The 72,089-nt window shown below is 40.0% G+C and overlaps 2 protein-coding genes across 2 annotated transcripts; both read left to right on the plus strand.

The window, feature by feature from the left end:
* The first annotated feature begins 402 nt into the window (after window positions 1-402).
* On the plus strand, window positions 403-2,122 carry rrs1 (ribosome biogenesis regulator 1 homolog). The gene has a single exon (XM_028803585.2). The coding sequence runs from the start codon at window positions 441-443 to the stop codon at window positions 1,452-1,454; it is 1,014 nt and encodes a 337-aa protein (XP_028659418.2). The 5' UTR covers window positions 403-440; the 3' UTR covers window positions 1,455-2,122.
* A 9,950-nt stretch (window positions 2,123-12,072) lies between these two features.
* On the plus strand, window positions 12,073-60,462 carry adhfe1 (alcohol dehydrogenase iron containing 1). Its single transcript, XM_028803586.2, has 14 exons — window positions 12,073-12,236; window positions 16,972-17,009; window positions 18,926-18,972; window positions 31,094-31,147; window positions 31,247-31,401; window positions 31,642-31,838; window positions 32,543-32,620; window positions 40,279-40,384; window positions 41,361-41,513; window positions 43,305-43,403; window positions 46,816-46,894; window positions 47,229-47,325; window positions 51,749-51,906; window positions 53,409-60,462. Exons 1-14 carry the CDS (start codon window positions 12,184-12,186, stop codon window positions 53,490-53,492), a joined length of 1,398 nt encoding a protein of 465 aa, XP_028659419.2. The 5' UTR covers window positions 12,073-12,183; the 3' UTR covers window positions 53,493-60,462.
* Window positions 60,463-72,089: the final 11,627 nt, after the last annotated feature.

The raw sequence follows: 72,089 nt of genomic DNA on the forward strand, positions 1-72,089 counted from the left end.
AAAAAGATCTCATTTTTAAAAAGTAGAGACAAAGATCTGCCTGTGCAGGTATTCATGAGTAAATACTAGTTCCTCTTTAAATGAGTCTGTCTTTCGTTACAATACCTAGACATTCCATGAAATAACGGAGTTAGAAAGTCAAAGGATATAGTGACCGGATCGTGTCCTTATTCTAAAGAGTACTTTGATTATTTTAACTTCTAAACGTTACTGGACCCTTCATATTCTATAATATACTTAAGTACATGATGCAATAAGACAGTTCACTCGGCGGTAACACAATTTATAAAAGTAACTTTTGAGTAAAAGCATAAGAATGACGCGGCAGCCATCTAGAGGACGTCTTGAAAACAACAACAGAAGCCGTGCGCGAGCCACTCGGAAGTACTTATTGCGCTTGACCTTTTGCCACGTGCTCCTCTGTTTCAGGCAACGTCAAGATGGCAGCGTGCAGTATTGAAGACGTGCTCGCCAAAGTTGAGAAAGATGAGGCTGAAATACTCAAAAATATCACTGTTCACAAGGAGCTGGAGTTGGAATTCGATATCGGAAACTTAGCTGCGTTTGACAAAAACCCTGCGGACGTGGGCTTATTTCGAAAGCATAAGAAAGAGGAGTTTCTGAGATCACTCGCCCGGGACAACACGCAGTTGCTGATCAATGAAATGTGGAAACTGCCCACGGAGAGGGTGCAGGAAGCGGTGGTAGCCAAGCTACCTGAGCCCCACACCCGTCTCCCCAGGGAGAAGCCATTACCCAAACCCCGTCCACCAACTAAGTGGGAGGAATTCGCGAAGCTGAAGGGCATCCCCAAGAAAAAGAAAACAAACCTGGTGTGGGACGATGTCCACAAAGAGTGGAGAAGGCGCTGGGGGTACAAGCGGGCCAAAGATGACACCAAGGACTGGCTCATCGAGGTCCCAGAGAGCGCCGACCCCAACGAGGACCAGTTTGCCCGTCGCCTTAAAGCAAAGAATGAGCGCGTGGCCAAAAATGAGCTGAACCGGCTGAAAAACATCGCGAGGGGGCAAAAGGTTAGTGTGCAGGTGCCCCCCAAGGACCAGTCAAAAGCTGAACTGGGGAAAGCAATGCAACTGGCCAGAATCTCCACCGCTTCAGTGGGTAAATTTCAAGACAAACTGCCAAAAGAAAAGCCGACACGAACTGTGGGCAAAAAGAGAAGCTTCCAGCCGCTGATCGGTGACTTTAACATGGAGAAGCAGAGACAGCTCGATCTCCTGAAAGTGATGGAAAATAAGAAGCCGCGAATGAACGTAACGAGGGCGGTGAACAGGCAGATGCGGGAGGAGGACGCGGAGGCAGCCAGACACAAGAAGGAGGGCAGACGAGGAGGGAAAGGGGGCAAGAAAAAAGGGAGAGGAGGAGGAGGGAAGGGGAGAGGTGGTCCGAAGAGCAGAGGTGGTCCGAAGAGCAAAAAACATCACGGAAAATAGCCCCCAAGAGAGAGTCGTTGAGACTCATTACATACTGTGTATACTTTTTAAAGAGGAGCCGTGCACAACACAGAGAGGTTGCTGTCACCTCCACTGGCTGCCTTTGACCTTTTTTTTGTTGCCAGTCGAGCACCAGTTGTAAGACTAAAGACACAGACTGCACAAAGCGGAGAGGACTCAACCTAGAATCTGAAGTTGAATGACAAGCATTTCAGACGAACAGACCAATGACACACGGGACTGGACGGGTCTGAATTGCAAGGGTATCCCGAGGTGATTAATGCAAATGACCGCAATGGTACCTTTCTGTTTTTGATGTGGTCGAATTTCTCAGGCTTTAATTATCCATCTTTTGGTTTCATAACTTTCTCAACCATGCAATTTTTATTCCCCATATTTCTTTGACTTTTGGTCAGTGACGTTCGACTGTATTGTTTTAGTAACTGTCACAAGTATTGTTTGTAAAATTAACATCCTTGTTTTCAAGTGCCTTGTACACATTTAATTTTGGGTTCCATTGATTAATGATAATTGAAATTAAAAAAAGGCAGTGAAACGGGTATGGTGCCTGCTGCGGTGTGCTGCAAATGGAATGTTTTTGACTAAACAAATGCAATGTTTTCCCAGTCTTCTAAATTAAATATAAGCTGAAGCAACTGGTGATTTCAGTATTGTGAAAGTTTGTGTTTTGAGTGTGTATTGCAGAGACAATTCTGCTTCTGTGTGGGCAGGATTGTTATGAAAACTAAGGTTTCTTTGCACAATCCAGAGTTGAAAAATGTGACTTTCGGTTGTGTGATTCTTTCAATAAATGCTTTATTGATTCTTCAATGCAACTTTTGGCCATGGTCAACAAGACTTACTTTAATTACTTTGGGCTGTGGTTCTCAAACTCATTCCTGGAGAGGACCCCCATGACTTTTTTTTTTTTTTCACCAAGTAATTTTTAATTGGAGTCCTAGACTAATTGGGTGAGCTGTTATTTTACAATTTCTGTATTTTGGGGTCAATGTAGAAATTGCAAAACTAAGGCTGGTAATTTTTATGAATGTACTAAGCAGTTATATGAGGCTCATGTAGTTAGTTTTTCTTTCAGTACTTTTTAGCAATATTTTCATCCTGGTTTTTCAGGTGTTACCAGATGTTTAATCCATCATTTACCAATGAGCACGTTAAGTTGGTTTGATGCTGAAGAAGTTGTAGCCTTTCAACATTGTGTTGTTTTTAATTGTCATTATTAGGATATAATTCAGGGAGCAAACTGCACTGAAAAAAGGGTAAAGTAACGAGAAAACAACAAAACAGCTAAGAATTTAAATTGTAACAAAAATAAAAATATATATTTTCAAATGTCTATTAAATGTAAAAATCATACTGCTGTGCTTTTCTGTATGTAGAATAAAGGAAGAGAGAGAAAAAGACCAGCTAATTAAATGAAATCAATTATTATTGTGAATCTGGTTGGAACAAAATCCAGCACCCTGTGGGATCCCCAGGAGCAAGGGCCTAGGGGTCTATATCAAAACAGATAACTACGTAAACTCTGAATTTTTTCCTGTGTAGTTATTTCAGATAAGAAAGATAGTAGGTTTGAGGTAAAATAGATTCTAAACTTAACATCAGAGAATGACATTGTGTTGTATGTTTATTAAAAGGTGCATACAAGTGAGAATTTCAGTGTACTCTGTACGTACAACAGTATTTACCCAATAAGTAAATTGGTCAAATTAGTCACTGTATGACAAATTATACTGTACAATATATGCATACCCTTTTTTTTTTTTGGTTTCACTCTGGATTATTGTTACCTATCTGCAAAGAGGTTTGCAGCTCTATTTCAAGGTTTACACAAGAAAACATGGAATTTGCCTTCTCAGTTGCATCCAATAACTGACAAATATTAAGTAAAACAAAACAGAGACTAGAGAGGTGAAAATCTGGACAGAGTCTAAAATATTTATCCATCCATTTTCCAACCCGCTGAATCTGAACACAGGGTCACAGGGGTAAAATATTTATACAATTTGAAAATTGACTCTTTATTAATTAGTTCTAGCATTTCAAAAGTGCATTTTTACCTAAAATGGTTACAGGATACATATGAAAAACCTTGACCTTTCTGGATTATTTTAATACCTCATATAAAAAATGAGTGGATGGTGTTTTAATAAAACTAGAAAGTTGTGTATTGTTAACAAATAAACATTTGCATTTTGAGACACTTCACAGTCAACACTTGTATTCAAGTTTGTACTTCAGATTTAACTGGAAGTAATACTAGATGGATATGTGCATTTCTGAAAGAGAGAGGGAGAAAAAAAATGTTGCAGTGCTACAAAATTTTCAAATGTGCATGGTGTTCTTCACATTTTTCCCCAAAGGGTGTATAAAACTACATATAATGTACTTGTATATAAATAGATTACCCGCTTTATTGTTTAAAAATTGTAATGCCTAGATATGACGACTTTATTTTCATGCATTCTGATAAAGTAGTATTTTGTATTTATTTATTTTTAATTTTTTTGAAGAATGCATAAAAATAATTTGAACAGTTCCAAAGTACGGTAATTCTTAACAAATGACATGCGTTCTCAGTTGACTACTGCATAATGTATCGAAAAGTTTGTATTTTCTACTCCATCATCATTTGCTGGTCTCACTTAAACTGCATGTAAGTATGTGGTGAGCTGAAGCATAAAGGATCAACAGCAGGAGCAAGATGGAGGGCTGTCCTTGGACACTGGTACTGGGCTAGTTTAGGCTCTACTAGTTAAACCAACACACTTCTCTTTGGGAGTGGCAGGAAAAGAAGAATACCTGGAGAGAAAAAAAATACTTGAGAACATAAAAGCCTCACAAAGATGGAAACTGCTCACAGTCAGGATTTGACTCCAGTCTGCAGCTGGGAGGTCCCGCACTATCTTCAGATGTTGTTAATTTATAATCTTTTAGAAGTAAATATATACAGATCCACCAAAAATGGAAATGACAAAATTGTTTAATGGATTCTTTGATTAAACAATATAAAACAAGTTTTATCACTTTCAGTGTTCTTAGCAAAATGTTACATTTTTTAAATATTTTGACTTTTTTGTTACTAGTGTGCATTACATAAACCTTGTTCAGCATCAGAAGATAAAGTAAAAATAAACATGTTGGTTAATTTCTTCTAAAACTCAATTTAACAATAATGCAGTTTCTGAATGCAAATATAAGACAGAAAATTAAAAGCACAGTTGATTAAGCCGGGATTTAAAAAGATAATGTAAATGTGATGCACTGACAGAAACCGGTTGGAACAAAAACCAACAGCCACAGGGAGTCTACGGGACTGCATTTGAGAACCACTGATGCACAGATTCTAATTCATGATTTTCCTACTTCATGTCTGGATTACTGCACCGGTCTCCCTCTCAAATTTTTTAAGTAAATTGCAGTATTTCCTAAACTCAAGTTTGCCAACTCACTCCTAACAGGAAATCCACACTTAATCACTCCTGTTCTATTCCAGTTACACTGGCTTCTTGTGTTCAAGTTAAACACTTCACTCTTGAATTCACTTTCCAGGGTTTGTACCTGCCTTGTGCCTTATGTTAGCTTGATTTGGCTCCAGCCCTCCTCACGACCCTTATCTGAATTAAGTGGGTTTGAAGTTAACATTAAACTTGCACTCAATCACCTTGTCCCTTCTATCTCATTGCTCTTCACTCAACTTTATAGACCTGCTTGTTCCCTCGGGTTTTCTGGGACCAGGCTTGTCTCTGTGCACCAAGGTAATGTAATGTTGAACACTCTTTTCCCAGTCTCTCAGCGATTGTACAAACCTTTCCTCTTACAAGTCCAACCTTAAAACATCCCTTACCATTGATTTAACAAGACCTGACGGATGTATTATTTTTATTTTACTATACATTTCTTGATTTTATTTTTGTTTTTTATATTTTGTATTGTGGGCAGCACGGTGGTGCAGTGGTAGCGCTGCTGCCTCACGGTAAGGAGATCCGGGTTCGCTTCCCGGGTCCTCCCTGCATGGAGTTTGCATGTTCTCCCTTTGTCTGCGTGGGTTTCCTCCCACAGCCCAAAAACATGCAGGTTAGGTCGATTGACGATTTTAAATTGGCCCTAGTGTGTGCTTGGTGTGTGTGTGTGTCCTGCGGTGGGTTGGCTCCCTGCCTTGCACCCTGTGTTGGCAGGGATTGGCTCCAGCAGACCCCCGTGACCCTGTGTTCTGGTTCAGCAGGTTGGAAAATGGATGGATGGATATTTTGTATTGTTACCTGAAATATGCCGGCTTTCTTTGTACCTATTTGTTAATGCAGGTTTGTAAACTTACCTTGAATTTCAGATAAGGCGCTACGTAAATAAAAACTTACTTTTTATTATTACTCCTCTAAGGTGCAGGTTCTTTCCAAGTTGTAATAGGTTTCATATATATATATATATAATATATGGAATGCGAGTCCCGCCCCCCGTCACTTCACGTGTGGAGTTCGCATGTTATCCCAACCATTGGAACAGGGCGTTCAGTACTAGTGATGGGAACTCCGGCTCTTTTCAAAGCTTCGGCTCTTTTGGATCGGCTCCCTTTAAAGAGTCGGCTCTTACGGCTCCCGAATGGCTCTTCATTTAGTATCACTTGGATGCTTATAGCCCAAACGTGTTGTGAGGGTCTGCTGGGAACGTCTGGCAGAGCCCCCTGTCAGAAGTAGCTTCAACTCCCACCTCCGGCAGAACTTCGACCACATCCCGAGGGAGGTGGGGGACATTGAGTCCGAATGGGCCATGTTCTGTGCCTCTATTGTTGAGGCAGCTGACCGGAGCTGTGGCCGTAAGGTGATCGGTGCCTGTCGTGGCGGCAATCCCCGAACCCGTTGGTGGACACCGGCGGTGAAGGATGCCGTCAAGCTGAAGAAGGAGTCCTACAGGACCCTTTTGTCCTGTGGGACCCTGGAGGCAGCTGATAGGTACCAGCAGGCCAAGCGGAATGTGGTTTTGGTGGTTGCTGAGGCAAAAACTCGGGCGTGGGAGGAGTTTGGGGAGGCCATGGAGAATGACTTTCGGACGGCTTCGAGGAGATTCTGGTCCACCATCCGGCGTCTCAGGAAGGGGAAGCAGTGCAGTGTCAACACTGTATATGGTGGGGATGGTGCGCTGCTGACCTCGACTCGGGACGTTGTGGGTCGGCGGGGGGAGTACTTCGAAAACCTCCTCAATCCCATTAACATGCCTTCCAATGAGGAAGCAGAGCCTGGGGACTCGGAGGAGGGCTCCCCCATCTCTGGTACTGATGTCACCGAGGTGGTCAAAAAACTCCTTGGTGGCAGGGCCCCGGGGGTGGATGAGATACGCCCGGAGTTCCTCAAGGCTCTGGATGTTGTATTACTGTCTTGGTTGACACACCTCTGCAACATCGCATGGACATCAGGGACAGTGCCTCTGGATTGGCAGACCGGGGTGGTGGTCCCCCTCTTTAAGAAGGGGGATCGGAGGGTGTGTTCCAACTACAGAGGGATCACACTCCTCAGCCTCCCTGGAAAAGTCTATTCAGGGGTCCTGGAGAGGAGGGTCCGTCGGATAGTCGAGCCTCGGATTCAGGAGGAACAGTGTGGTTTTCGTCCCGGTCGCGGAACAGTGGACCAGCTCTATACCCTTAGCAGGGTCCTGGAGGGTGCATGGGAGTTTGCCCAACCAGTCTACATGTGTTTTGTGGACTTGGAAAAGGCATTCGACCGTGTCCCTCGGGGAATCCTGTGGGGGGTACTCCGAGAGTATGGGGTACCGGCCCCCCTGATAAGGGCTGTTCGGTCCCTGTACGATCGGTGCCAGAGCTTGGTCCGCATTGCCGGCAGTAAGTCGAACCTGTTTCCAGTGAGAGTTGGACTCCGCCAGGGCTGCCCTTTGTCACCGATTCTGTTCATAACTTTTATGGACAGAATTTCTAGGCGCAGCCAGGGCGTTGAGGGGGTCCGGTTTGGTGGGCTCAGGATTGGGTCACTGCTTTTTGCAGATGATGTTTGCTTCATCAGGCCCTGATCTTCAGCTCTCTCTGGATCGGTTCGCAGCCGAGTGTGAAGTGGCTGGGATGAGAATCAGCACCTCCAAATCCGAGACCATGGTCCTCAGCCGGAAAAGGGTGGAGTGCCCTCTCAGGGTTGGTAGCGAGATCCTGCCCCAAGTGGAGGAGTTCAAGTATCTCGGGGTCTTGTTCACGAGTGAGGGAAGAATGGAGCGTGAGATCGACAGGCGGATCGGTGCGGCATCCGCAGTAATGCGGGCGCTGCATCGGTCTGTCGTGGTGAAAAAGGAGCTGAGCCGCAAGGCGAAGCTCTCAATTTACCAGTCGATCTATGTTCCTACCCTCACCTATGGTCATGAACTATGGGTAGTGACCGAAATGAGTTTCCTCCGCAGGGTGTCTGGGCTTTCCCTTAAAGATAGGGTGAGAAGCTCAGTCATCCGGGAGGGTCTCAGAGTAGAGCCACTGCTCCTCCGCATCGAGAGGAGTCAGATGAGGTGGCTCGGGCATCTGATCAGGATGCCTCCTGGACGCCTCCCTGGTGAGGTGTTCCGGGCACGTCTAACTGGGAGGAGGCCCCGGGGAAGACCCAGGACACGCTGGAGGGACTATGTCTCTCGACTGGCCTGGGAATGCCTTGCGATTCTCCCGGAAGAGCTAGAAGAAGTGGCCGAGGAGAGGGAAGTCTGGGCATCTCTGCTCAAGCTGCTGCCCCCGCAACCCGACCTCAAATAAGCGGAAGACAATGAATGGATGGATGGATGGATGCTTATATTTTAGCCTAATTAAGCAATTATGAATGGTTTGTGTATAAGCAATTTCTTATTCATTGTTTTCAGACATTACGTATTTTATGTATTTTTTTCATTACAAAAAATACAGTTACTATTGTTTAACATTTTAATAAAAGCTTTAAATGAACAACTTAACACAAAACCACAGCAAACAAATTAAATAAAGGCCAAACTCAACAACAACAACACAACACTATGACTCTTTGAATAAAAGTTTTTAGTCCAGGTTGGCATTCAGAAATGCCAGATGCCTCAGCTTAGATGGGCTGATGCGATTTCTCCTCTCCGTGATTATTTGTCCTGTTTTTGAGAAGACTCTTTCTGAGGGGACCGATGTAGCGACAATGCAAAGTCTTCCTACCATTTCCTTAACCAGGCATGGGTAGACTGCAGCCTTGGCCTCCCACCAGCTCAGTGGGTCTTTGGATGAGGGGCTCCTCAAGATAGGACCTCAACTCCAGCATAGCATCAGCTTTGGGATTTCTCCTTGCAGTGTCTCCTGTTGCTCTTTCCTCAAAGAGCCTCCACACAGCAGAAGCTTGTGGTTCCTGTGAACACGCCCCTGCTCCAATTTCTGCCTCTTGGCCCTCTGATGGAGGAGCAGACAGGCTGCTGGGGTTGCATCTTGCTGCTGCTGCACTTATTCTTTGAAATGCCTCATCCACAGCACTGTTGTCATTAAATGCTACCTTTTTTCCAGAGCAGTGGTTTCTGAAAGCACAGTGTTGTACTCCATCCTCAGATATATAGTTATGGAATAGTTGTTTGGGACAAAGTTTTTCTGCTAGGGAGAACATACAGTGGTGTGAAAAACTATTTGCCCCCTTCCTGATTTCTTATTCTTTTGCATGTTTGTCACACAAAATGTTTCTGATCATCAAACACATTTAACCATTAGTCAAATATAACACAAGTAAACACAAAATGCAGTTTTTAAATGATGGTGTTTATTATTTAGGGAGAAAAAAAATCCAAACCTACATGGCCCTGTGTGAAAAAGTAATTGCCCCCTTGTTAAAAAATAACCTAACTGTGGTGTATCACACCTGAGTTCAATTTCCGTAGCCACCCCCAGGCCTGATTACTGCCACACCTGTTTCAATCAAGAAATCACTTAAATAGGAGCTGCCTGACACAGAGAAGTAGACCAAAAGCACCTCAAAAGCTAGACATCATGCCAAGATCCAAAGAAATTCAGGAACAAATGAGAACAGAAGTAATTGAGATCTATCAGTCTGGTAAAGGTTATAAAGCCATTTCTAAAGCTTTGGGACTCCAGCGAACCACAGTGAGAGCCATTATCCACAAATGGCAAAAACATGGAACAGTGGTGAACCTTCCCAGGAGTGGCCGGCCGACCAAAATTACCCCAAGAGCGCAGAGACAACTCATCCGAGAGGTCACAAAAGACCCCAGGACAACGTCTAAAGAACTGCAGGCCTCACTTGCCTCAATTAAGGTCAGTGTTCACGACTCCACCATAAGAAAGAGACTGGGCAAAAACGGCCTGCATGGCAGATTTCCAAGACGCAAACCACTGTTAAGCAAAAAGAACATTAGGGCTCGTCTCAATTTTGCTAAGAAACATCTCAATGATTGCCAAGACTTTTGGGAAAATACCTTGTGGACTGATGAGTCAAAAGTTGAACTTTTTGGAAGGCAAATGTCCCGTTACATCTGGCGTAAAAGGAACACAGCATTTCAGAAAAAGAACATCATACCAACAGTAAAATATGGTGGTGGTAGTGTGATGGTCTGGGGTTGTTTTGCTGCTTCAGGACTTGGAAGGCTTGCTGTGATAGATGGAACCATGAATTCTACTGTCTACCAAAAAATCCTGAAGGAGAATGTCCGGCCATCTGTTCGTCAACTCAAGCTGAAGCGATCTTGGGTGCTGCAACAGGACAATGACCCAAAACACACCAGCAAATCCACCTCTGAATGGCTGAAGAAAAACAAAATGAAGACTTTGGAGTGGCCTAGTCAAAGTCCTGACCTGAATCCAATTGAGATGCTATGGCATGACCTTAAAAAGGCGGTTCATGCTAGAAAACCCTCAAATAAAGCTGAATTACAACAATTTTGCAAAGATGAGTGGGCCAAAATTCCTCCAGAGCGCTGTAAAAGACTCATTGCAAGTTATCGCAAACGCTTGATTGCAGTTATTGCTGCTAAGGGTGGCCCAACCAGTTATTAGGTTCAGGGGGCAATTACTTTTTCACACAGGGCCATGTAGGTTTGGATTTTTTTTTCTCCCTAAATAATAAAAACCACCATTTACAAACTGCATTTTGTTTACTTGTGTTATATTTGACTAATGGTTAAATGTGTTTGATGATCAGAAACATTTTGTGTGACAAACATGCAAAAGAATAAGAAATCAGGAAGGGGGCAAATAGTTTTTCACACCACTGTACATGGGGTTTAAGGCCTGTACAAAAGTTGTAAATCCGCTGTCCTCCACAATGGAAAATGGTTAAAAGTCGCTAGCTATCATTTTAGCCAGCTCCTCATCGACACTTATTTGTTTGTTTGGCGTCATTTGTTTTGGAATAAATGTGCTTATTTTGGTTTGAACTGAAGACCGTGTTATACCTGCAGTTTTCGGTAAGACAGTGGATGCTGCAGCAGAAGTGCTTGGCTTTTTTCCAGGGTCAGTGGATGGCAGGAGAGAGGGCACGCTCTCCTCGAGTTGCACGGATGGGTGGGTGGTTCTTATATGTCTGTGCAGGTTTGTTGTTGACCCTGCTCTAACGGATATTTTCATATTACAAATTCTGCACTTAGCTTTACAGTCTCCAATATCACTGAAATGCAGCCAGATGCTGCTTCTTTTTCGGCTTTCACTCATTTCTTCACTCTTTTTTTTCTTCACGACGCGCTTGCATTTAAATTTGGCTCCTCGTCTGTCGCAGCGACAGATACACAGAGCGACAGTGTCCTGGCCTGTACCAACACTCGCTGTCTTCGGAGCGTCTGCCCCCCTTCCTTCTTTCACATAATGGTACGATCCTAGTCCGATGTGTTGTTCGTGAACGAGCCGGCATTATGAGCCAATGTTCTGTGTGCCCATATAAGTAAAGTCCCGCCCCTGCCAAATGGATTTTGGAGAAGGGTCTGGCTGCAGACTGTGCACTCTCAGCCATTTTGGGAGATTTTCAGCAGAGCTGAGCTGGAGCCGCTCAAGCTTCGGCTCTGCTCGACGGGCATCGGCTCCTCTCGTTTGCTTCAAAGCATCGGCTCTTAGAGCCGGCTCGTTCGCGAACGACACATCACTATTCAGTACTCCGTTATTGTACAGTATATGGCTGGCTTTTACATATTATAAGAGAATACTAACTGAAGAGCACGGAACATATGAGCATACAACTTAACTTGTCTTAAGTGTACGCCCGTTCCAGTTCTGCTTCAGTGTAAAGCACTTTGACGCAAATAAAGTTTCTTTCCTGTATTTACCGAAATGTCTCCATTGTCCCGCAATAGTTCGAACACAACTGAAATTTTGATTCCACATTAACGATGTGTCGAGCTGCTTGTACAACGCGATTTTACTTCCAGAACAGAACCGCTTTCTTTAAGTTGATGTCCAGCATTTACAGAACAGAGCACTGTTGGCATGAAGTAACTGCGTAAAAGAAGCTAGGCTCTTTGAAGAAGCCACAAGCCCCCTGACACCCTTAAACATGTGCAAAAATGATTGGTGTACAGAGGAATAATTGATAAGCAGTACCTACCGACGATTTGATAATATAATGATTGACATGTAAACTCCTAAAGGTGATTGGTGGATACAGACTAGACGTGTAGTCCAAAGTCTTAGCTTCTGGGGACAACATTGAAGCTGGACATTGCAGCACTGTTCGGCAACGTCACGGGAGAGCTGATGTTATTGGACTTGTAACTTATAACAGTAACTATGGCAGGTCGGGACAGAGCGATTGAGCTCCTTCGGCAGCTGCAGAGAGCTTCGTAAGTGTACTTAAAAATAAAATAAGCGTCAGTTTTGGATATTTTCTCAGTATTATTTTTTAGAATGCACAATTTGTACAGAGAGTAATGCGATAGGCTAACTGTGGCGTAGTATACTAATTTAATGCATCGTGCACGGTTTGACAAGCTATAGTGATCGAAACAGCGAGGGGCTCTAAAAGTAGTTATGACAAAATATAAACAGTATTTTGGACTTGTGGAACGTGTACTCCTCAAGATGGAACCATTCCTCCTCCATTCAGACGGTTGTAGGTGGACGTTAAGGAGTAGGCAACTGGCGCCCAGTCCCGGTTAGTTTTAATTCCTGCTTTGCCCCCTGGAATAAGTCAGTTCAGGAAATGGATTGGGGATTTCAGTCAACATCTCTAGGATCAGGATAACATTTTCACCCAAGACTCGTAGTTAGTTTGACTGATAATTCAAATTATTTTGTTCACAAAAGAATAAAGAAAATTAGTTTAGTGTACTGGCACACCGAGGTTAAACTTTTATTAAGTCCCAATGGTAAGGAATCCATGAGGTAAAGATGGTTTTAAAAGAAAAATAAAATGTTCCAAAACCTTAAAAAAGTGTAAAATCTTACTTTAAAAAGTGTAAAATCTTACATATGAGCCTTAAATATTGTAAAATACTTAAATAAGGGAGTTATGTAATTAAAAAAGATAAAATAAACCCCAGTGTTAAAAGTTGCATTTTTTAAAACTATGATAGATTTACCTAACCTTAAAATGTGCAAAAATAAAACTTATGTATATTTTTAAGATTTTAAAAATTGAGTTTATTTATTCTTTGGGTGAATTGGATTAGGATATACACCTTTAAGTTAACATTAAAATATCTTTTAAAATTTTTTACAGATAACTATATAATAGGGTTTTGTATTTCATTGTTAGGGTTAGTGTTACTCTTAAGGTCTATGAGATAAACTAACATTACAGTTAAGAGATTTAGTATTAAGGTTACATAAGCAAAAAATTCTGCGGTGGGCTGGCGTCCTGCCCGGGTTTTGTTTCCTGCCCTGTGTTAGCTGGGATTGGCTCCAGCAGACCCCCGTGACCCTGTAGTTAGGATATAGCGGGTTGGATAATGGATGGATGGATAGATAAACAAAAAATTAAGATTAGGGCCAATTTTAAAAGACCTTAAGGGTAGGATAGATGTAGGGAAAGCTATACACGAAAAGGTTAAAAGATTAAAAATATTAAAAATCAAGAATCTGAATATATTGCTACACTTCTGATTGTAACCCCATCTGTACAAATCACTAGCAGAAGTGGAAATCTGCCACCTCTATGGTCCATTCTGACCATTAAAGACTGCAAAACAGGATTGATACTCACGTGAATTGGTTATTTTGAGGTTCAAAGTTGTTTCAGTGTACGTAGGAGTTTGTATCCTCCATCTTCCTATCCCGCTTTCCCAGTTCATTGGCCTGGGACAGCTGCCGTCTGTCCCAGCAGTCACAGGGTTCAAAGCAGGAACAACACTTGGGCCCATCATAGGACAAAGGCACAAACAAACAAATCACACACGCACACTTTGGCCAGTTTAGCAATGCCAGTCCACCTAACCTGCATGTCTTTGGACTGGGGCAGGAAGCCGCAGCACCTGGAGGAAACCCACACAGACACAGGGAGACCATGCAGGCTCCATACAGGGAACACCTGAGGCCCCCAGTCTCCTTACTGTGAGGCAGCAGTTCTACCACTGTACCAACGTGCTGCCCAAGTGTGTAGCAGCAATTTTTTTAAAAAAGTTGTGATTTCCATTTGTGGTCATTCTGTTAAAACATAAGGCACACATCAGGCTACCAGTGTGCCATGCCAGCTTTTTATATGGATGTTCCACGTTCCACCAGAATATTTGGGTGCTCTGTTTGCATGTCCATCACCTCCCATATCAAAGTGCAGTACTGATGGCCCATTAATAGCTGAGCTAATCAATCACACAAGTCTTCAATTGATGGGTTTTATGATTACATTGTGAGAAAATTAATTTTGTTCATTCACATCTACACTTGCTGAGCAAATTCATATTGGTGATACTGGGTACAGTCTCCTTTTCCTCTCAAAATAGCCTCAATTCTTCATGACATGGATTTCACAAGATGTTGAAACATCTCTGAAATTCTGGCATATCTTGACATTGTTGCATCATGCAGTTTCTGGAGATTTGTCATCTGCTCATTCATGCTACGACTCTCTTGTTCTACCACATCCCAAAGGTGTCCTATTGGATTCAGATCTGGTGACTGGGAAGGCCAATGAAGATTACTGAACTCCTTGTCATGTTCATGAAACCAGTTTGAGATGGTTGCTTTGTGACATGGAGCATTGACAGGCTGGAAGTAACTTTTAGCAGATGGGTAAATTGGAGCAGTGAAAGGGTGCATATGGTAAGCAACAATACTCAAATGTGGGCCCATAGTGTGCTAAGAAAACATTCCCTGTGCCATCACACTGTTGACACAAGGCAGGCTGGAGGCATGTATTCATGCTATTGGCGCCAAAATCTGACTGTTCCATCTGTGTGCATCAGCAGAAACAGAGATTCATCAGACCAGGCTACATTTTATTAGTCTTTAGCTGTCCAATTTTGATGAGCCTGTGCCCACTGCAGCCTCAGATTTCTGTTCTTGACTGACAGGAGTGGAACCTGACGTGGTATTCTGCTTTTTTAGCCCATCTTCCTCAAGGTTTGATATGTTGTACATTCTGAGATGCTGTTCTGCTCACCACAGTTGTACCAGGTGATTATCTGAGTTACCGTCACCTTTATGTCAGCTCGCACCAGTCTGGCCATTCATCTCTTATCTCTCTCACTGGATATTTTTTGTTTTTTTGCAACATTCTGAGCAAATTCTAGAGACTGTTTTGCATGAAAATCCCAGGAGATCGACAGTTACAGAAATACTCAGACCAGCCCGTCTAACGCCAACAATCACATCACGATGAAAATCACTGAGATCACTTTACTTCATCATTCTGGTGTTTGCTGTGACCATTAACTGAAGCTGCAGACCCGTATCTGCATAATTCTATGTGTTGTGCTGCTGCTTCTACATGATTGACTGATTAGATTATTGCATGGGTAAGCAGCTGTACATGTCTTCCTAATGATTTACTCAGTGAGTGGAAGTTGTGTAGTTTGTACTTGTCATCACCACTAACTGTACTTTTTATAGTCTAGTCTTATATTGTAACAAACATCAGGTGTTTGGGACCATCCTGTGTAATTTGTGAATAGATATTTCTGTATAAATTGCATTACTGTAGTTGCACATAAAACAAATCATATGCACTGTGTATCTTGTACATATCTCTTTATGGTCTGGTTTTTAAATGTGCACAGTTTCAGAGAGCTACAAGTATATATGAAATGACAATCTTTTTAATATTCATAACATGTTGCATTATATGTACTGTATATATCAGTCTTCTCCAAAATGAGGTGGGAAGCCCAATACCCCACAGATTTCCCAAGGATATTCTGAAAATTGCACTGTAGGAATATCCATCCATCCATCCATCCATTATCCAACCTCCTATATCCTAACTACAGGGTCACGGGGCTGTAGGAATATAATTACCAAATATAGTTATCAATATCTGTAATGCACAAATTGAACTCAGTGTTTGATCGTAGAATTTAAGCAAAAGATTGCCTCTGCAGGATGTGACATCAACTTTTTTACTTTGACAGAAGCACACTTTTGAAGAGAAAATTGCATACATTTTAAATAATTTGGATGGAAATTACTCATCCAGTAGAACCAGGGTTGGTCCATCCTTTATGCACAATTCCCACTGAGACAGGCCAACACACCCCCCTGGCTACTTGAATTAAATTGTTTTAGGAAATCGGTGGTTTACAGTTGTGCCTCACAGCTCCAGAATCCTGGGTTCAATCCAAGGGCCTGGGCGCTGCCTATGTAAAAGTTGCATGTTCTTCTAATGTCTGTGTTCATGTTCCTCCAGGTACCTGTGTCTTCATCTCAGAGGTGTGCATGTTAGGTTAAATGGACCCCAAAATTGTCCTCTACGGGTTTGCACTTGACTGTGCCCTGCAATGGACTAATGCCACATCCAGGGCTATGCGCCCCCAGAATAAGTACAGGTTCATCATAATGTGCTGCCAAGATAAATACTGGCTTCCCATAAACCTAAAGTGAATATGTAAGTTAGAACATGCAACGTGGGTGTGTTTTTTAAACATTACATTTTTAAGTAAATGCCAAAGACTTGCATAGCAATCACCAAAACACCCTTTCAGTAATAATCTAGAACTGGACGTGCCATAGCAGCACAGGCTTATGTTACAACAGGGCTGTTAGTCTCAGTCCAGTTTTCATATCAGAACCAGAGACCTACTTGTGCCTGTCCTATTAACTGTCCTGATTAGGTTTCTGAACCTAAGCCCTAGAATGGACATACCGAGTGATCTTGCCAATTGACATCTGTTTTTCCAAGAGAAACAGTAAACCTGAATTAAAAAAAAATAAACAGTATTCTGTATTTTTAATTTTTGTGTTACGTATTCTCTGTAAATAATGAACAGTAATGACCCATACAGAAAAACCTCTAATTTCCTGCAGTTTATTAACAGAACAATGGCTAAATTAGGTGTTTGTGTGCATTCAGAAAATAAATACATTATAAGTTTGGGAAAATTGTTTCATTCAATTAGTAAAAACACATTTTCTTTCTTGTTTTAGATGCAGATGCCCTGCACATTCACAGAGTTACTCTCAAGGTATTTTTTTATTAACCTTTATTCATTGTACACTCTCTTGGGGGGTCTGGTAGTTTATTTTTTAAGAGAAATTGTGATTTTGTTTTTGACTCTGACATTAAATATTACCTTTTCCCACATGGTTGTAAGCCATGAATCAGGACTGACATATAGCTTGAATCCCAGCTTAGACATTCTCCATGTGAAATTTGCCTGTTCTCCCTGGGTTTATGTGGATTAAGGCCTTGTCACGTTAGGCAACATTTCCAGATTTTCAGTAGTAGCCTCCTTTTACATAATCTTTGCAAGTTGGAGTCAGATGTTGGTGTGCTGCCATGAAAGCCACTTGCATAGTCTGACATACCCAGCAACTCACTCAAACTAGTTGGCAACTTACCCCAACAAAATTAATCAGGTTTGATTGTGTCTTTAGTTGTACGGGCATGCTCTGTGTGCGTGAGAGCTGACAACCAATGAATGCACACCTGGAAGTACAATGCATACAATGCAGCAATGGGATATAAGAAACATGAATGTTTTGATCCTCGGAAACAGTAAAGTTACTTGACTGTCTAAGGTCTTATGTTTTATGTACAACAACAGAATGGAAAAAAGGGCTAATATTGTGGATGAACACCCGTACCTGTTAAACCTTCATACAACACCAGCTCCATCAGTCAGCACATTATTAGCTATTACAAAAAGGAGGAGCGCAACTGTGCTGGATGGTCAGCACACAGTCGCTAAATTTGAGGTGCCCACCAATTTTACAGTCATGTAAACTGACATGCTCCAGCAAGAAGATAAGCAAATTTAGACGGAAAGAATGACATACCCAATAACTACAAGTCGCATAATGTGATTAGGTAAATTGGCAACTCCAAAATGGCTCTGGTGTTGGTGAGCACATGAGAGTGCCCTGCTACAGGGCTGTACAAGGTTTGTTAATACATTGCACCAAAGGATTCAGGCCCTCATGACTTTGAAATGCAATACGCAGGTTGCAAAAAGGCTAGATGGATGATGACATTTAGTATAATGCAATAGTATGTAGTTTTCTATATTAATATTTTAAATAGAGAACTGCATAAAGATCATTTTTGTCTATGTAATCATATTTTGTCATCTGTATTACATATTAGATATTCCTTATGATATTATTTTTCTTGGAGTATACAATATTTGAAAACATTTCTTCTAAAAGCCATCCAATTTGATACTTGTTGAATTTTCGGGTCTTAGGAGGTGCTGTACAGTCTAATTACATTTTAGATCAAAGAGTGCATCAATACCTTTTCTACAATTAAAATTCCTTTTAAAATGTATCAATGTTTATGTGTTAATACCACCAGAAACTGAATATTTAAAATGATTAACTCACCAGATCACTTGTTAATAGGAACACTTAGAATAGAATGAGAATTCTGCCATTTGTTATGCACTGAATGGACTTAGGCATCTTTTTTCAAGATTCATTGGCATCTGTGTTACCGTATTTCATGTCAGGATGTGTTGACCCACTGCAGGCTGTGATGCTGGAAAGTCAATTTATGGATATCATTTTTCCATTACTATTACATAACCCCCATGTCTGTGTGGCATCCCAAAGTGTTTTTGTGGAAGGATGACCGGTGGGCAGTAAATTTGCCCAGTCTGCATCATTGTGGTCCATCACAATGGGCTGGCACCCAATCTAGTGTTAGGTCCTTGTCCCAGTGGCCTCTAGCTCCCTATGAAACTGAAAATGAAACACAAGTAGGTCTAATAATAAATGACTATGTTGACTTTTGGGCATTTAACATTTTCCAAATCTTTCTGATTGTATGAGGTAACCCTGAAGTCTCAGATACTTTAATGTCTGTATTGTACCAATAATGGACATAGGACTGTAAGCAACAGTTGCTTTATAGAATAAATGCATTTTTCCATTTTTCCAGCTCCTCATCCTAGTGCCTGTGGTAAAACAACTGATTATGCATTTGAGGTATGTTTTTTTTATATTACTAAACTGATACTCAGTCACCTTTTGCTTTTATCATTGCAAGTTTCACGTATATGACATATATTGTGAATTTGTGAATTTCCCCTTGGGATTAATAAAGTATCTATCTATCTATCTATCTATCTATCTATCTATCTATCTATCTATCTATCTATCTATCTATCTATCTATCTATCACATATTATTATCATCGTTGTCATTTTTACTCCACTTATCCTGACATGAGTCACATTAACAATATGGCTGACCAGGCCATCCTAGTCACAAAACCTCCTTTCAACACCTCCTGGTAAATTCCCAGGTGCTCCCAGGCCCACTTAGAGATATAACATCTGCACTGGGTCCTGAGTCTCCACTGGGTCTTAGTGCCTTGTATACCATCTATGGCTGATGCAAAGGAGACATTCTAACTACAACAACAACAACATTTATTTACATAACATGTTTTCATACAAATGATGTAGCTCAAAGTGCTATACAAGATGAAGAAAGAAAAATATAAAAATAGAATTAGGCAATACTAATTAACAAAGAACAAAGTAAGGTCCGATGGCCAGGTAGGACAAAAAAAAAAAAAAAAAAAAAACTCCAGAGGGCTGGAGAAAAACACAAAATCTGCAGGGGTTCCAAGGCCACAAGACCACCCAGCTCCCACTAGGCATTCTACCTAACATAAATGATCTAAATCAGTCGTCATGGGTTTAAGGCTTCACGTGGAAGAATTAGATAATGATGGTCATATGGACCTCTGGCCTTTAATCCATCAATGTAGGGATGACACAGTGCTTTGATCAGGTGGTGGTGGTGCAGATCGCCACCACAGAAAACCAGAGAAAGAACAGCAGAGAAAGCAGGGGTTAGTACATGCCCAAACAACTTCAACTTGCTCTTCTTGATCCAGAGACACAGTGATTCTATGCCAAGGTACTGCAGTGCTGCCCACTCTGTCAGGGAGAAGCTTATTTGGGCTTCATGCCCTGCCAGTCTCATTCTTTCCATAAATACCAAGTGCTCGTCCCCATATTTGGAAGTGAGGATGCGGACTGACTAATAAATCATTGCTTGGCAAGGGTAGAGTAGAGGTGCAGTTCTTAGGTTCCCAAACTGGATGCTTTTCAGTCCTTGGTTGTGCCTTGATGTCCTGTCTTTGAAAGGGAAAGCAGAGAAAGTGTACTTTTGGACAAGACTGATTCCTACATTCAACAGACCTAACAAAGCAAACATAACTTTCAGCCTACAAATGTAAAGACTAAATTGCATGCAGCAGGAACCCCAGAACCGCATTGTCTTGAAGCACCTCCTACAACATGCTGCAAACTCACAAAGCACATTTAGAAAGGACTGGCAAACTCCCATGATCCCTCAAATATCTGAGCAAGGACAAACAGTTGGTCCACCGTTTCATGCTCAGGAAAGAATCTGCATTGTTCCTGCTGTATCCAAGGTTCAGCTATAAGACAGAACCTCTATTCCAGTACACTGGCACAGGCATTCCCAGAAGATAAAGTGAGATACCTTGGTAATTGGAAAACACAGTCTCATCTGCATTTTCAAAAATAATAACCAACACTGTAGTCTCTTGAGGCAAAGCCTCCACCTTCTACTCAGTGTTAAAAAGAAATGTTAGCTAAGACACCCCCACAATATCCAGTGCCTTCAGCAAGCCAATCACTCTTGCCATTACAAACTTTTATATCACTGATGCGTCTTCAGTCACACAAATAGATTCAACCACATCCAATCATTCTGACATTGCTTCCAGTTTGAAAGGTGCATTTATCAAAGCAGATTTTGCTTAAGAAGATTAATTCTGAAACTAAAAGTTACAGGCATCAGAGATAACCTGAAAAACTGGATTAGACGTTGGTTAACCAGCACAAGACAAAGTGTACTGATAAGAGGAGAATGCTCCACAAGGAGTGAGGTCATCAGTGGAGTCCCTCAGGGGTCTGTCCTGGGACTGTTACTTTTTCTGATTTATATCAATGACACAGATTTCAATATAGTTAGAAAACTTGTTAAAATCACAAATGATACTAAAATTGGAGGAAAGGCAGACACTGAGTAGGTAGCAAAAACAATTCAAGAAGATTTGGACAAGCTTCAGAACTTGCAGTTTAACATAGAAAAGTGCAAAATACTACATGTGGGCAAAAGGAAAGTCAATTTTAAATGCAAGATAGGCTACACTATCCTATAGGAAGCAACTTTTGAAATGTATTTAAGGGTTCAAGTTGACATAACATTTTCATCATCTAAGTAATGCACAGAAGCAATTAAAAGGGAAAATAAAATGTTAGATTATATTATAATAACTATTCAATATAAATCAAGGGACAGTATGCTCAGATAATATAAGGCAATAGTGAGACTGCATGTGGAGTACTCTGAACAGTTCTGGTCGCCATGCTACAAGAAAGACAAGGAGAGCAACCAAGTGTATCCCAGGACTTAAGGACATGTCCTACTTCAACATAATATGAGAATTAAACTTGTTCAGTCTTAAGGCTGCCTGGAGACCTAATCCAGGTCTTCAGAATTCTCAAAGGCATTGATAAAGCAGATCAGCAGAATTGGATAGGTATGTAGATGTAACTTTATTTGTCCCCAGGGGAAATTTGGCAAATGTATTTGACAGCGATCGAACATCGCCCATTACAATTGTTTTGCATTTACCATTGCACCAGCACGTTGCCCTCTCTGTCTTCGGACAAACAACTGTTGCAGTTCAGTGAATCTGAGCTGCTTAGGTGCTTGTGATGGCAGAGCAAGTAGCTGATTACAGGGGTATTTAATACACCCCACTTTTATCTTCTTAGTATCTCCTACATTTCCAGGTGTGGCAGAAATAAGGTAGTCTTTGGGTCCTCTTCACTACTCCATCCAAGTTCGTAGTCCGTTTTAAGTGTAGTCAAGCCAAGCTGACGCCTGGGTTTGCGTGCATTGCAGATCGTTGGTAAATTTAAACACATACTTGAGGACACACGTGGAAATTAAGAGGAAGTGCATTAAGGAATGAAACAAGGAAGCACTTCTTTACATACAGAATTGTAGAAATCCCGAACAAACTATCAAGACATGAAGCTGAAGCAAAAACTGATAACTTTTAAGAAATATCTGGAGGAGATATTGTGGAATCTTAGTTATTAGCCAAAAAAATAAAAACAAGCTTGATGGACTGAATAGTCTTTTTTGACAAATTTCTTATGTTCTTCCAATGTTCTTGGTTTGTTTGATTGTTTGCAGTGAATGCTTTAATGGAAGACTTTATCAACTGAATATTGTCTCTTTCATTTTAACAAACATCAGCCATGTATGGAGGAATATTTTGGACAAAATTAATTAAATAAATAAATAAATACATGTGCAAATAAATAAAAGTACTGTGAAATGTGAGCATAAATAAATAAATGTCATGAAATGTAAGCATAAATAAATAAATGTGCCGAGAAATGTGAGTATTAGTAAATAAAAGTATCAGAAAATATGTTTTTGTTGCATATTTATTTATTTTATTTTTATTTTATTTTGTCCTAACATTCCTCCAAACGCATAATGAAATACGGCTTGAGATTAATGTGGCTCATTCGCCTTTTGATTGTTTTCTCTGATACACCATGTAGATCCTGCAATCTGTCGTACAGTAATCCCTCCTCCATCGCGGGGGTTGCGTTCCAGAACCCCCCGCGAAAGGTGAAAATCTGCGAAATAGAAACCATATGTTTATATGGTTATTTTTATATTGTCATGCTTGGGTCACAGATTTGCACAGAAACACAGGAGGTTGTAGAGAGACAGGAGCTTTATTCAAACACTGCAAACAAACATTTGTCTCTTTTTCAAAAGTTTAAACTGTGCTCCATGACAAGACAGAGATGACAGTTCCGTCTCACAATTAAAAGAATGCAAACATATCTTCCTCTTCAAAGGAATGCGCGTCAGGAGCACAGAATGTCAGAAAGAGAGAGAAAAGCAAACAAATCAATAGGGCTGTTTGGTATGCGAAGCACCACGCGGCACAAAGCTGTTGAAGGCGGCAGCTCACACCCCCTCCGTCAGGAGCAGAGAAAGAGAGAGAGACAGAGAAAAACAAACAATCAAAAATCAATACGTGCCCTTTGATCTTTTAAGTATGCGAACCACCGTGCAGCATGTTGCTTCACGAAGCAGCTGCACAGAAGGGAGCAACATGAAGATAATCTTTCAGCATTTTTAGACGAGCGTCCGTATCGTCTAGGTGTGTGAACAGCCCCCCTGCTCAATCCCTCTACGTCAGGATCAGAGAATGTCAGCGCAAGAGAGAGAGAGAGAAAAGTAAGTTGGGTAGCTTCTCAGCCATCTGCCAATAGCGTCCCTTGTATGAAATCAACTGGGCAAACCAACTGAGGAAGCATGTACCAGAAATTAAAAGACCCATTGTCCACAGAAATCCGTGAACCAGCAAAAAATCTGCGATATATATTTAAATATGCTTACATATAAAATCCACGATAGAGTGAAGCCGCGAAAGGCGAAGCACGATATAGCGAGGGATTACTGTACTTTTAAACCGCATAAAAGAAAGTGTTCTATTGACTCGGCTGGAATGTCAAACTATGGGCATCCAGGGCAGGTGAGCTTGTTACCTCAACTGGCGTGTACCAGAGCTTTGAAGTTTTCAAAAACAGTTTAATCAATGTATGTAGTCTAAACCAGGGCCACCAACATTGTAATTTCTTCTGATAAATCTTCAATTTTCTCTCTGAAATGCGTGATAACTTTGGCCAAATCAATTTCATTGGCAGTAGTTAGCATTTTTCTAATTAATTCTTGCAATATCTCATTACATTCATCTCCCGTTCTGACGTATTGAAGCATGAGCAATCTACAGAAGATGATTCACCAATCAAAACACAGTATGTGCTAGAGCCCACCCTCTCAACTTTGACGAGTGAAAGTGACACTTTTATTTCAAGCCATATTTCATGATGCGTTTGGTGGAATATTACAGACAAAACTAAATAAATAAATAAAAATCATATTTCATTGCACATTTATTTATTAATACTCACATTTCATGACACATTTATTTATTTATGCTAACATTTCATAGTACTTTTATTTATTTGTGCATTTATTTATTTATTTCTGAAATATTCCTCCATAGCAGCCATGGCTGCGTAGAATCTGAATTATGGAAACTGCAGTGATAATAGTCCAGTTAATCAGATAATTTTATAAACCATACTAGACGTGACTGATTTTTTTCCACAGCTTTTTGTTTTACTTCTGTTAACTAAAATCACTTCCTTATAAAAATTTATTATCAGGCATTGTCAGAAATCAATTTTCCAATGTTTGTTTATTGTGTATTGTTCTGTTTTTACCATCTTCTATATTTTGTTTAATTAGTAATTCAAATTTCATTTCTAAATATACAGTATTTTGAATAATTTCCTTACTTGTGTCATTATTATTGTTATGTATTTTGCAGATGTCTTTACCAAAGAAATGAAAATATACTGTATGTATGTATGTATATATATATATATATATATATATATATATATATATATATATATATATATATATATATATATATATATATATAGTGAGACTTGCCCGGACACCACCAGTCGGAAACCACATCTTTATCAAATCCACACCTTTATTATTCATAAATAAAGACAGTTCCACACAGCACACAATGCACACAGCAATAATCACCACTATAACTCTCTTTCTCAGTCATTGGCCGCCTCTGTCCTCCTGGGAGCTTCGTCCTGCTCCCACTCCCGACTCTGGCTCTCAGACTGTAGGAAGGCAGCACCTTTTATCCCTGCCCAGATGTGCTCCAGGTGTCTGATGATGTCCATCCGGCAGCACTTCCTGGTGTGGCAGAAGTGCTGCCCTTTGCACCAGAAGCACTCCGGGCGTCCCTGGCAGGTTCCTCCACCATCTTGCCAAGTGTGGCGGAAGTAACTATTTTCGAGTCCTACGAGGCTTGAGGCGCCCCCTGGCAGTAGCCACGGGTCCCAAAAGGCCAGAAGCTTTTTGTTCTTCTCCTGTGGTCCTCTCCTGCTCCAGGGCGGTTTCCCCCTCATGGCCCGGAAGCTATTCCTGCCCCCTTCCGGTCCTTTTAGGCATCCCGGCCAGGTAATGACCCCGGAAATCTGCCACAATACAGTATATATATATATACTAGGGGGCTCCGCCCCCTGCTTGCTTCGCTCGCCAACCCCTGGCGTTGGGACATGAGAAAGAGTCAGATGTATGAATTAGATATAGAATAGTGTGCAGCTTTGGATGATGCCCATAGAAATAACAAATAGAGTGTTTGTCATATATTAATGTTTTATTGGAATATTTCTTTGTATACAACATTAGTAGTAAAGATGGTGTCTTGTCCTTGAATGAGTCTTCCTTGGCATGGATTATTTATAATTTTAACTTTAACGTCAGATGAACGGCGAACACGTGAGAAGGCAACATAAAGTTGTCCATGTCCAAAAACGGGTTCAGAGAGGTAGATGCCAACCTTGTCCATGGTTTGTCCTTGTGATTTGTTGATGGTCATGGCAAATGCAGGTTTAATGGGGAACTGTCGGCGTTTCAATGTAAAAGGTAATTCTAGTTCAGAACTTGTAAGGTCAATTCTAGGAATGAGAACAGTATTGTTAGCATGTGATCCTGTAAGAACTGTCGCTTGAATAACATTGCGTGTCATGGTGTTGACGACTAACCGTGTGCCATTGCATAAACCCTGTTTAGTGTTAAGGTTTTTTAATAGCATGATTATTGTTCCGTTTTTAAGGGTAAGGTCGTGTTGTGGTAATCCGGCAGGGTTAATAGTGTTCAAATATTCTAAGGGGAAATTTATATGTTCATTGTCGTCATCAGAGTCAACTTTGTCTGAGCTTAGAAAGATCTGTGTCTCTCCAGGAAGTAATGAAATGACTTGGTTATTAATGTGATTAACATTAATATTTTTTGGACATAATATAGTGCGTTGTGTTAACAGGGGTATTTGGTCTAATGTGTTTGCTGTTCCAAATATCTCTTTTACTAAGTCGTCTGAGATAAAGGATTGTGGAATGGAAATAATATCTGGGTGAAGTCCATCTGTATTTGTGAGTGTACCATTTCCCAGTTGTATTAGCCAACTGTTATATTCTGGATCTGGACATCGCATGTTTTGTACCAACTGTATTGTTTTAAAGCAGTGCCAATTGTCTGCGTATTTTAAGGTGGACTGAACAATAGCTGAGCGCATGGCATGTGGAACAATAGCTAAGCATTGTCTAAAATCTCCTCCTAATAAAAGAACTTTTCCTCCAAAGGGAATATTATTATTCATCAACGTTTGTAGAAGTTTATCAATGGTGTTGAGTAAGTGACTGGATGCCATTGTACATTCATCAATAATTATCAGTTTTGCAAGACGGATGTCTCGGGCATTGCTACTGTGAATGTTCATAGTGGATACTGATGTCTCTGTGATTGGGACCGGTATTTTGAATATTGAGTGACATGTACGACCATTTATTAACAGATTTGCTGCCACTCCGGAGGATCGCAGTCACTGTTAATATGTTTCCTTTTCTGCAGTTGAACGGTTAATAGTGCTTTATTGTAAGGAGATCCACCTATGCTGACACCTATGCTGTCTAGTGTGAAGGTGTTGACGTTCACTTTAGAATATGTGGCTTTGGGTGTCACTTCTTATGGATGTGTGTGTGTGTGTGGGGGGGGGGGGGTGAGGATTGTTGTTGCGCGAGCGTCTTCTTTCTTTTTGTGTTCCTGTGTCTTGTTTGAATCCCCCTCTTTGTGTGTGTCCCATCCGTTGCTTGTAGGGTCTGTGGGGTGGGCTTCGCTCGCCAACCCCTGGTGTTGGGAATGACAAAGAGCGTGATGTATGAATGAGATATAGAATAGTGTGACGGTGTAGATGATGCAAATAGAAATCAAACAATAAAGTGTGTGGCACAGTGTAAAGGTTTATTTGAAAATTTCTTTGTACACGCCGTTTAAGTGTAAAAGGTAATTCCAGCTCAGAACTTGTAAGGTCATTTAAAATGGTTATTGTTGTGGTCAGAGTCAAGTTTGTCAGAGCTTAGAAAGAGTTGTGTCTCTCCAGGAAGTAATGGAATGACGTGGGTATTTATGTTTTCCACATTAATATTTTTTGGACATAATATAGTGCGTTGTGTTTAAAGGGGCATTTGGTCTAATGAGATTGCTGTTCCAAATGTCTCTGTAACTAAGTCGTCGCAGATAAAGGCTTGAGGAATTGTAATAATATGTGGCTGAAGTCCATCTGTATTGGTGAGTGTACCATCTCTCAGTTGTAATAAGCAATTGTTATGATCTGGTTCTGGACATCGTATCTTTTTTACTAACTGTATCTTTTGAAAGTAATGCCAATTGTCTGCGTATTTTAAGGTGCACTGAACAATAGCTGAGTGCATGGCATCTGGAAGAATAGCTAATCACTTTCTAAAATCTCCTCCTCATAAAAGTACCTTTCCTCCAAATCGAATATTATTATTCATAAACGTTTGTAGAAGTTTATGAATGGTGTTGAGTAAGTGACTTCATGTCATTGAACATTCATCAATAAACAACATTTTTTCAAGACGGATGTCACGTGCAGTGCCACCGTTAATGTTCATAGTGGATACCGATTTGTAGGATCTAATGCAGTTGATAAAGATTTCACTTTCAGGTACATCGTCAGTTATAAGCTTCTGTAGATATTCAGTATATGAATGTAAAGAAGGCAGTCTAATTTGACCCTTTTGACAACAACGTGTAAATGTATAACTTGTATTGCCAGTTGTTTCTTCAGGGAAGTGAACTGAATGACAATGATTGCAAATGACATTCATTAATCCGAATGAATTTTCCTGGTGTATGTTTTGCTTGTGCCGTTTGAGAGGCGTGTTGTTGCATGTGTAGTATTTAGGACGTGTTGTTTTGGAGCTGTAATCGATTTGCCTGTGCTGTGTGAGAAGCCCGTTGTAGCCTTCGCTGCCATTAACGTATGTCTGAGACGGGAGGTGTTTCATTTTGAATCCGTGCTTGTTGCGATGCAACACTTTGATTGATAGATTGCGTAATGTGGATCTAGGATGTAGATTTGTGCATATTTGCGTTGTTGATTTGTTTCAGGGTGCACTGTTCCAATGCGATGCAGTATTTGTGCACATATGCGAAAGCAGTATGGTCCATTGCCTTTTGGTGGCCTGATATTTACTCCGGTATATGCAAAAGCAAATGAACTATTGTAGGATCTAATGCAGTTCATAAAGTTTTTACTTTTAGGTACATCGTTAGTTAGAAGCTTTAGTTGAGCTTTGCGTTTTTGGAGTCGAGACATTTTTTCTTATGGATGTGTGGGGGGGGATCGTTGTTGCGCGAGCGTTTTGTTTCTTTTTGTGTTCCTGTGTCTTGTTTGAATCCCCCTCTTTGTGTGTGTCCCGTCCCGTCCCGTGCCTGTAGGGTGGGGGGGGTATGGTCGTGCCTTGCTATTGTGCGCTCGTCTGTTCTTTTTTTTTTGGTGTGTTTAGTTTCGTGTGCAATGTGTTTCGTGCTTTCCCCTCGTTTGAGTACTCTTTAATGTTTTTTTTCCTTATTTTGGTGCTTGTTGAGCCTCATTTTTGTGACTCCTTTCTGTATGTGCTCACTCCTGTTTTCTGTGCTCTTGTCGGACTCTTTTTGCGCCTGCGTCTCTCGCGGACCCTCATCCGCCTCTCTCCCCCTCTTTTGTCCGCCTTTCTCGGGTCCTCAGCCGACTCTCGCGGACTGTTTGTTGCGCCGGCGCAGTACGTCTTTTTGCAGCTACGGCCCATGGCCAGATGTGCCTGCGTCCATCATCCGGTTTAGCATTCTCGGTTAGTAATATGGATATATATATATATATATATATATATATATATATATACATCCATTTTCCAACCCGCTGAATCCGAACACAGGGTCACGGGGGTCTGCTGGAGCCAATCCCAGCCAACACAGGGCACAAGGCAGGGAACCAATCCTGGGCAGGGAGCCAACCCACCACAGGACACACACAAACACACCCACACACCAAGCACACACTAGGGCCAATTTTTAGAATCGCCAATCCACCTAACCTGCATGTCTTTGGACTGTGGGAGGAAACCGGAGCGCCCGGAGGAAACCCACGCAGACACGGGGAGAACATGCAAACTCCACGCAGGGAGGACACAGGAAGTGAACCCAGGTCCCCAGATCTCCCAACTGCGAGGCAGCAGCGCTACCCACTGCGCCACCGTGCCGCCCCTATATATATATATATATATATATATATATATATATATATATATATATATATATATATATATATATATATATATATAAATGTATGTTTTTCTTTTCAGTTTTAGAGGCAGGTTCCTTGATTGCTCAGGGCCACATATTTTGTCATTTTGTGGTTTAAAATACAATGCCTTAGCCACGATGCTATCCAACATCACAAGAGTGGCGTTTGAGGGTGGCAGGTGGGGTGACTGCCCCAGGCCTAAGGGGTCCCCCGCTTTTGAGCTCTGCATGTCCTATTCGAGTGGATTTGTCAAGTTTTATTCTCCAGTTATATTTTGAGAAAGTCCACGTGTTTTCTTGCAAAAATTTAGCTGAATACTGTAATGAGAAAATCCTTTGTATGTTAACATTATTTTTATTAAATTTGCATGCAAGTTTTTAAAGACCACACATACTGGTAACAGCGTTTGACATAACTGGCCCCGCTTGGGGTTGGTCAGCCCTAGGCCCCTCACACCCCTAAGGCCGCCTCTACAACATCATGTACTCATTGCAGTAAATTCTGTTGTTCTACAGCCAGCGTTAGGAACTGAACTGTCACATTTTCTTTTTACAGTTAAAATTTTAACGACTGTTTTGTTGCATGCTGTCCTAGTATCACAATTATATGACAAGTTTTAATGCATATATGTAGCAGAAAGGGCAACACAGAAAGAGAAGGGTCCTAAAAGGCAGGATCATAAAAGGCTCTGAAAATAAAAGGAAGTATGAGTTGACCATATACTGTTGCTTTAACAAAATTGAATAATTACTCCCAGAGGCTGGTAAGTCATGCACTTGTAGAAAATGCAAGCTAATTATTCCATGGACACAAAAGCAGCAGAATGGCAATATTTAGTGGAATGTAATTCAGTAGACATCCTCAGGCTGACACATGGTATTACGAACTCCTGCTACATTATATATAAACTCATTGCTACCTATTATGATGGAGACGGTACTCGACGCCTGCCTTTTCAAGTGTGAGTTGGGCTCAGCACTGCAGAGAAACCTCAAACCAAGACAGAGCATGCTAGAAAGGTGACCCCAAATGTTCCTGATTATAGATGTGATCCCTGGTTGAGACTTAACTGCTGCTTCTAGCAAGAGATTGAGTGAAGATTTGGGAGGACTGTGGGCAAGCACACTACTGGTTTAAGGAAAAGTTGTTATAGAATGTCTAAAAAAGGCATTGGACGTAATAGGAATATGGGTGGCAGTGAGGCCAACCCATTTGATAGACCAAGTGACTGTTATACAGTATGTATGAAAGTCCAGAGTGGCACAGGATTTGCTGTTTTCCTTTGTTAATTTAGTGTATACATGTTGCTCGTTTTGTTAATCTCCCCACTAAGTTTGTTTTATAATAAAACCTCAATTTTGTGTAGTTTGGCATTTTTTGCATTCATTTAGGATTGGGGATGGACAGATGGGTTGCTCCTATTATCCACACATCAATGAACTATTTATACCCACATAAAATGTTTAACTTTACATTTTTATTTTTAGTGATCCAAGTTTCAGATTAATCTTATACTTACCATAACTGCAGGAAAGTTGTACCGTGTACAAAATTGTTACATTCTCATACAGTTAAAAATGTTCACAAGATACAAATGTGCAGTTGCTGGTGGTCCTGCTTCAAAACCTAACAACCTGGGTTCTGTCCAGTCTGTCAATGTAGAGTTTATATTTTCCATTTGTATATCTATGTGTGTTTTTTCCTTCATGTGACCCTTAATTATGTACTTCGTTAAACATGAAATTTCTTTTTTGTGACGGGATATTTTTCTAATTGTAGATGGCCTGTTCCAATATCAGATATGGAGAAGGGGTTACCAAAGAGCTGAGCATGGTATATATACTCCATATTTGTTTTTATTTGAACATTTTTTTAATTAAATCTTAAGATTGATGGATTTTAAATCATACTGTGATTGCTTTTATTGTATAGGATCTTCAGAATATGGGTGCCAGGAATGTCTGCCTGATGACAGATAAGAACTTGGTGCAGCTACCACCAGTTAAAGCAGTGTTAAACTCTTTTTCAAAACACAACATTAACTTTAAATTATATAACAAAGTTCGAGTGGAGCCCACTGATGCAAGGTGTGGAAATGAAAGATTCTTTGTCTACCAATATTAAAAACGGTGACTTTTAGTTTATGTTAAACCTTTTAACTATAAAATATTTTAATTCAAAGGTCACTTTAGAATATCATGTTCCTCTGTTTGCATTTTAGAGTTAACTAATTAAATGAAAAGTCATTTTATTTGTTCTGTTATAAAATGTTTATGTTATTATTTGCTAGAAATGAAATTACAGTCCTATCATTTTTTGTTTTGAAGTTTTAAGGAGGCTATCGACTTTGCAAAGAAGGGAGATTTTGACGCTTATGTGGCAGTTGGTGGAGGTTCTGTGATTGACACATGCAAAGCTGCAAACTTGTACTCTTCCAATCCAGAGGCAGACTTCCTCGATTTTGTTAATGCACCCATAGGCAAAGGAAAACCCGTAACAACTGCTCTCAAGCCACTCATTGCAGGTGACAGCACTTTTTTTCCATTTTGTATCAGTTAACATCATAAAACCTTTTAACAGTTTGGAATAATAGAGTTTATAAGAATGACAGTTTATTATTTTCAAGATATATTTGGCTGTTTTCGCTAAATTTTAGGGCAACCTCAATAGCTGTATTCCGCATCCCTGGATTGGAATAAGCAGTTAATTAATGGATGAATGGATAGTACCTGTACAGTGAATAAAAATACACCTGTGCAGGCCATCATTTTGCAGCTTATTTATGTTTCCTCATTTTCTTAACAGCTCTACCATGGAAAACAGATTTCAGTGTTTATTTGTGTTTTCTCGATGATCACTGTCTTGTTTCCTAAATATATACTTTTTTACACATAAAGTAATTTAAAAGGATTACATGGCTAAAACCACAGGTATTCAGTAAGTCAAACACTTGAGGAACCATTTTTAAAAGCGGATTCCATAAGTGTCATCAACAGTAAATGTTAGCTTTGTACTGCAAATAACTTTAATTGCGACATTTTGTTTTATGTACACTGCACTTTTTACAAAGACACAGAAGTGAGCTCTACTCTGTGAAATGTAATTTAAAGATAAAAGTATATCAGTGATGTTAAGATTATTGTCATATTTTGTAAAATGCTGAAAATACTAAAATATAAATATATAAATGTATATGTAAAAATATGTTTAATTTGTTCTTTTTCCCAGTGCCAACGACATCAGGTACAGGAAGTGAAACAACAGGAGTTGCAGTATTTGACTTTGAGCATTTAAAAGCTAAAACTGGTAAGACAAACACATCTGTCATTTATATTTTTATTTATTTACTAGCTGTTCTGTCCAGCTTTACTAGGAAGAGAAATAAAAAGTATGTTACAGGTGTAAAATAAATAAAAAACAGATCTGACACTTATAACCTCCTCATCTAGTGATTCTGAGCCTAAAGGTAAGTAAAGTATGGTCAGATGGCTGGAGAGAACAGAAAAAAAACTCCACATAAGAGCAAAATCTGCAGGGGTTCCAGTGCCAAAAGACTGCCCAGCACCACTTTCGTAATGTACAGCTGAATTGCTGTGAGACATGTGAGGGTCAAGAGGCACACACACCCTCCTCCTCCTACCTAAGCAGGGCTCCTGGCGAATCCCCACAAAGAGTCCACCACCTCCCACTCCCGCCATCTCAAAAAGACTTTTGTTACTCCAGGACAAACACAGATCTTGATACAAATGGGCCTATTATTATGAGTCTATTATTGAAAACGCTAATCACCCACTTCATAGTGTTGTGGTTGGACAGAGAAGCGTTTTCAGCAGTAGACTGACTAGCATCAAGTGCTGTACTTACTGAACGTCACAATAAACCCTTCCTCCCCACAGCCATCAAACTCTATAACTCCTTTTCCGGTCACTCACCCACACTTTAAGCCATTACCCTTTTTCTTTATTGGATATCCAGGTAAATTTTTCAAGTACCCTAGGTTCTTGTCTATAAGCCGGACTTGTGTATAAGCCGGAGACCAAAAATCATACGAATTTTTAAAATAAAATCTTATCATAGATAAGCCGGACTCATGGATAAGCCGAACGTACTATAACCTATAACTAATAGAAGGGAGGGAGGTCAGTGGTCTCACTCGCACCCATTTAATTTCTTTAAGGGGGGAGAAAAGCCAAGCAAAATGACACCTTTTATTGGCTAACTAGAAAGATTACAATATGCAAGCTTTCGAGGCAACTCAGGCCCCTTCTTCAGGCAAGATGTAATACAGAAACTGAAGTTTCCTATGTTTATATACACACTCTAGGACAAGAAACAACATTGGTAAATCTTTAAATGAGAGATTTTGTATGTAAAAAATTAATAGATTCATTCAGGCTAGGGTTAATTTAGCAAGAGAGAAAAGAACAATGTATTGTCAAGATCTCTGGATAAGATAACTGTCCAACAAGGTCTTTTGAAGTTTGTAATGAGTTTTTCAAAACAATGTGGGTCTGTAGACAGGTTGTCTGTCATTCTGAGAGATGTAAACAATCCTCATATCTGGCCATAAAACTCTTGTCTTTATTCAATCCATGTTGTAAAGTATTACATTTTAGCATGAGTTTAACTTCCCATTCTTTTCTCTCTTGCTGTGTTTTGAAATTGCCCATAAGCACTGTGACCTTAAAGTCCTTCTCACAGTGTCCATGGCTGTTGAAGTGGGCCGCCACAGGAACATCTGTGTTGCCATGTTTAATGTGGAACCTGTGTAAGTTCATTCTCTGGCGGAGTGTTTGTCCAGTTTCTCCCACATAGAGTGCAGTGTCAGGACATTTCATGCAGAAAATTAGGTAGACTACATTAGATGATCTGCAGGAAAATGATCCCTTGATGTGATGTTCGAGTCGGCAGTGTGGTATAACTATACGGTCTGTATCATAGATGTGGGCACATGTTTTGCATCTTTTCTGTAGGCATGGAGATGTGCCATTTTCTGTTGGTTCACTTAGGGAGCCTCGGACAATTAATTGTTGAAGGTTTGGTGGTTGTCTGTATGCCAGGAGGGGAGGTTCAGGAAATACATTTTTCAGTGTTTGGTCATTGTTTAGTATTGGCTGAAGTTCTTTTATAATTTTTCGAAGTGTTTCAAGATGTGGGTTGTAGGTGACAACAAGGGGGATGCGATCCTTGTTGTCTTTGTTTTTATATTCCAGAAGGTTGTCTCTGGGTATGGCAGTAGCTCTTCTTATTTGAGTGTCTGTTGTTTTCGGGGTGTAACCTTGTTTGATGAAATCTTGTCTGAGCTCCTGCAGTTGTTGATCCCGGTCTGTTGGGTCTGAGCAAATACGATTGTACCGTATTGCTTGGCTGAAAATAATGGAGCGCCTTATATGCTTGGGGTGGAAGCTATCATTTTTCAGGTAGGTCCGTCTGTCTGTCGGTTTGTGAAAAATAGAAGTTACAAGGGTGTTGTCTTTCAGTTGAACGGTGGTGTCAAGAAAGCTGACTTCTGTTTTTGAGTAATTCAGCTTCAGCTTTATGTTGGGGTGAAAACAATTATATTCATTATGAAAATGGAGGAGGTCCTTTTCACTGGCAGTCCAGATTATGAAGGTATTTAAGGGGGGAGAGAGTGTGAGATATTGGCGTCTCTCTCACTCCCCACATGGCGCGGTTGGAGCGGCCGGAGCGCGTTCTTTCTGCTCTGGGCGTCGCCGAGTCAACACGCGCGCGTAGCGGTCATTTAAATTGTGATTTTATATGTAAACATATTTAAATATATATCGCAGATTTTTTGCTGGTTCGCGGATTTCTGCGGACAATGGGTCTTTTAATTTCTGGTACATGCTTCCTCAGTTGGTTTGCCCAGTTGATTTCATACAAGGGACGTTATTGGCAGATGGCTGAGAAGCTAGATTGCTTACTTTTCTCTCTCTCTTGCGCTGACTATCTGTGATCCTGACGTATGGGGATTGAGCAGGGGGGCTGTTCGCACACCTAGACGATACGGACGCTCATCTAAAAATGCTGAAAGATTATCTTCACGTTGCTATCTTTTGTGCAGCTTCCTGAAACGACATGCTGCACAGTGCTTTGCATACTTAAAAGCTCGAAGGGCACGTATTGATTTTTGACTGAAAAACAAACTCTGTCTCTCTCTCTCTCTCTCTCTCTCTCTCTCTCTCTCTCTCCCTCCCTGCTCCTGACGGAGGGGGTGTGAGCTGCCGCCTTCAACAGCTTTGTGCCGCGGTGCTTCGCATACTTAAAAGCCAAACAGCACCATTGATTTGTTTGCTAGAGATTGTTTTCTCTATCTATGTTGCATTCTGTGCTCCTGACACGCACTCCTTTGAAGAGGAAGATATGTTTGCATTCTTTTAATTGTGAGACAGAACTGTCATCTCTGTCTTGTCATGGAGCACAGTTTAAACTTTTGAAAAAGAGACAAATGTTTGTTTGCAGTGTTTGAATAACGTTCCTGTCTCTCTACAACCTCCTGTGTTTCTGCGCAAATCTGTGACCCAAGCATGACAATATAAAAATAACCATATAAACATATGGTTTCTACTTCGCGGATTTTCTTATTTCGCGGTGGAGGAGGGATTACTGTATAAGCCGGACTTATGTATAAGCCGATATTCTATTTTTTCATTTTCACAACTTTTTTCCTTAGATAAGCCGCGGCTTATAGACAAGAACTTAGGGTACTTGAAATATGCAACATACTGTCTGTTCTTGTGCAATAAATTGTCTTCTCTTCACATGAGAATAACCTTATTTGTTCTCTGAATGTGCAATATTAACTTAAGGTACAACACACTGCACTGTAGTTTGATACTTACATTTATTACACTCTATTTCTATTCACATGATTACTTTATACGTGCTCTTAGTGTAACATGTCCCTTGTCTGTTGTTAAATTGTAACATAAGTAATTTCCTTCGGGATTAATAAAGTTTTCTGATTCTGATTCTGATTTGCACTTTGATATGGATATGGCCATTTTTGCTTGACATAAAGTGAGCATTTGGAAAAATGTGATTAGATTAGATCAACTATTAAAGAATTCTTAAGAGGCAAAGGTAAAAATCTCTTTCTTTTTTGACATGCTTATATATTTAAAAATTCTCAATAATTATTATGGTAATTATAAACACCTGAAATTGCCATTGTTTTGTTATGCAATTGTTTCTACTTTTTTTGAAGTAACAATCGTGTTGTTAGCATGTTATCTTCTGGAGTTATTTAGGTTAAAATGCGCAAAGGTCCAGTGAAAATGACAGCTTTTGGCGAGGTTGTCTTAGAATTTATTTTTTCTAGGTATTTATATGTAGAAGCTGTAAAAAAGCCTATACTCAAAGGTACACTATGCTGTAAATAACTGTAAAGTTTTGTAGAAATAAGTGAAGTGGTTTTCACATGCTCAAACAAATAGACTGAAATTCAGTTTTGTGTAAGAATAAGATAAGTAGATTCTAAATAAACAAAGTGCCATTCCTTCTGTTCAATTTCAATAAGGCTCACCATTGACCTGTTGCTGCCATCTAGTGGATATGAAACACTATTAATTTAGTAGAATTTCTGTGGATAAAGTAGTACTAGGGTGTTGTACCGTGTTATCCATTGTGAATGTAGAGAAAAGCCAAGCAGAATGACACCTTTTATTGGCTAACTAAAAAGATTACAATATGCAAGCTTTCGAGGCAACTCAGGCCCCTTCTTCAGGCAAGATGTAATCAATCAGGTAAGATGTGGATAATGGAAACTTTTAGATAGATAGATAGATAGATAGATAGATAGATAGATAGATAGATAGATAGATAGATAGATAGATAGATAGATAGATAGATACTTTATTAATCCCAAGGAGAAATTCACATACTCCAGCAGCAGCATACTGATACAAAAAAACAATATTAAAGAGTAATAAAAATGCAGGTAAAAACAGACAATAACTGAATAATGTTAATGTTTACCCCACCGGGTGGAACTGAAGAGTCGCATAGTTTTGGGGGAGGAATGATCTCCTCAGTCTGTCAGTGGAGCAGGACAGTGACAGCAGTCTGTCGCTGAAGCTGCTCCTCTGTCTGGAGATTATACTGTTTAGTGGATGCAGTGGATTCTCCATGATTGACAGGAGTCTGCTCAGCGCCCGTCACTCTGCCATGGAAGTCAAACTGTCCAGCTCCATGCCTACAATAGAGCCTGCTTTCCTCACCAGTTTGTCCAGGCGTGAGGCGTCCTTCTTCTTAATGCTGCCTCCCCAGCACACCACTGCGTAGAAGAGGGCGCTCACCACAACAGTCTGATAGAACATCTGCAGCATCTTATTGCAGATGTTGAAGGACGCCAGTCTTCTAAGGAAGTATAGTCGGCTCTGTCCTCTCTTGCACAGAGAATCAGTATTGGCAGTCCAGTCCAATTTATCATCCAGCTGCACTCCCAGGTATTTATAGGTCTGTACCCTCTGCACACAGTCACCTCTGATGATCACGGGGTCCAGGAGGGGCCTGGGCCTCCTAAAATCCACCACCAGCTCCTTGGTTTTGCTGGTGTTCAGGTGTAGGTGGTTTGAGTCGCACCATTTAACAAAGTCCTTGATGAGATTCCTATACTCCTCCTCCTGCCCACTCCTGATGCAGCCCACGATAGCAGTGTCGTCAGCGAACTTTTGCACATGGCAGGACTCTGAGTTGTATTGGAAGTCCGATGTATATAGGCTGAACAGGACCGGAGAAAGTACAGTTCCCTGCTGCGCTCCTGTGTTGCTGGCCACAATGTCAGACCTGCAGTTCCCGAGACGCACATACTGAGGTCTGTTTGTAAGATAGTCCACAATCCATGCTGCCAGATATGAATCTACTCCCATCTCTGTCAGCTTGTCCCTAAGGAGCAGAGTTTGGATGGTGTTGAAGGCGCTAGAGAAGTCTAGAAACATAATTCTTACATCACCACTGCCTCTGTCCAAGTGGGAGAGTGATCGGTGTAGCATATAGATGATGGCATCCTCTGCTCCCACCTTCTCCTGGTATGCGAACTGCGTGGCATACCTGTGGCCTCAGGTGGTGAAGCAGCAGCCGCTCCATGGTCTTCATCACATGTGACGTCAGAGCGACAGGCCGGAAGTCGTTCAGCTCACTAGGACGTGATACCTTTGGGACTGGGGTGATACAAGATGTTTTCCAAAGCCTTGGGACTCTCCCCTGTTCCAGGCTCAGGTTGAAGATGCACTGTAGAGGACTCCCCAGCTCCAGCTCACAGACCTTCAGCAGTCATGGCGATACTCCATCTGGACCCGCTGCTCAGCTCTGTGCGCACCTGCGCTGCTGTAATTGTGGGTGGGGATGTCTCTCCTATGCTGGTATCAGCAGAAGGATGGGTGGAGGGTGTAGTACTCCGAGGTGAGAGTGGGTTAGGGTGGTCAAACCAGTTAAAGAAGTTGTTCAATTGGTTTGCTCTCTTCATGTCTCTCTCGATGGTGGCACCCCGCTTCGAGCTGCAGCCAGTGATGATCTTCATCTCATCCCACATTTCCTTCATGCTGTTATTCTGCAACTTCTGCTCCAGCTTTCTCCTGTACTGCTCCTTTGCCGCCTTGAGCTGGACTCTGAGTTCCTTCTGCAATAAAAACTTATATTATTTTATTTTTTAGTTAGCTTGTCTCAGTTTTGATTTATTTCTAGATTTTTATACACCTGAATCAATGCAAGTGTTTGTTGAACATTTTTGCTTGTGACTGATGCTTTAATCAGATTACAAAAATTTAACTCTTTTTTTTTTAAATGGCATAATCAGTATTATACAATGTTATGTAAAACTGGGACAATTAATGCAGTTTCTGTTATGTGAAGTTAGAAATTTTTTCAATCAAAATATATTTCTTTCAGTTTTTAAATGTAGTACATAAATGAGCCACTTGACATATATGTAATTAACATGTTTCATAATGATTAAAAAAAATCCAGCTAATTGATAATGACAACTCCACGTGGTGGCCCTGATTACAGATTACTCTTTACCTTCCACTGATGTGGAGTATGTCTTAGATTTGGAGAGAATGGGACATTGTCTCACTAGTGCCCTCATGAATTTATAAAGTGCTTGAAACTGCGCCTTCCTGTTAAAGTAGGTCATCCTGACATCATTTGTACAAGTACATAAAGTTACAGATGAGATAATATAAGTTTTTCTTTTATTCGCTGACAATAGTTTATACATAAGATGTCTTAATCTATAAACGAAAATTTATCTAAGACTTTTAATTTTTTAATTATTTTGTCAACTTTATATAATATTGGCTGTAACAGTGTCCAAAGACATATACCATTTATCTGTATACTAATTGGTGTAATTAAAATGCTTTCTACCTATTATATGTAGAGAAAAGCCAAGCAAAATGACACCTTTTATTGGCCAATAAAAGGTGTCACTTTGCTTGGCTTTTCTCTACATTCATAATGGCTAACACGGTACAACACCCTAGTACTACCTATTATATGTAAATGATAAAAGTAACTATTCTGTTAAGCCTAATCAGTCTTGCCATTGAGAAATTAGCTGTTCACATGGCAGGGCTCCACCAGCCTGGTATAATAAAGGATCTCCATCTTTGGATCTACTTTTAACAGTGACTCACAACTTTTTTGTAATTTCCCTAACAAACCCCTTGCTTGTCAGAACTTAGTTGAGGCTGGTTGTCAAGATCTAAACAAATATATTTATGTTTGTGACTTATCTGATTGAACTAGCAGGGTTTACTATTCAGCAGCATGTTATGATCTGTATATTATTCCCATATATTTCATTGCTACATGTTGTCCTGTCTATGTTGTAATAATGGGGTCTCAGAAACTGGATCAAAACACATCACAAATTCAAAAGGAAACAAATATTAATGCAGTTCAGTCCGTAGCTATAAAAATGTTTGTTTTTAATGTCATTATAACTTTTTTATAATGATTAGGAATTGCAAGCAGGGCACTCAGACCAACCCTGGGAATGGTGGACCCTTTACATACGCTGCATTTGCCCCAGAGAGTTGCTGCTAACAGCGGATTTGATGTGCTATGGTATGAACTACGCTTTATTCTGAATTAATAAACTTAATGATATATTTGTTTTCTATACCATTTATCTCAGGGTTTTAATGCATGAAAACTATCTGTTTTATAGGACATTTCGCTATTAGCTGATCTTCAGGTGTCCCACTAGCAACTTTGTCATTAAGATACCACATGTGCTTCTTTCTTCTTCACTCTTTGTTTTTAAAACAAACCTTTCAAAAGACAACTTTATCTGCCATATTTGCATCACTATGCTTCTGCTTCCTTTTTCTTTTACGGTATCTTTTGCAGTATTTCATGAATAAAAAAGAAAAGAGTGTATCTGTCTCCTCTCGTACTCACCATTTTTATCTTCCCAGCGCATGCTCCCAGTCTCTCTCTCTAATTTAGTTACGTTGCCTTTCTCAGTTACTTGTAACTTGCAACTTGATGACAGAGTTAGTGTGGGGTGGACATGCATCCCGCTGTGACTAATACATTTGCTCTACTACTAATCTAAGATTTAATTAGTAGTAAAAATGCAAGTTTTCTGGATAGGATTATGAAAATAGTTAAACATCTACTGTATATATTTATATTTTTGTGCATGTGAGGAGAGGATTTGCAGATGGGGGGCACAGGCTGATTCTCCAACCCAAGATGGTTCTGTCACAAAATATGGTAACAGTGCATGTGTAGTTTACTTGAAATGAATAGCTCTGTTGCCCAGTCATTACACATAAAACATGAATATTAACGTCAATAGTGTAACTCTTCAAATGATGTTCTTTATTGTGTTATAATAACTTCAAATTATTTGCTTCAATTAGATTTTCAGATTTTCCAAATTCTTGTTTGATATCTTTTGAAATCAAATTAAAGGTTAATTTGGAAAGAGTACTGTACAATATCTATATTATATGAGTTTTTTTGCCATGTACAATGCACTATATATGTAAACACAATTTCCTGCTCTCACCAATCCCTCGTTCTTTTTCAACAGCCATGCTCTGGAATCCTATACAGCTTTGCCATACAATATGCGAAGCCCCTGCCCTACAAATCCTATAAACAGGCCTGCTTACCAAGGGAGCAACCCCATTAGTGATGTCTGGTCCAAGCATGCTCTCCACATTTTAGCTAAATATTTAAAAAGGTAAATATGGGACTGCTTTTCATTTCTCTAAAGTAAGGTGCTGGTATTTGGCAGCAATCATACCATCTGTTCTTCAAAACAGGTAATCTACCTGAAGCTAAATATGTCTGGGCCTGGCCAGTGGCTAGTGGCCATCAGAGGGCACTTACCCTGTGGTCTATATGTGTGGATCTCAATGTCCCAGTGCAGTGGCGGGGACACTGCCATAAAAAATGATGCTGCACCTCAGATGAGATGTTAAACCAATATCATAAAAGATCCCTGGTTCTTTGAAAACAGTAGGGTGTTCCCTGATGTCCGGGCTAAATTGCTCACCACAGACTTGACATTTTGGTCCTTAATCATTTCTTGCTTGCCTGCCTGCCTGCCTCTGATATTTTGTATACGAAGATATTTGCAATTGTGTTGCTTTTGAAAGTAAAATTAATTAACAGCATCACAGTCTCTAGCAAAAACAGTAAAATTAGATTTTTGTCTGTCATGATACATCTTCTATGTTGTATATTTCTCCTAAACACAACCACCATCAAAGAAATAAGGTTACTAACTTTGTTATGCGATGGATTGCTTTTCTATCAAGGCTGTAGTTCTGCTGTGCACTTGTTGCTATCGCAGTAAAATCTGGTGATCACAATCCCAAGTAGGAATTGGTCAGGCAATGAAAATGGTTTCCTAAAGCTATACAAGTAGCTCATAGAACATCTCCAACTTTAAAAGAAAACAGAAAGAAACATACAATATTTAAGAAATCGCAATTACAGACAGCAGCACTCATTAGTAAACTGTGATTTAAGGCATAGCAATTCTCAAAGTGATTTTATGAGTTAGGCCTTTACAGAGTGATTCAGTTGGACTTAGGCTTATAAATGTCTGTGTTAGTGTATGAAAACATGCTCTGATTGGTGAGCAAAAACATAACCAAATTCAAATATATATAATTGTTTGGAAGTAAACCAAGACCAAAGCATTTTTTGCCCACATCTGGCTTATTTGACCTGGTCTGTGCCTCCCCCTTTTGGTTTTTCTTTTTCACCATTATGAAACATTCTGTCTTCATGGTGAATAATTTCATCCCACTGATGAACTTTAGAATGCCTACGTGCTGGCCGGTCTTTTGGCTGTGGGGCCCTTTGGAGGTTTATCTTCTTCAGCATCCTGTTAGCTGGAGTTTTGTTTTCTTCACCTATCTTTTTCCTCTCTGACAACATCATATATTATTAAATTGGACTCTCACTTTAGCCATTTTAGCTATTAGAGACCACAGTTAACAGGTTTTTTAGTTTTGCCTAATTCCATTACTGCCATATTTATTTATTGATTGATTATTTGTTTTTTGTTTGTTTGTTTTTAATTTTTTCTTTGCATGGTCCTTTTTATTTTATGTATGAAAGTTTGCTGTGTAAATAAATATTTTTTTTGTTGTTCATCCCTATTGGGACATCTCTGGGAGAGTTTATTTTTATGACTTTCTACAGCTGTTTTCAGTTGCAGAACTAAAACTGAGCTGGACAGTAATATAATAATACAATGTATTGTTTTTCACATGCAAAACTGTGTAAGAGTAGCAAGTGATCACCACTCTTGGGAATTATGAATTCTGTCTGAAAAAATGTTTCCTTAAGAGTTTAACCCAAACCGTAACCCTAAGTAAGTCAACTTTCACTTACTTAATTTGTTAAATCTCAAACTTAATAGGAAAGCTAATTTGTTTTTTCATTCTGAAGTTTTTGGCTATTTGTTTATTTAACATTTATTAATAGAGTAAATTTTATAATTAATGTCTGTTTTCAGAGCTGTAAAGGATCCTGGTGACCTGGAAGCAAGATCGAGCATGCACTTAGCGAGTGTGTTTGCTGGAATAGGATTTGGAAACGCTGGAGTTCACCTTTGGTAGATCGTTTTTTTGCATTTTTCCTGACAAAAAGAAGAAGACATTTCTTTTTGTCCAGTGTTTCTCGGTTATAAAGAGAAAGTACTGACAGATAGATGAATACTGTAGCTATAAAATAGTTATAACAGCATCCAAATTACTTGAATTTCATAACCTACAGAAAATATGCATACTATAGTTTATAACTGCAATCTGTTATACACAGGTTTCTTGAATTTACCAAAATATGGATCTTATTTTGTTTGGGTCAGTCTTTAGTACATAAAATTTAGGGTCAGTCATCATCATTTATCCAGAGTTGCCAGTGTACCACACAGTGAGCAGGCACTGGTGTTGCGCGGTATAAGTACAAACAAAATACATGTAATCAGTAGTATCTCAGATGTTGTAAGTCGTCTTGGATAAAGGGGTCAGTCATATAATAAGTAATAATGTTATTGAGTCACTGGAGCTGCTAACTCTTGAACATGCTTTATTGTCCATGAGTAAATTGTTCCTGCATGAGATCAATTTCTGCTTTTCCTGGTGACTTGGCTCCTGTTGATAGTCATTGCAAAACCCAATTACACAGGAAACTGTACTCTTTTGAACTGAAACAGGTAATCAGTAGTGTGATGGTACAGATAGGCTCCATTCTTGGTATTGTCTTCAGGACCCTGTTAAACAGTTGGTTACGTAGCCAAGGATGAGTCAGGCAAATGAGGACACTCACATAGCAAGGGACAGGTGTAACAGTGCTCAGGTGCTTTTATTAAAATCAACCCATAAACAAAGTGCAAACTGCATAGTGCAAAATCTTCATTAAATAAATAATCGATTAAAACAGCATTTTATTTAAAGCATTTTTGACATTTCGGGGCATTTAGTTTTTCTATTTGGTGGGGGGAAGTTACCCCTAAGCATTGATATAAATCCAATGGCCTTTCTTAGCAGATGCCTACTGCCCAAGATGTTTAATCCTGCCAAAGTTCATTTTATGATAGTATGAACCACCAGGAGGCGTACAGCTCCCCAAACCCGGACACAACAGGCACAGAGCCCAGTCTTGCCACACAGTGCCCATTTATTTTAAGTGGGAAAGTGCTTTTCCTTTACTGCCCACTACACAGCACAGTACAGTACAAAGCATCAATACACTGTTCCTTTCTTCATTATCTCTGCCTCCGCACCTTATCCAGCAAGCTTCATCCATCTCCTCCAGACTCTGGCTCCACGAGTTGTGGCAGCTGGCCCTTTTTATAGAGCGCCATGTGTTCCAAGATCTCCTTCTGGCTGCACTTCAGGGTGTGGCAGCAGCCCTGCCATGGAGGGCTTAGCCGTTCTACATGCGCCCCCTGGCAGGGTTGAGCTTCCATGCTCCAAACTCATGGCACTGTAGCACGGCAGGGGGGGCTGCCCTTTGTCATCCTGGGGGAGGTATTGCCCTGCACATGCTCCTTTCCCTGGCCCTTCTGTTATGGAGGCATCCCAGCCAGGTAAGAATCCCAGCTATTTGTTACAGTAGATAGATAGATAGATAGATAGATAGATAGATAGATAGATAGATAGATAGATAGATAGATAGATAGATAGATAGATAGATAGATACTGAGCATACAGTATGTGTGTATAGATATACAGTTGTGCTTGAAAGTTTGTGAACCCTTTAGAATTTTCTATATTTCTGCATAAATATGACCTAAAACATCATCAGATTTTCACTCAAGTCCTAAAAGTAGATAAAGAGAAACCAGTTAAACAAATGAGACAAAAATATTATACTTGGTCATTTATTTATTGAGGAAAATGATCAAATATTACATATTTGTGAGTGGCAAAAGCATATGAACCTCTAGGATTAGCAGTTAGTTTGAAGGTGAAATTCGAGTCAGGTGTTTTCAATCAATGGGATGGCAATCAGGTGTGAGTGGGCACCCTGTGTTATTTAAAGAACAGGGATCTATCAAAGTCTGTTCTTCACAACACATGTTTGTGGAAGTGTATCATGGCACAAACAAAGGAGATTTCTGAGGACCTCAGAAAAAGAGTTGTTGATGCTCATCAGGCTGGAAAAGGTTACAAAACCATTTCTAAAGAATTTGGACTCCACCAATCCACAGTCAGACAGATTGTGTACAAATGGAGGAAATTCAAGACCATTGTTACCCTCCCCAGGAGAGGTCGACCAACAAAGATCACTCCAAGAGCAAGGCGTGTAATAGTCGGCGAGGTCACAAAGGACCTCAGGGTAACTTCTAAGCAACTGAAGGCCTCTCTCACATTGGCTAATGTTCATGGTCATGAGTCCACCATCAGGAGAACACTGAACAACAATGGTGTGCATGGCAGGGTTGCAAGGAGAAAGCTACTGCTCTCCAAACAAACCATTGCTGCTCGTCTGCAGTTTGCTAAAGATCACGTGGACAAACCAGAAAGGTATTGGAAGAATGTTTTATGGACGGATGAGACCAAAATAGAACTTTTTGGTTTAAATGAAAAGCGTTATGTTTGGAGAAAGGAAAACACTGCATTCCAGCATAAGAACCTTATCCCATCTGTGAAACATGGTGGTGGTAGTATCATGGTTTGGGCCTGTTTTGCTGCATCTGGGCCAGGAAGGCTTGCCTTCATTGATGGAACAATGAATTCTGAATTATATCAGAGAATTCTAAAGGAAAATGTCAGGACATCTGTCCATGAACTGAATCTCAAGAGAAGGTGGGTCATGTAGCAAGACAACGACCCTAAGCACACAAATCGTTCTACCAAAGAATGGTTAAAGAAGAATAAAGTTAATGTTTTGGAATGACCAAGTCAAAGTCCTGACCTTAATCCAATCGAAATGTTGTGGAAGGACCTGAAGAGAGCAGTTAATGTGAGGAAACCCACCAACATCCCAGAGTTGAAGCTGTTCTGTACGGAGGAATGGGCTAAAATTCCTCCAAGCCGGTATGCAGGACTGATCAACAGTTACCGGAAACGTTTAGTTGCAGTTATTGCTGCAAAGGGGTGTCACACCAGATACTGAAAGCAAAGGTTCACATACTTTTGCCACTCACAAATATGTAATATTCAATCATTTTCCTTAATAAATAAATGACCAAGAATAATATTTTTGTCTCATTTGTTTAACTGGTTTCTCTTTATCTACTCTTAGGACTTGAGTGAAAATCTGATGATGTTTTAGGTCATATTTATGCAGAAATATAGAAAATTCTAAAGGGTTCACAAACTTTCAAGCACAACTGTATATGGTTGGGAGTCCCATAAAGACTAACAATGGTCTTATCTCTTAGGAATGAATTTCATTGTCTATTCCCCTTTTCTGCCTTAACATCAGTCGAGCTTCCAATTAGTCCAAGTACGTTTTTTTTTTGGCCATTCAGTGTGATGTTAATGTGATATCGATATTGTCTGCTTCTTTTATTTCAGCCATGGAATGTCTTACCCTATTGCAGGCCTTGTTAAAACCTATCATGCCAAGGACTATGTTGTGGATCATCCTTTAGTGGTGTGTATTTTAAATACTCATGTTTCATTTATGTTTGTCCTAAAGGAATATTAAAATCAACAGGTTGCGTCCTTGCACAACAGCACTTTCCCAACTGCCTTTTTTTTTCAGTGGCAGAACTGTGTTCTTTGCAGATCAGTATCTGATAACAATCTTAAAGTAGCCGGTGCTTTGTCTACTTCATTAACCGTAATGAATTTTCATTATTTTTTTTTACATGTCCCCACCTTTTCTTTGGTGAAAAATAATTTTGCCAGAGCAGACTGAATGTCACAATTATTTAAATAATATTTATTGTTTAAACCTGGCTTAAATGATTGTGTTTATCTTGCAGCCTCATGGTTTATCAGTGGTGTTGACGTCCCCAGCAGTGTTCACTTTCACAGGGCCCATGTGCCCTGAAAGGCACCTTGAAGCAGCTGCTATTCTTGGTAAAAATATGAAGATTGATTACTTTATAAATCAGTGTGTAGAAACTTTCTTTTTTAATATAATTTTGCTTAACCTTTCACTTTACTCTGGCTTGAACTTTTCTGTGATAAAATTCTTCAGGTCAGTCTTGACTTTTGTCTTATATTGCTATTGATGAAATAGTAGTCTAATAGTGTAACTCAAGTAGCCATTTTTAGATTGTATATGCAAATCTATGCACATGTTACCAATGCACATTTTGCTATATTTGTAATTTTCACTGAGTGAAAAACTGTCCAACAACCCTACAGAAAAATAGAGTAGCATGTGGAAGGAAAAGTATGCCGTTGAATTCCAGAGTCTTTCAGGACACTTGGAATGTGGCTGGTTAGCACTGGCCAAGTAACACTGGAAACAGAAAAGGTTAAACTGCTGCCCAGTTGAAATTGGCCTCAAACATACTTACGCAGTCCTGAATCGTTACTTTGGTATTCATCTGTCTCTTTCATTTGCATTTTAAGCCACACTGCCTCACAGACATGCTTTAATGATTCACCAATGGGTTTAATGCACTCCGTGATTTGGTAGTTCTTGCTTAAAGCGCAATAGGATTTTGTCAAAAGCTTATTTCTTCAGAACACTATCATTGGCATTAAACAAAACTAAATCTGACTGATGCTTATTCTGACCAGTTGGGGTCACTCTTGAGGCAGTCTCAAGCAGAATGAAACCAACATGTCTGACACATGAAAAGTGCTGCACTGAATGAGGCCTACACAGCACAATTGGGACAGAGAAAATTACAAGCCTTAAAGCTTCTCCAGGGCTATCTTACAAGGCCTTGAACACGTGACTATAGGTGAGGAGGCTTCTACTCATATGATGTGGTTTCTGTTACCCCTGACACTATTGTGTTGGTTTGGTGGTGGGTTTAAAGCACTTCCAAGGAGTATTTCATGTTCACCCAGCAGCAGCAGCAGGGCTTCCTCAGGTAGACCTCAGTCTCTCTGCATTTCTAAGCTTCAATACATAAACACTTTCTATATAGGAGACAGCACCACCATGCATATTGCTGACCAGGCCATGTTCACCCACATGTCAGGAGGTGTTTTCTCCTGTGTTTTCTTTTCTTTTTTTAGTAGAAGGTCAGGCATCCATCCTGGTTTCCCTCAAGTGTCCAGTTGGTGCTGTCAACGATGTTTGTTTTCAGTTCATCAGTTCATGAAATATAGCGGGATTGAGGAGTCAGATACTGCACCATACTGAGTTTCCTTCCTTCTGGAATGAAAACAAAGCACCATCTACTCCTGACACATCTCTCAGTACTCCTTTTCTTTATAAGTTTTCTCTACACAGCTTTACTTTTGATAGGCTATTAAGTGTCTATTACTTATCTTTTCATCTACATGCCCAGCTTGGCATCTTAGATCATCTTTGCACACACTAATTTAGGAGCTTGCACTTCTGATACTTCAAAGGGAAATTTCAAAGTGAGCTATGATATGCATTGTTGTATTGTGCTCCCCATCGATCTCTTCACACTCCACGGTTATTTGCTTTTTGCATTAACAAGCTTTGTCATTTTTATGTATATTTTATGATGAGGTAGTAGACAATTACTATATTAAGTGTGTCAAATTAAAGCATAAGCTGCAGACCTTGAAAAGACAGTAATGGTGATAGGAGGCGGCCAAGTCCAAAACCCATACCATATCTACACTACAAGAAGTCTTAGAGCTCAGAATGACTCTTTATTTCCAAAGTACCTTTTCACAGGCTTCGTCTTCACGACATAACATTATTCTACTTTTCCATGCTCCATCTCACCCTCCTCTCTTCTCCCAATTCTGACTCACCTGGCTGAGACATGGAGACTCCCTTTCAAATCAGACCTGGCAGTACCTCCACAGGCATAGCTCAGAAGTCCTTCCAGGTCAGACTGATCTTCAAGACTACAGCTACCCTTTCAGTAGCTTCCACTGGTGGCCCTAAAGAACCTCAACAGCAGTACCTAATAATACAACATATCCCATCCAGCCCTGCAACTGTCCAAAGAGGAGCCCTGCCACAGGGATGCTGTCACTCAGCATACTGGGAGAACATATGTCCCCTGGAGTCGCCCACTATCCTTTCCCAACCACAAAAAGTAACACCAACCATCCTGACCAGAAAGCCAGCCCATTCATATTCTCCATTACAACAGATTCTAAAAAATATTTTTGTATCACAGTAAATGTTTCCATTACCACCAACAATTGCATATTACTGATCAGCATTAAAATTACAGGTACTATTACGACTTTGAAAAGAAATTTCTCATGACAGCATGGTGTCTTGATTTATTAGAATGTTCTCAGTAAACTGTTAAAATTGACTAGTGATTAGCAAATCCTACTGTATTCACTTCACTTGTTTGGGAACTTAGCAGGACTCAGCGAAATGCACTGAAATCAATGGAAGAGGAGAAACTGAACTTGTTCTGAGTGGATTATAATGGTGCAGTGGTCTTTTAAGTGACCCTGAGGGCTAGGAATGCATCTGCCAACTATCTTAATACATAATTCGCCAGCCTCCTCACTCACTCACATCCGTCTGAAGCCGAATGCGCAGTCACTTTCTGCGCACGTCCAAAGCCAAATGCGCAGTCGCCTTATGTGCAGCTGCCCGAATAACCTTACGAGACCGACATCACAGCAGGCGGCGGATTTACGGCCGCAAAAATTCAAAGAGAAAGGCGACTTCGACTGACATCCAACCTAGGTGACTTCGATAAAAGCTCTAGAGGCATGAAAGGCGATTTCGACTACAGCTCAAGGTCTAATTACGCATTCTGATTCAATTACTCATTCATTCAATACACCTATATCAGGTTTGTGGTGCTTATACTTATTACTGTTCCACTCGTGCCTGTTTCATCTTACGTTGTCGAAACGGGGCTCTTTGTCTAGTACCAAATAATGCATGAGCTGTGACGCAGCACTGCTAACGATTGCACCCAGTGCCTCCCTGGGATAAAATAAAATTAAATGTCACAGCTGTAAATGTTTCCTGTAGACAGTGGCAACACGAGTAAGAAACATCATTTCACTGAGGCTTGCCTACCTCAGATTCTATAGCAGCTATTCACCTCCCTCAAATTGAAAAGTAGTTTGCTTGTTGTTTTTCCATTTGTTTTGTTCCCTGACATAATTTCTCACTTTTTGCTGCAGTTACCAAATAAGCACAACACCAAAGCACTTGGATTTTTCACTTCTTGCATTAACTGCACAGGACTCTGGGTAATACTGTTATAGGTCACATTCAAGTGCATACAAAAAAGTTACCTTTAAGACACAAATATACTAACACATTTCCTGTTTCGTTTGGTGTGTGTGTTTTGTGTTTAAATGTATTCACAAGTTTTCTGCTAGTTTTTAGCATACCAGTAAAACAGTTCTTCCTAAATGCATACCAGAAGAACAATATCCATTATAGCATTTGATCCAGCATACCACCACTACCACTACTAGGATGCGTGTTACAAAGTCGTGGGGCTTTTCCATCCAACATTGGCTGCTACAGCTATGTAATGTTAAGCTGGACACACAAACCATCATGAAGAGCTGGAACAAAAACTTCATTTAATTGGGCGTCACAGCAAATGTTCAGGAGAATATTTAGGGGAACATGTCACAGGTAAACACAGCATATTTGCAGTGAATAAAGCTTTGTCAGATTTCATCCATCAACACTAAAATTGACATTTATCATTGCAATACAGCAGTTTACCAAGCACAATTGTGTTTTTCAGCTTCATATCAGGATTCTTAAAGCAACAACAAGGGATACGCATCCTGAGAGGCCTGTCCGGATTTTGTGTTTTGTTTTAGATTAAGAAAAAAAATGTTTAGTTTTCTAGTTGAAAATCCTTCTTGAGCTGTAAACATTGCTAAGACATCCTTCCAGCAGCATTTTATAGAAGAGTTTCCAGTTTTCTAAGTTCTGTTTTGCTTTTTGTTCCAGCCTGTGAAGCATGAAAGGAAATTAGGTCAACCTTTTTTTATGCTTTTTACAAATAGCAAGAAAGAAAGAAATACGCTGTATAAACACCAAGTCAGTACTGGCAACAGAGTGCAGTAGTCTTTCCTTAAAAATAAACACTGGTTTCATAAAATATTTCTAATATAAACTTAAAATTGTATTTTAGTTTCAGTTGTGCATTACAAAGAACTTAAACGTGATTGAGCAAATGTACACAAAAAAAGAGAGAACAGAAAATTTCAATTTTCAAAATTCCTCATTCAAAGCAAAATGCCTATTGCCCTAAGGTTCATGCCAGACACTTTTAACTTAAAAAATTGTTTTACGTGTGTGCGAGTGTTGTCATTTGATTGGGTGTGATACAGCTATGAATAAGGTTCCTTCAGCCCACATCTTACAGAGGGGTCTCTGTGTCAATTGCAGGAGCCAACATCCGTAACAGGAAGCGAGAGGACGCTGGGCTGATTTTGGCAGACACTCTGAGGAAGTTTTTGTTTGAATTGGATGTTGATGATGGCTTGGGAGCTGTTGGTTACACCAAAGATGATATTCCAGCATTAGTCAAGGGAACCATACCCCAGGTATACTAAATGTCTGAAATTTCTTTTTTTTTATATAAATATTTAATGAGCTCTTTCTTTTGCATTTATAACAGCAGCAGTAGAAATAACTTCAAACATTCCATTATTCAACCCAGTTTTAATCAAATTCAAGATCATGGGGCCAGAATCTTTCACAGACACAAGGCAGAAGCCAGCCCTAGATGGCGCACTACTCCATTATAAAGTGCATTCACCTATATGCACTCAAATGAGACCAAATCTTTTAACTTTACAAATATTTGAGGTGTGGAAGAAAAGCCAGACCAACTAGGGAAAGACCCCTGGAGACACACAGGAAAGACCTCAAAATCACAATGGCTTAGCCAGGATCTGAACCTGTGGTGAACACACTGTGCCCAATAATTCAAATATCACGCAAACCTTTTATAAGTATACTTGTAATGTAATGACAAAAAGAGATTTTGCAAGATATAGCATCTTTGCATGTTTTTAATATTAAACATTTAAAGCTTCACTTTCAGACGTGTTCTTCGTCTCCTCCTCCTGTTATTTTTCATTATTCTGATTATTCAGTGTTTCATGTCGAAACCTACCATCATGCATATTTCATGCGACTCTAAGCACTTTCTGCAACTTTTGCTCGTTTATTGTGTTTTCATTTCAGGAGACAGGTTCAAAGAGCACTATTTTACTATTTTAAGTCAGTACATAATTAACCAAATAAAATCAGTTGCATCATGCCACAAACTTATATTGTTTTCCACTTTAACTCTTAGGATCAGAAAATTTGTACTCAACTGTTTACTGAAGTGAACATTTACAACATTAAAATGCATCAATGTACACCCTAACAGTTGGGCTAAGTAAGTTAATGATAATATCGACAAACATGTAAGCTGTCAAATGGCACTCTTTATGCTGCCCTCTCGCAGCACTGGCGACCGGCGTTTGATTCTGAGCTCAGCCACTGTCAGGCTGGGGTTTGTACATTTTTATTAATTTGAAACTTTAGTTAATCTGCAGCTTTGCACTGACCAGTATGACTAGGTTTGTGAGTACGTCCTGCTATGGACTGGCATTTTGTCTACAACTGAGTGCCATGATAGGCTCTAGCTCTTTAAAATCCTGTAAAGAAATATGTCACTTTAACACTGAACAAGTGAATGAAAGGTTTTGGGTGCTATAACAGAGGACTATGGTTGTTAATGATGAACTTTATTCTTAACTGTGTCAATGCTCAAAACAGGAATTTTGGCAATGTTATAATAATAAGAACTGAGTTCTTTAAAACCACAAAAATTCAAACCCTTCATAAATATTTTAAAGTGAGTGTTCTGAAGTTCACACCTTGAAGAACAAAAGCCATCTAATTAAGCAATTAAATCAATTAGATATAAGAGCCATTGACTGGTGAACTTGAGGACTAATGTGAACATGTACCAGCATCTAATTCACATGTACAGGATGTGGTTTCATATCTGATTATGAGTAAAGCAACATTCATTTTATTTGTCTTGCAGGAAAGAGTGACTAAACTGGCACCAAGACCTCACACTGAAGAAGACCTCACAAATTTATTTGAAGCATCCATGAAAATCTATTAATAGAAATATAGGAATCATGGCGTACTAAATATATCATTAAGCACAGGTGACACATATTATGTGATTGTGTGATAATTCAAGATCACATTTGTTTAGTTGCACTTTTAATTTTTAAGTCATTTAGATTAAAATTATACACTTAATGGGCAAATTGTTAGACACACACTACACTCTGCTAATACTGGTTAGGGTCTCCTTTTGCTCTCAAAACAGCTTCAGTTCTTCATGGCATGGATTCCACAACATGTGGGAAACATTCCTTTGAGATTTCCTGTCCATGTTGACATGATTACATCACACTGGTTCTGCAGATTTTCTCAGCTGCACATTCATGTGATTCTCCTTTTCTGTTACATCCCAAAGTTCTTCTATTGGTTTCAGGTCTGGTGACTGGGAGAGCCACTGCATTGTCATATTCATGAAGCCTGTTTGATTTAATGATTTTATTACAATCAAATAGCATTCCATACAAATAACTAAGTTTTACATAAAAAGAGGTTTGAAACAAATCAACTCCCACTCCTGAGAAAGAGAGCTAGGCCAGCAGAGTAAAACTTAAAACTAGTAAAAATAAGTAAATAGATAAATTAGTAAATGAGTAAAGGTAAATGGAGTAAAAGAGGGGAGAGAACCTGCTTCCTCAATTTAAATGCTTATTCTAAAATGTTATTGATCAGATCCTGCCAGGTTTTGAAAATGTTTTGTACAGATCCTCGAAGTGCAAATTTGATTTTTTCCAGTTTCAAATAGCATGTAACATCAGTTACCCACTGACTTAGAATAGGAGAGTTAGGATTCTTCCAGTTGAGTGAGATAAGTCTACTTGCCAATAGTGTAGTGAAGGCAATCACAGTTTGTTTGTCCTTCTCCACTTTAAACCCATCTGGACGTACGCCAAACACAGCTGTTAATGGGTTAGGAGGGATTGTGACACCAAGGCTGTCTGATAGGCATGCAAAGATTTTGGTTCAGAATGACATTAGTTTGGTGCAGGCCCAAGACATGTGGCCTAGTGAGGCTGGAACTTGATTGCAGCGTTTGCAGGTTGGATCTTGCCCTGGAAACATTTTGGACAGTTTTAAGCGAGACAGATGTGCTCGATATATAAGTTTGAATTGAATAATTGTATGCATTGTGCATATTGAGCTCGAGTGAATTCTCTGCATTGCTACTTTCCACTCCTTTTCTGAGATGTTGAGTGAGAGATCCTTTTCCCAATGTACTCGTGGATCTTTGAAAGGAAGGAACTGTAAAATGGTTTTAGATATTACAGAAATGCTCTCTGAGTCCTCGAGACTGAGCAATATTTTTTCTGCCATAGAGGTAGGTGGGAGGTGAGGAAAATCGGGCAGGTTCTATTTAACAAAGTTCCTAATTTGAAGATAGTGAAAGAAATGTGTTGCTGGAAAGTTAAATTTGGAATGTAATTGTTCATAGGATGCAAAGACATTGTCTATGTACAGATCTTTAAGTGATTTAATCCCAAATGTTTTCCAGATATTAAAAACTGCATATGTTTCAGAGGGTGGAAAAAGGTGGTTCTCAAGCAGAGGTGCCACAGTTAAAAGCTTCTTTATCTTAAAATGCTTTCTACATTGGTTCCATATTCTGAGTGAGTGAAGCACATTTCAGTTGTTAGTATATTGGCAATAACTTGCATTTATTGGGGTGCAAAGCAAGGAATATAAGGAAGTACTGCAGGATTTTATTTCTATAGCAGACCAAGCCTGTGTATGTTCATCTATTTGTGTCCATGTCCAGATTTTTATAGCTTGTATATTTTCTGCCTAGTAATAAAATTGAAAGTTAGGTAGAGCCATGCCACCTTCTGCCTTAGGTCTTTGTAGGGTTGCACTTTAGATATGTTGATGTTTTGAATTCTAAATAAATGAGGTTATGGTTGAATCTAATTTCTTAAAAAAAGATCTACTGATATATACTGGGATGTTCTGAAATAAAAAGAGAAGCTTAGGAAGGATATTCATCTCAACAACATTAATTCTTCCAGCTAAAGTGAGATGAAGGGTTGGCCATCTATGCAAGTCTTGCTTAATTTTTTCCACACAGACGGCAAAATTTTGTTGATAAAGAGCTTTATATTTACTTGTGATGTTTACCCCTATGTATTTAAACTGATCTGCGTTGATAAAAGGGAAGGTGTCCAATCTAACATTGTGTACTTGAGAATTCACTGGAAAGAGCACACTTTTATTGAAATTGATTCTGAGACCAGAAATCTTTTGAAATTCTATTAGTGCTGTTAGGACCGCCGGCACAGTATTTTGTGGATCTGATATATACAGTTTGAGATGACCTTTGCTTTGTGACATGCTGCATTACCATGCAGAAGTACCCAACAGAAGATGGGTAATTGTGGCCAAGGAAAGGATGCACATGGTCATCAATAATACTCAAATAGACTGTAACATTCAAGCGATGCTTGATTGGTATTAAAAGGCCCAAAGTGTGCCAAGAAAACATTCCCCACACCATTCCACCACCACCACCAGCCTGGACTACTGACACAAGGCATATTGGGTGCTTGGATACATGCTATTGGCACCAAATTGTTGACGCTACCATCCGTATGCCTCACCAGAATTCAAGATTTGTCAGACCAGATTACATTTTTCCAGTCTTTAGCTGCCCAGTTTTGGTGAGCCTGTGTTCACTGTAGCCTCAGCTTTCTATTCTTACCTTGCAGGAGTAGAACCCGACATGGTCTTCTGTTTTTATAGCTCATCTGCCTCAAGGTTCGATGTGTTGTGCATTCTGAGATACTTTTCTGCTCGTCCCAGTTAAACAGATTAGTTATCTGAGAGTTTTTCTGTCAGCTCAAACCAGCCAGGCCATTCTCTTCTGACCTCTTTCATCAATAAGGCCTTTCAGTCCACAGAACTGCTGCCTAATAGATGTTTTTGTTTTTTCCCGCTATTTTATGTAAAGTCTAGTGACTGTTGTGCATGAAAATCGTAGGGGATCTGCAGTTACTGAAATACTCAAATCAGCCTGCAACAATAATGACAGTTGAAATCGCTGAGATCACATTTTTCCCTGTTCTAGTGTTGAATGTGAACATCAACTGAAGCCCCTGGCCTGTATCTGCATGATTTTCTGCATTGCACTGCTGCCATGTGATTGGCAGATTTGATAACTGCATGGATAAGCAGGCGTATGGGTGTTCCTAATAACTTGCTAAGTGAGTGTATATAATAAATGGAAAAATGATCTTTGCACAGGCCGAAATTCTTCCATTTTCTAAACCCATTTCATGCATTTCAAGTCGATGAGTCAATCACTGAGCATAAAGTGTGACTCAAACCTGGACGAGGTACCTGAACATCATTGGGGTCACTCATATACTATCTTATAGGGATATTTTAGTATCAGTGGTACCTCTGACATTCACGTTTACGTGCTGTGGGAGGAATGCTGAAGAAAAGCCAAGCGTCTATTGTAGCATCCTGACATGGACTGCAACCAGGCAGCAGACTGAATGAACCTGTAGCTGTGGCACAAATACATTAAATGAGCACTTCTTATTTAGCTTCATACAGTAAAGGGTCTCTCGTGTTACAGATTTATAAGCAATTATATTACAGAGTTAATTTATGCAGGGACATCATGTCATCACTTTAAGGCAAATTGTGTATTTTAATTATAAGCAAAATAATTCAAGGAACAAAAAATGCCAAGATTTCTTGCAAAAGATAAAGGGATGATAGTATCATCACTATCACTTCTTGTTTATTGTGGTGCCAAAGAGCAGCAGTATATTACGTGTCAGGTAGAAATATAAGTAAGAATTGCACTGTAATCTGTAAACAAGACAGTACTACTGCCACTACTATTACGATATGATAACATACAGTTTATATACCTACATAAAGGGGCTGAAGGGGAACCACATGTTCATGTCACCAAGGTGTACAAAAAGTTCTGTTGACAAAAATGAAACCACCAGCAAGGGCATAACACATTAGGGGCTAAAAAAATCCATTTTCTAAACTTGCTCTATTCTGAACAGGGGAGCCGGAGCCTATCCCAGCAATCACCAGGCACAAGGTAGGGACAACCCCTGGACAGGGTGAAGGCACCACACTAGGGCCAATTTAGCATCGCCCACCCACCTAATGTGCATGTACAGTATTTGGAATCCGAGAGAAAATTGGAGCACCTGGAGGAAACCCGTGAGGACACAGGGAGAACATGCAAACTCCATTGAGGGAGATCCCTGATTTCCTTACTATGTGGGCACAGCACTACCACTGCACCACCCCAGATTGAAAAATGACCAAGAAAACCAAAGCTGGGCTGCCCACTGGGCCTGCTTCAATCCAGCCTTATTATATGAGTTTTCTACTGCCTTGCACACCATAACCCTCCATGCCTTTCCTGATTTACTGAACCCCAGTTGAGTGCTTGCCAACCCTGTCTCTTGACCCCACATTTATCTTGGTGAAGTCCACTCCAGTGCCCTAGGAAATTCCTGAGGCCATCTGGCTCAACTCCCGCAAGGGGAACCCTTGCAATCCTGGATCTCCACCTTCTCCTAAAAGGTCAGGTGGGAGCCATGCATTAGTTAACTGGCTTTTCTTCCTGTGACCTAACAGCTTAGTTGTTCTTAAAAGTCCTCCATCCATACTTAAATCCTGGGAAAACGACCCCAGTTCCAAAAGAGTTGGGATGCTGTGTAAAATGTAAATAAAAAAAGAACGCAGTGATTCAGAAATCTCATAAAGCCGTATTTTATTTTAAATGAAAACATTTAGCTCATCATGAAACGAAAAATATGGCACAGAAGACCCAGGACTGTTGAGCAGCTAGAATCCTACATTAGACCAGAATGGGACAACATTCCTCTCCCAAAAGTCCAGAAATTGGTATTCTCAGTTCTCAGACATTTACAGACTGTTGTTAAAAGAAGAGGGGATCCCAAACAATGTTCAACATGGCCCTGGCCCAACTTTTGGGGACGTGTTGCTGCCATCAAATTCAAAATGATCTTAATCTTTTCTTAAAATGGTATGTTTTCTCAGTTTAAACATTTGATTTGTTTTCTGTGTTCTATTGGTGAATAAAATATGGGTTTATGAGACTTGCTAATCACTGCATTCTGTTTTTATTTAAATTTTACACAGCCTCTCAACTTTTTTGGAATTGGGTTGTCATAAACTCCTGGGCCCCAACAATTACATTGAAGCCCAGCACCCCTTATTAGTGGCAGTCCAATGTAACTGCCCTGTATATGTACTTCAGACTTTCAGAGGTGTAGACATTTGAAATGATGGCTGTTTTATTAGGCTGTTTTCTGCATATCCGTGAATAATTAGGTATTATCTACAACATGCATTTTATATGCTAAACTGTTTTTCTCAAACATGCTTATATAAAATGAGCTAAATGTTCATCATTTACCAGCAGTGCCTTTATTATAAATCAAGTTCATGAATGACCTATTAACAGATGATGTTTGTTTAAAGTTCAGCCAAAGTCCACTAAAGTTCAACTCTCTTATTTAAAAGAGTGAGTGCAAGTTCTGGATGCAGCAGAAAAATAATCTGCTAATTTGAAGTGCCTGTGTGAAGTGTTCACTCGAGTCTGTGAAGGAGCTCAGTGTCCATTCTCAGTTTATTCTGGTACAGCGCTCTTCATCTAGTGTTGTATGCTTCTTGTTGAATCTTAAAGGTGTTTGTCAAGTTTTTACGTAATCTGGTGTTCATCCTCAGATTGTATCCTTTTTATTTGCTGCCCAGTGTCATACAACTGGAAACCCTGATCATCCTCTTCAATTCAGTGAACATATTACAACCTGTGAACAGGTCTAGATGTGGAGGTTCAAGATTACATTGTCAACAGGGGCCATCATTTTTGTGCAGAAAGCAAATTTTTAAGTCAGCTACATCTTATATTTCTGTGTAACATGTTTCAGAATACAATATTTCATGAAACCACCAGCAGGAAGTAAGGGTTGCATTGGAAGCAATTTTGTTTTTCTAGAGGAATGGATATCCTGGCAGGACATATAGAGAAATGTATGGCATACTAATGACGTACTTCTGAATGTTTTCCTTCTTCTTCTTCTGAGCCTTATTGTGAGGCTGACTTGTGTGTAGTTATTGGGCACCTTCGCTGTTAACTTGCTTAATCTTCTGTTTTGATTCGCTAATCCTACTCGTGATGCAAGTAGCAAATCCAACTAAGAACAAAAGATATAAAAACATCCATCCATCCATTTTCCAACCTGTTGAAGCCGAACACAGGGTCACGGGGGTCTGCAGGAGCCAATCCCAGCCAACACAGGGCGCAAGGCAGGAACCAATCCCAGGCAGAGCACCAACCCACCGCAGGACACACTCACCCACACACCAAGCACACACTAGTGCCAATTTAGAATCACCAATCCACCTAAAAGTAAACCAGAGCACCCCCAAGCAAACACGGGGAGAACATACAAACTCCACGAAGGGTGGACCCAGGATGCAAACCCGTGTCTCCTTATTGCAAGGCAGCAGCGCTACCACTGCACCATTGTGCCGCCCTATAAAACCATTGTAATATCATATCAGCAGGACACAGATCCAAAAGCTAGGCAGAGTTCAAAAAACATCTTATCAAAGCCTCATGACGTTCCTCAAGCCACTTGGTAAACTCGGTGAGCCCATGGCCTAGTTTGGCCTCATCATTGTGGATGCGTTTTTCTGATTGTATCTTTTTCCCACCAGTTCCCCTTGAGATGACACTCTTTAACCTAAGTTCTCTCTTCAAAACAATTAAGCACATCTAGCCAAAGGCTGTCCATGTGTGAACTTTACATTCATAAGAATTCAACGGTGTCTTCTGTTCCTATTTTATGGTTCTCTATTAGCATGTACACTTGGGATTAATGTGTTAAAATTCTGAAGATCCTACTGGTTAATGAACAGTTGATCAAATCAATCAAAATAAATGTCATTTACAGCCAACATCACATCTGTGTTCACCAATTATTTCTTCATTACTGCTTCAGAGTCATTTTGCATTTAACTGTAAATGTGATTTTATGGAAAGGGCTACCTAAAACAACCTAAAATATCTTATCATTCAGAAAATGTATATTATTATATATAAAATTATCTAAACCATTAAATCTGATTCAGGATTACTGATTGCCTCCACCTATCACAGCAGCATTTGAAATAATGAACCCCAGACAAGTCATAAGTCCATTACCGGGCACACTCATGCAGCCTCCACTCTTCTGCGAAGATTTTCCACAAGTTTTTGTTTGGTGTCACGCAGGAATTTGTGCCCACTCAGACAAAAGAACATTTTTAAGGTCCGGTACTGATATTGGATGAGAAGTCCTGGCTCGAAGTCGGTGCTCCAGTTCATCCCAAAGGTGTCCAATAGGGTCGAGGTCAGGGTTTTGGGAGGTCAGTTGAGTTCTTCCAATATCTTTATGGACAGGACCACAGTCATGCTGGAACAGAAAAGGGCCTTTCCCATTTTGTGTGCTGTAGTATTAACAGTATCCTTCACAGGAACCAAGGGGCCTGCCACAAAAACTTCTCCTGGCACCCATCAAACCCAGATTCGTCCATCAGATTACTAAATATTGAAGTGTGAGTCATCATTCCAGAGAACACGTTTCCACTGATCCAGTTCAATGGCGCCATGCTTTACCCCATTCCAACTGACTCTTGGCATTGTGCATGGTTGATCTTAGGCTTGTCTGCAGTCGTTTGCCCATAGAAACCCATTTCATGGCACTCCTGATAGACAGCCCCGATGCTGATGTTGCTTTCAGAGGTATTTTGGAAGTCCTTTGTGAGTGATGCAACACACAATAGGCAATTTTTACACGCAATGTGCTTTAGTGCTTGGTTACGCCGCACTGTGAGGTTGTGTGGTCCAAGACTTTGTGGCTGAGCTGTTGTTGCTCCTCAGTGCATCTGCTTCACAATAAAATCACTTACATTTGACCAGAGGTGACCTTAGGGGTGTGTGGAGCCTAGGACTGACCAACCCCACGCGGGGCCGGTTACGTCAAACATTGTTATCGGTGTGTGCGTACTGTATAAACTTGCGCACAAATTTAATAAAAATAATGTTAACATACACCTGATGTTCAGCTAAATTTTTGCAAGATAACATGCAGAGTTTGTCAAAATGTAACTGGCGAATATAACTTGACAAATCCGCTCAAACAGGACACGCGGACCTCAAAAGCGGTGCCCCCACTTGCCACCCCCAAACTCCACTCTTGCATTTGACTATGGCTGACCTAACCAAGCTGAAATTTTACATACTGACTTGTGATAAATATGGCATCCTATGACAGTCCCAGAGCTCTTCACTACGACCCATTGTAGTGCCAGTGTTTGTTAATGGAGATTCGATGGCTGTGTGCTTGACTTTATGGACCTGTTAAGAATACTGTAGGTGCAGCTGAAAAACCTGAACCCGATCATTTGGAGCAGGCTCCACAGACGCTTGGTCATATAGTGTACAGTAGTGCCCATTTTCATGAATTACACACTGAGTGAGTTAAACACAGTTTTTCAGGGCCTCCTCCCAGCACCCTGTGGGTGTCCCTGGTCTTCTTCCCCCTAGCACTTCCGAAGTGCTGAGGGCCAGGGCTCCATAGGCATCGTTCCCTGTTCCCGTGGTCCCCAAAGCCACCAGGGCAGTCGCCCCCTTGTGGTCTGGAGGAGGCGTAAGCCCTCCTCCGGTCCTTCTGGGCGTCCCGGCTGGGTACCACCCCCAGCCGCTTGCCACAACCCATTTCATTTGAGTTGTTGCTTTCTGTTTACATTTATGCCATGATGTTCTCTTGTGTTTCTTCTTGTCATTGGCTTTTCCTTTTCACCTTTCATGGTGTTTTTCTCACTTAACTCAACTTATATTGCTTGTCGAATAAGCTCTGTAATCCTTATTCTTTTGTTTTTCAGTATACTTATTCAATTTTCTTCCGTCTGTCTATTTTCTAACCGATCTGTGCAGTTTGGAATCACAGGGAGGCAGGAGTCAATTTTGGCAGCACTGGGCACAAGGCAGGAAGTAAGCAGTCCATGGCAGGGCACACTCCAGCACACAAATACACACTCGAGTGAATCTAACCTGCACATCTTCAGAAGGAGAGGCCATGTGGGCACAAGGAGAACATGCAAACACCACACAGAAAAGGTTTGGGCTGGGATTTGAACCTAGTGCTCTGGAGGTGTGAGGCAAAACAAATGTACCACCTTGCTAATTTTCACTAACACTAAAACACCACAGTGGGCTAAGAAAAGCAGCAATTTATGTGGTAAAGAAGATGAGAATCTGTACACAAGAGCGTAAAACTAGTCATGCCAAGTGGTTTAGTGTAGCGAAGATGACTTACTGTAGGTGTTTGATATTCTTATGGCTAACATGCCTTGCATCATGCAAATATCAATTTAAAACATTTTGAATTTCTATTTTCTGCACATTTGGCTTCTGTAACATAACAAATAATGAATATTAAATGCAAAGTCGTCAGTATTAAAACTTTTAAGTGAGTTTATGGAAAAACTGTACATGGTAATTTAACACTGGAGATTTTGCTGTGCAGAAAGTGAAAGAAAGGCGAGTTTGTTCAGAACTAGGTGGAGTTTCTTTAAAATGCTTATGCAATCACCACTTATGTTCCAGATGGTTTAATTTACTATGAATTACTTGGGTCTGCCTGGCAAATTGTTTCCCTTACTGCTTCACAATTCAAAGTCAAACATGTGAAAGTGGGCTTTTATTGTGTGTACACCTGCCTCAACATGCCAACAAAACTAAGGGACAGCACAGTGGCACAGCAGTTAGCGTGTCTGCATCCCAGCTCAAAGGACTTGTCTTCAATTCCCATTTTACTGTCTGTCAGAAAGGAATTTGCACCTTCTTGGGTCTGAGGGGATTTTCATTGGATATGCTGGCATCCCTGCACTCCCAGAAATCTGCAGATTAGCCCAACTGTTCATTGGACATTCTAGCCTTTATGTCCCTTGCCTTTGTTCATTGGACACAGCAGCCCTCATGTTTTATATAGATAGATAATAAGGTACGGAGTGTTATAAATTTTTACAATTCATTGATTTACCAATGGAATGTTGGGGCCTGTAAGTACTTTCACCAACAGTAAAAGAAAAATGACAGAAAGGGCAAAATAAATTATAAATTAATTTAGGGAATTTTGGGTCTTAGGTGGGAAAACGCATGTGTCTGATTTGACAAATATGTGCCAGGTAATAGTGGCTTCCCATTTAACCACTAGCTAGTGTCTTACACCTTTCCCTGATTCTCAGGACAAAGAGGAGAGACAGTGTAAAGCTATACATGCTCTTGGTGTGCTCAGTTGTCGAGTGCAGGTGTCGGAGTCTCGAAGTGTCAGATGGGAAGCTCTTCTACCAGCCAATCAGGTATTGCAGCATCATGACTGCCTATGCAGTCATGCAGCATGCTCCATAAATGGATATTTCAGGCCGGTGTTTGAGGTGAGTTCATATGTGCACATTTACAAGGTGACTGTGATTTATGAAAGGTAAAATGACATAGAAATGTACATATGCCAGGTTTTACTAATTGATTTTATTTTGTTCCATATTTACCTGTTTATTTGGAATGCACATATTGTTATGCTTGAATCCACGTAAAGTTTTATCAATGAGGCCTCAGGAGACAAAACAGAAACGGGTGGTGATCTCAAGTTCAAATATGCTAGTTAGTCCCCTTCAGGTACTAAGAGTATTAGGCCAGCTAGATAGCTGTTTAATCACTTGTTTAGATAGATAGATAGATAGATAGATAGATAGATAGATAGATAGATAGATAGATAGATAGATAGATAGATAGATAGATAGATAGATAGATAGATAGATAGATAGATAGATAGATAGATAGATAGATAGATTAGACTATCTATCTATCTATCTAATATAGTGCCTTCCATATCTGTCTATCTATCTATCTATAGAAAGCATATTTATCCCGTTTCATTTCTCTCTAAGTTTGGTCATAATAAAGTATCTATCTATCTATCTATCTATCTAAAGTCACATTGTGTGCAGAACGTTACGTGCGGTCAGAGAACTCGATGCCAAGCTCCTATTTGCAAACATACCTAATAGTCCATGCTAACAGTGTGACTTATGTCCTATCTGGCTAAACTAACACTCGGTTTTACGGATATAGCAAAGAAAGTTCTATTTCATGATAACTTACAGGGGCTAAAAGACTATACCATAATCTAAAGAGCTATTTGAAACTGATATTCTAATGAAATGAAGCAAACACTTAAATGAATTTAATATTAACTTTCTAAGATTGGCTCTTTACATATAGCAAACTACAACTCCCACAAACACTCACAAGAATTGCAAATGTGCATCTATTTAAAATATATGTGATTTAAATTTAAAATGTGAGTAGATATACAATTAATTTTAAATCACAGAATAGTAAGTTATGCAAGCATGTTTTCCAGAATACACATACATGATTCTGTTTTCCATTTTACTTCCTTCTCGGTCTGCCATATTTCTGGTCTGCAAATCAGAACCTTCACATTTCTGTGCTCCTTTGAAAGACGTTGCTTTATTGAGCACAAAAAGAGAGCGTAAAAAGTCTTTTAAACATAATGAGACCCCCATCTGTTTCAACATCCCACCAGAGGATTCCAGACCCTCTAATACATCAACTTCTCGAGGCTGATCCTTAGCCTGTGACATAATTAATCGGAAATCACTTTGGAATTTTTGGAAGAAAGAACGCGCTAAATGCAAATGGACCAGACACACACACAAAACAAATCGCATGCTGGCAGGAGGAATGACCTCTGAGTTTTGGGGGCCTCCTTCAGAGTGCCTCATATGTAACAAGCAGAATGTCATCTCACAGATTTCTGTTTGTGAAGGCTTTTTATCTTTATGGCCATGAGTTCTGCAAGTGTTTTGCTTTTGTTTTACATGAAGAGTTTCTTATTCTGATTCTAATCTAGCTAATCCAGTTCAGGATTACTTGGGCCTAAGTATTTAACAGCTATCACAATTAATAAGGGTTTGTTTTCTCAGTTCTCCCAACATCTTGCCACTTTTGTTAGTTTGTTAGGCAGTCCAGTCTATAGCACTGAAGGCAGTCGGTTCCAAAAAGAACATTAATGCTCTGTTGATAATTCTGCCATCTATTTATTCAGGGAGGAGTAGCAGCCATTCTCACTTCCATGAAGTCAAGTTTTCATGATCTGTTCGTGGAGCTCTCTTGGTTTGTAATTCGGCTTCTCAGCCTTTTGGTTGTCTTCGTGTCAAACACCAGGCTTGTCCAAGTGTTATCTTAGACAAAATCTACAAAAAAAATGTCACCATAACCTACTTGTTGTGTAACAGGCAGTTGCTGTTCACGATGAGCAGCTTTCATCCCCCTAATCTGGTACACGTGTCACAGGTTCTTTTTATCTGCTTTCTGCCCTGAATTAACAAATAACCGATAATAAACCACATGGAACTGTTAGTGTGACAAGAGGTGCACTGCGACTTGCAGGACAAAGGCTACATAAATGCCTCAGAATTCAACTGCACGGCCGACATTTGTGTGTTTGAGGAGTAGGCTGCATTTCTGTCTGGCGATTCCACAGTCCTGGATGCATAACCCATAATCACAGCCTGTGTGGAGTCTACATGTTCTCCTCATGTCTGTATAGGGTTGTTTCCTCCCAAATCCCAAAGATATGCAGTATGTGTTTTATTCATTTACTAAACTGACCCCACATGGCCACGTGGGTCAATGAGCCCCTGGGATGGACGGAGGCCTTAGCCAGAGCTGGTTATGCATTGGCATTAATGCTGCCAGGAGAGACTCCTGCACCCCACAACTCTGAATTGGATCAAGTGGGTTTAATAATGTCATGTCACATCTGGGGAGCTGTATTCTGTCTGTTCACTACTGATCAGTGGAGCTTATTAAAGATACAAATATCAGTATATTACTCTTGGAGTAAGACTTAAGCAATACTTAAACTAGTAAACCCCAAATATGTATTCTGTTAAAGCTGCATCCCACTTAGAGACAGGCAAGATTCAATTCAAGGTGAGATGGATAAAAGGGGGCTGTTTACAACCTCCATTTATATTAAAGGAATACTTCACTCAAAAATTTTACTTTTTATATTTTACTTACCCCTTGTGTTTTGTAGTCCTGTCAGAGTAAAACATGTAATCTCATATTTTCATGGAGATCGAAGATGAAAAAATGTCTATACAACCCAATAGTGACAATGCTATACAATGACAAACGATATGAAAAATGTCTATGGGGTAAAGAAATACTTCACATTACTCATGTCACATAATCCTGGTGTCACTTAAGTGGTCACTTGCTTACAAAATGCAAAATACGTGCATTTTTGGATAAAATATTACTATCTAAATGTCTCTGGATGTAATACCTTCATAAAAATCAACACATTTATAAATGGGAAATTTAATTCACATTTGACTAACGCTGTATTCGAGTAAAACTCAGAACTCGTAACTCCTGACTTGGAAAACTGAAAAAAAATACACCCCAAACTCAGAATTCCTACTCGCAAACTCTGGCCTGGTCTCTCAAACTTCCGATAATGACGTCATGCCAAAATGGCAACAAGCACCGCAAACATTTAATTACAATAACGCTTTATAGATTTATTAATTAGAAGAGTTTACTTCAAGTGAATCACCTCAATCTGTAATTCATAATATTGGGAAGGTAAACATGTTTTCACTAGCTGAACGAACAGTAACGGACTAACTGATTTTAGTTTCATACGCACTACTGTTTGTACATTGCATTCAGTTTCTGCTTCGTGCACTTTTATGATTGCAGCTTCCAAGCAGAAATAGTACTTGTTCTTGTGGTCAAAAGCATTAAAATATTTTTAAAACATGACAACATACTTTTTGCACCTTTTTTGTTCATCGGTTTCTTCTTTGATCCGGACTAATAACTGTTAGCGTTTGTTGCTAAAACACTAGCTTTCTGGGGAGCATCCATGTTTACTTTTCCACTTGCATAGTGAGAACACGCCAGCTAGAGAAGGGTATTGTAGCAGCCCGGAAACATAAAGGGCCAATTCGGGGCGGTGGGATAAATGTCAATCAAATTTGACTTCAGCGAATCATGTTGTTGCTAGGGCAGGACTTCAGCGAATCATGCTGTTGTTAGTACACATCATTCATTTTTCCAATTTTTAACAATTTGAGTTTGTCTACCAAATTTAACTTCAACTAATGTCTTTGTGTGTCACTGTTCGCGGTCCCACCTGTTTTACAGTTCCATGTACTACTTGTCCGACTTCTCAGCTCTGGCATATGACGAATGCAGCATGAGGTTCTGAACTGACGATCTGCCTCTCCCCCTCATTCATTGGACAAACAAAAAAAAAATCTGCCTCAACCCCTCACTCATTGGTCCAAGCATTAGCCTCTCCCCGTCATTCATTGGACAAAAGCCCTGTCTTCATTTCAAAAGCTCAATCCGATTGTGAATTGCATTTCCTGTATATGAAGCGTTCTGATTTTTCCAAAAGCATTTAAATCCCTATGCATTTATTTAACAATACTTGAATAGAAAATGCATGTGTTTTGCACGTTATGAAGAAACAAGCTGACAATTACTGCAGGGAGTATGGCGTAGTGGTTTAAATCTTTGGGATGTAGGGGTATAATCCTGCTACTGACGCTGTGCGACTCTGAACAAGTCACCTCACTTGCCTGTGCAAGTAGAAAGCGAAACACAACTAACCATGTCTCACATGTTGGAAGTCGTCTTGTATACAGGTGTCTGCTATATAATAACTAACATGCGGATTATGCGCCAGGAAATGTTTTGTTTTTTCCCTCATGGATGTTTTTCACGTAATTTGCTGTTGTACAGCATTGGTCACCATTATCTTCTATTATATCATTTGTTCTCCATGAAAATCTGAGATTAAAAATGTTTTACGGCGATAACTACAATACAGATAAGGTAAGTAATATATTTATATCATTTATGAATGGAGTATTCCTTTAATTTCCCATTTATTGCTTTCATTTGATATTTTGCTAGTAAAAAACAAGTATGAATAAGCATTTAAATGTACTGGCTACATACGAAAAGAAATTCTCTCATATTAAAATGGTACCTTGGTGACTTTTAGGTAGCATGACCTTCTCCGTATTCTCGGATGTACGTTCTTCTTATTATGTGTACTCTCTATAACAAGCTGGCCCAGTCAAGATACAAAAGACCGCGATAACCACTGAGGCCACATTATTAGGTACGAATGTTCTTCCCACATGACTGGTCAGTCAGCGACACCCTCGGTGCTGTTTAACTCACACATGCAGGTGCCTGTGGGTCATGGTGGGTGCATTTCATTTTGACAATGGCCAGGAATAAAACTTTAATTATCTCTGACTGCACCACTGACAAGCAGATGTCAACTAATCTTGAGGGGGCAGCTCCATGAACCTGGGTTAATCCATCCATCCATCCATTATCCAACCCGCTATATCCTAACTACAGGGTCACGGGGGTCTGCTGGAGCCAATCCCAGCCAACACAGGGCACAAGGCAGGAAACAAATCCCAGGCAGGGCACCAGCCCACCGCAGAACCCGGGTTAAATCTAAGAAAATGTTTCTTGGAAAACAACAAGAATATGTTTGCCTTTAGACATTCATTTTTTTATATAATAAAATAAAAAAAAAATATTTAAATGTTAAATGCATCGACATGCAAATCATTAACTGAGTAACAGAAAGACATAATTAGTGAATGAGGTAAATGATTGCTAGTTTTACATTGAGTGGCAGAAACGTTTGCCCTGCTGTCTCAGAGCTCCAGAGTTCTGGGTTCAGTGACCATCCTGGTCTCTGTTGTTGTCCTTCCATTGTGCTCCATATGGTTCAGAAGACACTGCATGAGTTGGTGTGAATTTTTGATGGACTGTCTTACCCTCTATAGTTGCTTCTTGAATTGCCTCCAATGTTATGTGGATTGTTTTACAGCCTGCCAAGCCCCTGTATCACAATAACTAGGTTTGAATATGAATGGAAGAATTAATGGGGTATATGAGAAAAATGTAAATTGGTTCAGTGGCCTATGCTGCTGACAAAATAAAAAAAAATAACTATAGAGTTCAGGTCCCAGTCAATTCGCTCTTATGATGTATGAACCTTCTCCTCAAGCCTGCACTATGGGTGCTGTGCTATTCCTCTCATGTCTTAGAGACATGAGCTCATTTACAACTCTACCCCTGAGTGGGGGTTCTGCAATGCTTCAGAGCCATGTCAAGATTCATGCCCACCTTGTAGCCACTGGTATGGACTTTGGGATCAGTCATCCCTTAAGACAGACAGACAGACAGACAGACAGACAGACAGACAGACAGACAGACAGACAGACAGATAGATAGATAGATAGATAGATAGATAGATAGATAGATAGATAGATAGATAGATAGATAGATAGATTATTAATCCCAAGGGGAAATTCGCATACTCCAGCAGCAGCATAATTAACATCAATGTAATGGAGTAAAACGTGTGCATGTATATTTAGAGAAAGATCTCCATTTAACTAATAATGTGACTTGTAAAACCAGTTGATTGCACTGAAGGTGTGTCACATTATAGGGGCTGGATACTTGTTTTGTGATGTATGTTTATAACTAATTTAGACCACTTTGCAGAGCTCTGTTTTCATTTTGACATTAAAGTCTCTTTTTTTGTTGATCAGTGTGAAGAAATTCAAAAAGTCCACTATGATTCAATGTTGTATAACAAGAAAATAGGGAAACTTTCATAGGAGCGAATACTTTTTACAGATGCTGTTTGCTGAAGTGCATGTCCTTCCCTAAAGTGAACGTCACACCACCACATGTTGTGCCAAGTATGGGGTAGACCCTGTAAAGGAGCAGGTGGCCCCTTTCACACTTCATTAATTAACTGCATGCAGAGGTGTAATCTGCTGATTGCACACGAGGGGCTGTCACTTTTCAATTGAGCAGGAAAAGCAGGCATTGACTGTATGAAGAAAAGCACTGGCACACAATGAAGGCTCCAGCATCACACTGATCAGACTCTACAGAGCCATGTGCTCTGTACGTGATGTTTTCTTAAGATGACCTACAAGCCCCTCAGGTTTGGCGTTTGACACTATTTCTCACACAGTGTTACTGGAACAGCTGTCTTCACCGGGTATAACTGGTGCTGCTCGTTCAGGATTTTTGTCTTATTTAACTAATACATCCAATGCAATTTCTTCAAGTGAATAACTGAATCTCTCACAATTTACCTGTTACCCATGGAGTGCCACAGGGTCCAGTCCCGGGCCCCTTGCCTTTATCACTTACCTCCTCCCCCTTGTTCTATTATGCATCACCATGGTATTCGGTTTCTTTGTTATGCTGATGACATCCAGTTTTAAATTTCTACCACACCGTCTCTTGTCTGTTCTCTCTCCTGTTTGGTTATTTGCCATCATTGTATTAAAAGTTGGATGGTGCGCCATCTGCTCAAGGTTAATAGTGGCAAGTCTGAATTTCTCTTTGTGGACTCTGAAGCTGCCCTTTCAAAATTTGACAGTGTTAACATCTGTATCGATAGTACCTCATTTAGAGCAAACAGGGGTTCTTAACCTGAGGTCTGTGGACCCCTAGGCGGTCCATGGCTGGGTTTCAAGGGGTCCATGAGGGTCAGATAACAATATTTATATTCACTATACAGTCCGGTATAGAGCTATACAGCTACTACATGCCTTTGTGAATCAGGGTTTTCAGCACTTGTTTCTCTCAAAACGAAAAGTTGAAATAGATTGGATGTCAAAGATGATATGCATGTCACCTTGTCGAAGACGACTCCACATTTTCATATTCTTATTCAAGGCCATCAAGAACAACCTTCTCATTGAAGTAGAGAGTAGATGTAGTAGTAGTAGTAGTAATGGTAATAATAATAATAATTCATTACATTTATATAGCGCTTTTCTCAGTACTCAAAGCGCTATCCACACAGGTAGTAGAAAGCGTAGTATTAGTAGATCTGTTTGAATTTGCACAAGAGGATTGTATTTCATAATTATAATTAGTGGCCATTACTTTTTACATAAAATAGGAGTGTTTTTTTAGATTGTTTGCTACGTTTAATAATACTTTGTGTATGTCATCTACAGTATGTATGAAACAATCAAATTTCGACAAAGTACATTATATTGATTGCATGCAAAGTTGTGTTTATGTGAATATTTTTGGGGAAGGGGGTCCATAGGTTTCATTAGATTCTTAAAGGGGTCCGTGACTCAAAAAAGGTTAAGAATCGCTGCTTTAAGCCCTCAAGTCAAGAGCCTTGGTGTTGCTTTAGACAGCATTCTGTCTTTTCAGTCTCACATTAATGCTGCGGCCTTTTATAACCTTCATAAACATTCAAGACTACGACCCTCACTGTCCTACTCTGTGGCTGAGACACAAATTTATGCATTTGTCACATCAATGCTAGGCTGTTGTAACGGCTTAATTTCCTGTATCCTGGCTAAACTAGTAAACAAGCTGCAATAAGTTTAAAATTCTGCTGCACGCTTATTGAGCCAA

The sequence above is a fragment of the Erpetoichthys calabaricus genome, chromosome 6, assembly GCF_900747795.2.
Source record: "Erpetoichthys calabaricus chromosome 6, fErpCal1.3, whole genome shotgun sequence".
NCBI lineage: Eukaryota > Metazoa > Chordata > Cladistia > Polypteriformes > Polypteridae > Erpetoichthys > Erpetoichthys calabaricus.

Coding starts and splice junctions, on each gene's coding strand:
- rrs1 (XM_028803585.2), top strand. CDS start 441: ATGGCAGCGTGCAGTATTGAAGACGTGCTCGCCAAAGTTGAGAAAGAT.
- adhfe1 (XM_028803586.2), top strand. CDS start 12,184: ATGGCAGGTCGGGACAGAGCGATTGAGCTCCTTCGGCAGCTGCAGAGA. Junction 43,404..46,815: donor AACGCTGGAGTTCACCTTTG/GTAGATCGTTTT, acceptor CTTTTATTTCAG/CCATGGAATGTCTTACCCTA. Junction 47,326..51,748: donor TGAAGCAGCTGCTATTCTTG/GTAAAAATATGA, acceptor TGTCAATTGCAG/GAGCCAACATCCGTAACAGG.